This window comes from Ovis aries, chromosome 13 (genome assembly GCF_016772045.2).
Source record: "Ovis aries strain OAR_USU_Benz2616 breed Rambouillet chromosome 13, ARS-UI_Ramb_v3.0, whole genome shotgun sequence".
In the NCBI taxonomy this organism is placed as follows: Eukaryota; Metazoa; Chordata; class Mammalia; order Artiodactyla; family Bovidae; genus Ovis; species Ovis aries.
Window position 1 is genome coordinate 74321742 of NC_056066.1, and position 71645 is coordinate 74393386.

A 71645-nucleotide genomic window follows, 5' to 3' on the forward strand; every position below is an offset into this window, starting at 1 on the left:
GATCTGGGCGCCAGGGTCGAAGCTTCCTCCTGGCAGGGGTTTTAGCCGCGGGGCAGCCCTGGGCTGTCCAATGGGCTGGGTCCCAAAATCTGGGACTCGCTCCCGTGCCAGAACCCTTTTCCTGTGGCTTCCCCAGCCCTGGGGGAAGGCTTTGGGATGCCTACTGGCCCGGACTCCCCAAATTCCTCTGTCCAGATGGAGGCTTTCCAGATTTAGGAGAGCATTCCGCCCATCTTAAAGATGTGATGCAAGCTGCAAAAAGAGAGAAAGGTTCTTGTCCAAGGTCACACTGCCATCCCTGGCTGGACAGGACTCATAACACAGGGGGTCCCTTTTTTGTCTGAGTGGCTTGAGGAAAGTCAGGACCCCATCCTGAGCAGCCCTCCCCCTTCCTCCTCTTAACACCCTCTCTTCTGCTCTGAAGACTGAGAGAGAGAGAGTGTGTGTGAAGCTTACCCTTCATAGAGAGCACTTGCTGGAGCTCAAGACTGTCCCGCAGGTCCTAGGGACTCCTTACCTGAGCAGGAAGGGGTCTGAAACAGCTTGGACTCTGAGCATCTTGTTTTTCAGAGGGAAAAACTGAGGACCAGAAGCCAGGATATGACCTGATCCCACTGTGTTGGGATCGCTGGTCTTTACCCAGAGAAAAAGTCCCTGTGATGCTCCCTCCCTGTGATTTCTCTGAAGATGCCTGCAGGGCCAGGAAGGCCTGTAATCAGAGACCTCAGTCAGAGCAGGGTGGTGGGAGCTGGAGGGAGGAACAGTCTGTCAGGGGGGCTTGTGGATCTGGAGATCTCTACTGCTGCTGCTACTGCTAAGTCACTTAAGTCGTGTCCGACTCTGTGCGACCCCATAGATGGCAGCCCACCAGGCTCCCCCGTCCCTGGGATTCTCCAGGCAAGAACACTGGAGTGGGTTGCCATTTCCTTCTCCAATACATGAAAGTGAAAAATGAAAGTGAAGTCGCTCAGTCGTGTCCGACCCCAAGCGACCCCATGGACTGCAGCCTACCAGGCTCCTCCACCCATGGGATTGTCCAGGCAAGAGTACTCTAACCTGGACCAAAGTGAGGAAAACCAGGAGAGGAGGACATTGGCAGAGAAAGACAGACAGATGAGAGGTGAGTAGGGCGAAAAGAGGAGTTTCTGCTTGGGGGAGTCTCTGCTGCTCCCCGGTCTCGGATAGACTGAGGTAGGAAGAGGGGCAGGGACAGAGGGTCTCCTGGATCAGAATCCTCATTGTACCATCTGCAGGTTGTGTGTCCTGAGCAAGTGGCTTCACCTCGCTGAGCCTCTGCTTTCTCCTTGACATAATGGGATGAGAATCACAGATGTTGTAGGACTGACATGAGGCTAAATGAAATGGTACACATGAGATGTCTCATGAGAGAGTAGACCCTCCACTCACAGTGGTTTGTTTGGTGAGTCACGGGCTCCTGATGCCCTTCTGTCCTGGGGCAGCTCAGTATTGAGAGGTCCTGCCCTTCTCTAGGGAAAGGGTATCTCTGTGCAGGAAGGCAGCCCCCTGTGTCCTCTCAGCTCATCACCCAGCTCTGTGCCTGCTTGATGTTTGGCTGGACTTGCTCCTGGGGCTTCTGGGCACTGAGCCCAGCTCCCTCCTCCTTGAGCCTGGAGTGGAGCACAGGGTGTGTGTGTGTGTGTGTGTGTGTCTGTGTCTGTGTGTCTGTGTCTGTGTGTCTGTGTGTGTCTGTGGACATTGAAAGGCTGGGCTCAGGTCTTGGTTTTACTTCTGGTCAGCAGCGTGATGTTGGGTGATGCCTTCACGTCTCTGGGTTTATTTTCCTCCGCTGTAATAAGAATACAGCAGAAATATCCCCTACAGAAGAGAGGTGTGATGTGAAAATTAAAGGACAAAATGGATTTGCACTAAGAACTTGTTAATTGGCACATCTCTGTGGTGTGTGTGTGCGTGTGTGTGTGTGTGCGTGTGTGTGCACTAGTGGAAGAATGCTTCTCTGGGTGTTAGAGTGAGAGTGTAGAGGGGACCTTGGTTCCACCTGGTTGTAACTAGGAGTGAGTATACGGGAGTGAAGGCGTTGTGGTTGCGTCACCCTGACATGGGCGCTATGGTTTACTGCTTACAAAGCAACAGAATGCATGGTGCACAGACTTGAAGCCAGTTTCCTGGGTTCAAATCCTGTCTCTACCCTGTTTGACTTAAAGCAAATTATTTAACTTCTTGTTGACTCAATTTCCTCATCTGCAACATAAGAAAATAGTTACAGCTCCATGTCCCAGGTTCTAGGATTATCCTGAGGATTAGATGAGTTAATAAACGTTGCAAGCTTTGGATAATGCCTGCTACTTAGAAGGAACTAAGTGTTAACGGCTGCCTTTGCTCATCATCATTATTATTGCTACCAAGAACGTTGACTTCTCAGGGAGAAGTCTGCTGCCTCTGTTGCTTCCATAACAACCCTGTGGTGTGGTCAGCGCTGATCTCATCTGACACCTGAAGACACAGGGCTCTGGGGGATTTCCCTCCTGAGGCCACAAAGTTAGGAGAAGGCAGAGCTGGGACTCACACTGGAGTCCAGTGATCTCAAAACTCCTGGGAGGAGAGAACAGAAAGAAGGGAGGTTGCAGATAACCTTCCAAGCCCCCTGAGATTCGCTCAGGCATGCAGCCGTCTTATTTGTGAATCCAGGTGGGCAGACATGCTGTGGAGACGTGTGCAGCCACCTGCCTCCACTCTGCTGACCACCTCTTACTCCTTTTTCTACCCAGAGAAGAAGGGCTCATGCCCTAAGGTGGACATCGCCTTCCCCCAGCTCGGCCTCTGCCGGGACCAGTGCCAGGTGGACAGCCAGTGTTCTGACCTGTTGAAATGCTGCCTCAATGGTTGCGGGAAAGTGTCCTGTGTCACCCCTGTCTTCTGAGGTAGGTGCCCTGGGATGGGGGGAGGGATACATTGATACCCAGATGTGACAACCTCTGCAGGAGGCTGAAAAGGAGCCCCTGAGCTAACACAGTGCTATTCGCTTATCCATCCTTTGATTTGTTCTCATCCACTCAACAGACAGTCACTGAGCATCTGTCATGGACGGTGCACTGCTCTAGGTGCTGGGATGCTCCATGAGTAAACAAACCCAACAAAAATTTATCTCTAGAGCACCTAGAGCAGTGCACCACCCTGGTAGCTCAGTTGGTATAGAACCTGCCTGCAGTGCAGGAGACCGGGGTTCAATCCCTGGGTTGGGAAGATCCTCTTGAGAAGGAAATGGCAAACCACTCAAGTATACTTGCCTGGAAAATCCCATGGACAGAGGAGCCTGGTAGGCTGCAGCCCATAGGGTCGCAAAGAGTCGGGCGTGACTGAGCGACTGACACCTTCAACACCTTCATTCCCTGTAAAATGTTAGCAGGAGATAAGTGACCTGGAGAAAAAGAAAACAGAAGGAGGTTTCAGAGTAGGGATGGGGAGCATCAGGGAGCTGTGTTGCAGTTTTATCACAGGACCTTCCAAAAGGCAGCTTTTCAACAAACTTGTTGGAGATGATGGAAGGAACTGGGAGCTTTCAGAGAGACTGTTCTGACCAGTGGGGGCAGCAGATATAAAGCAGTGGAACCCCTGGTGTATTTCAGGAAAAGCCTGAAGTCTGGAGCCTATGATCAAAAAGAGGGCAATAGAGGAGAGGGTCAGAGAGGCATTTTGTTTATTTATGGCTGCACTGGGTCTTCACTGCTATGCACAGGCTTTCTCTGGTTGCAGCAAGCTGGGGCTACTCTGTGTTGCGTTGCACAGGTTGCTCATTATGGTGGCTTCTGTTGTTGCAGAGCCCAGGCTCTAGGCAACTGGGCTTCAGTAACTGCAGCACACAGGCTCAGTAGTTGTAGCACACGGTCTTAGTTGCTCTGCGGCATGTGGAATCTTCCTGGACCAGGGATCGGACCCAGGTCCCCTGTATTGGCAGGCAGATTCTTAACCACTGGACCACCAGGAAAGTCCAGGACTTTGGTCTTGACCCAGAGATGTTGGGCCCTTGGAAATGGACATGCTCTTGATTTGAATTTAGAAGGATTGCTCTGGCTGCTGTGTGGAGGCCCTAGAGGGAGAAATAGCAGAAGCAGAGAGACCAGCTAGGAGGCTCCTGCAAGAGGCCAGGTGGGAGGTGATGGACCAGGTGACCGGTGATGGACCAGGTGACCTAAGAGGCTGAGTTTGCGACATACATGAAGGTGGATGGGACAATACTTGCTGATTATTTGGGCTATGAGATTTACTCGTTTTCCCCTTCACTTGTGCACTTACTCTGTGGCCGACAGGGCTACATTCACCTGCTGTGAGTGGTTCTCATGCCTAAAGATAAGATCGTGGATCCTCTCTTTCCCCACAGATAATTAAAAATAAAACAATATTAAGTCTCACAGCAAGCATAAGAAAGTAAACAGAGGGACTTCCCTGGTGGTTCCATGGCTAAGAGTCTGAGCTCCCAATGCAGGAGGCCTGGGTTCAATCCCTGGTCAAGGAAATAGATCCCATATGCTGCAACTCAGACCCAGTGCAGCCAAATGAATAAATACATAAAGATTAAAAAAAAAAAAAAAGAAGAAGAGAAAGAGAAACAAAACCCAAAGCACATGCATCTTCAGCCCATTGAGGGATCCAGCACTGTGCCACGTGCTGGGAGAGAAGGTGACGGCTGCCCTTCCTCACCGAGTTTGCAGCCAGGTGGCCGAGGCCGACAGTTGGACAGACACTCCCAATGCCTATAATCAGTGCGGCAGTGGAGGGCAGTGCTGGGTGTGCTAAGAACACAGGAGGAAAGCTCAGCCAGGTTACGGTGGGGGAAGGAGGGAGCAGGGTTCTGAGCCAGTCCTGAAGGATGAGTGAAAGGTCGATAGTCTGATGAAGTACAGTGGTAGGCAAGCTGTTCCAGATGGAGGGAACGGGACAAGCAAGCCCCCTGGTTGTAATCTCATTTCTAATCATGCGCTGCTGTTGACAAGTTCTCAGTCAACAGACTGGCTGGTCACTGATGTAACCTATTGTTCAGATGTGAAGACTGAGACCTAGAGAGAGGGGAGGACATACCCAAGGACCCATGGTTGCTAATTCAGTGCCTGAAAGGGAAGCACGGTCTCCCCAGGGCCCAGAGCTCTCCAGTGATGCCAGCTGCCTCTTGCCTCCATGGGTACCAACAGCATGGGCTGGCATTGCAGTCAGGAAGACCTAGGTTCAGATTTCAGCTCTGACAGGTGGAAGGATTCTTCGGGAGATAAATGACAGTGACCCCTCATGAATGATCACAGCGGTCAGTCAGGACCATGGTATACCCAGGTGTATCGTGGGATGGTCAGAGCAGAAGAGGTGAGTCTAGGACCTTCAGAAAAATGCCAGCAGAGCCCCAGGGCCTCGAGAAAGTGAGGCTTTGCTGGGGGGGTGGCGGGTAGGAAGGTAGCGGGGGATGTGATGGAGTGGGAGGAGCTTTGGATCAGAATTTAAGCTGCAGGCACTCTTGTCTAGTGTCCCGGTGTTGTTGTTGATGGTATTATTATGATTTTCTTCCTCCAGCTCCAGCCACCGCAGCCTGTGGACTGAGGGAGCAGCAGTCCTGCCTGGCCCTGTCTGGCTCCAGCCCAGCTGCCCTCCTCCCTTCCTGGCCTCTTTCCTCCCTCCTGAGCTGACCACAGCTGCTTCTTTTTCCAACCAATAAAGTGACTGCTTCCAGCACTGGCGGGCCTGTGGCCTCTGTTATAATTCGGGCACATTCCATTCCTGCCTGCAACCGTGGGCTGGGGAGGCGGGAGTGGGCGTGGCCACCTGATCGTCCAGGCAGAGTTCGAGAAGAGACAGCTGCGACACGGTGACACAGTGAAGGTAACTCAGGGCTCTGTGTGCCGAGCCCCTTCCCCAGTTAATCCACCCACCAGCCCTGTGCAGATGCAGGTTATTCTCCCTGAGTGATGGAGGAGAGAACTGGGGCTCAGAGATGCTGGAATCCTTCCAGAGTTGCTGGGAGTTCTGACATCAGCAGCAGGTACTGTGTGCCTGACACAGGGCTGGGAGATTCACTTGTAAGATCTCCTGAATCCCGCAAGTAGCCCTCAGATTGTGATAAGGGCTTCCTTGATGGCTCAATGGTAAAGAATCTGCCTGCAATGCAGGAGACCTGGGTTGGATCCCTCATCCGGGAAGATCCCACGTGCCATGGAGCAACTAAGCTCTTGGGTCTCAACTATTGAGCCGGTGTTACAGATGGGTCTCAGCCAAGTTACTTGCTTGGGGCCACACAGAAAGAAGGTAACAAAGTCAGGGTGCTTTCTTGTAGGTTTTTGTTTTTGTTTTAATCAAGCTGTTATTTTGTAGAAATAACGCTTACATGGATCACAATTCAAAAGGTAAAAAAAAAGGATATACAACGTATGTACCACATCTTCTTTAAAATAAACAGCCAGGCTTCCCTGGTGGCTCAGTGGGAAAGAATCGGCCTGCCAGTACAGGAGACCAGGGTTGGATTCCACATGCATCAGAGCCCAACTATGGCCTAGACGGCTTGGGATGGGGGGAGAGGGAGGTGATATATAAAAAGATATAAACATACATAGAGCTGATTTACTCCATTGTACAGGAGAAACTAACTCAACATTCTAAAGCAATTATACTCCAAAAAAAGAAAAGAATACACAATGAAACGTCGTTCACCCTTGACACTCTTCCTCCACCCCCAGCCACTTTGTCCTGTTTTTCTTCAAGAATTCCTTTTTGGAAAAATCTGTATTTGTCACCGCATTGCTTCTGTTTTATGATTTGGTTTTGTGGCAGCAATATGTGGGATCTTAGTTCCCCAACCAGGGATGGAACCCACACCTTCTGCATTGGAAAGCAAAATCTTAGCCAGCAGAACATCAGACAAGTCCCTATTCTGTTGTTTTCTGTGGAGACCATGAATGCTATCAGTTTCTTGTATCTTCTTTCCAAGCTAGAGCTCAAGTTCACTCCCTCTATCCTGTACCGTTCTCTTTATCCCCTCCCCTCTATCCCTTCTTTCTATATTTATTTATTCTCTCCATCTCCTGGCTCCCAGGGCCAGAATCCTGGTTATCTGCCAGCCTTCCAGAGCGCAAGGCAGGGTCTCTTCTTGCACTGACCTCCCATCTCCAGCAACAGGCTGCCTTGCTGTTGTCTCTAAACCCCACCTCCAGTCTAGAGGGCTCTGTACGGTAAAACTGATGCAAAAACAAATATCTGCTCTGCAGTAAAGTGCAGGTTGAGGTTGGTGGGATAATAGAAAGCTACCTTTGAGGGAGCCAGAGCTTAAAAGCGAAGTTCTGAAGCCAGACCAGTAGAGGACAGCCCTGCCTGAGGAACAGCGTAAGCAGAGGTATTGCTCATGTGGGGAATACTTTTCGAGCTCTTAACTATATGTTCTGTTCTAGATGGGCCGGATTTGAGATCAAGGAGGTGTGTGGTGTATGCGTGTGTGAATGTGTGCGTGTAGGGGGGAAGAACAAATAAATGAATGAAACAAGGATAACATGTCAGGAGATGGCAAGATGTTAGCAAACTATAAAGATGAGTAAGATGACTAGTGGGTCCAGGGGATGGGGAGAGGAGGGGGCAGTTGCTTTGCAGAGCGTATTCAGGGAAGGTCTTTCCTAAGGTGTCATTCAAGCCATGAGCTGAGTGAAGAAGGACAGGAGCCATGTGAAATCCATGGAAAGAGCTGTCCAGACCGAGGAAATTTCTAGGACTGAGAACCTGAGGTCAGAGTGTGCTCAGGGTGCTTAAGGATCATGGCTGGAGTGGTGAGGGGTCAGGAGCACCAGGGGAGATAGAGAGGCATGTGGGCACAGATTACGGAGGGCCCTGTGGTCACTACAAGGACTTTGCCTCTTATTCTGAGGAATTTAGGACCTCTGGTGGGGGTTTGAGCAGCAGGACAACGTCATCTTACATTTGAAAAAGATCCTTCTGGCTAGACTGTGGGACTTTCCTGGTGGCCCAGTGGTTAAGAATCCTCTTGCCATGCAAGGGACACATGTTCCATCCCTAGTCTGGGAAGATCGCACATGCCGTGGAGCAAGTGAGCCCGCATCCCACAACTGCAGACCCCCCATGTAGAGTCCAGGCACCTTGAAGAAAAGCCCCCCTCAATGAGATGCCCAGCACAGCCAAAATTAAATTTAAGAATCGCCTTTGGGGGCGATGTGGAAACAGAGAGAGCAGTTAGGCGACCCAAAAGGACATGGAAGAAATGACTTTTTTTTTTTGCCTCTTCAGCTACTAATATGCATGAGACCTCCAAACTGTCAGCCCTAATGCCCTGGGAGCTAGGGCTGTACCGGCCATGCGGCTCCTATGACTCCTGTGTAGTTCTGCATGTCCTGTCTATTGATGGAGCTTTGGGAAATTAGCTCACGAAATAATCACATTGCAAACACAACAAATATTCCCCTTCCTGCCCCACGAGCACGTTTACCCAGCTGATCAAAAGTGAGGGGGTTAGGAAAACATAAAAACAGCGATGGCTGACGACGCTGTTAGTCATCCATTCACAGCTGCAATCTGGTGAGTATCTGGTTTCTTCAGCTATTACAGATAGTACTTGGGGGGAGCTGCAGTGCCCCCTTCAGTCACAGAAAAGCATAGCATTTGAAGGTGCTGCCTGCAGAGCATTGAGGTCCTGGACCCAGAAGTCTCTGTGTATCCCCTACAGATGGGATATCAACCCCACAGAAGCCCAGTGCCCAGCCAAACCAAGCCTACTGGGTTGAGCTTATTATATAAAAGGTGGAACCCCCTGGAGCTACTGTACCCACCCCCTCATTATTGCAAGCTTCACATCTTGAACAGCCCTCTGGAGATTTTTCACCAGATGAACGATCCAAAGCCTGTGGTTTATTACGGGCTACAATTAGGTTTAGGGTTATGGTTAGAATCTTGGCACCACTAGGGGAACAGACCATGGAAGGCAGCCGCCCTTTGCAGTCAGTCTGAAAACAACAACCCCTCACTGATGGAAGGCTGGTTCACTCTGCAGGCCGAGTTCCAAGTGGCCTGGATGGTGCCCACAGGACCCTCCTTTAACCAACCTCCAGGTAGCAATATACACAGACACACCGGGTTGAAGTTTCTACATTGGTTCACTCATGATCTCTGTTGGTGGGCTGGAGACTCTAGTTTGAAATAGATAAACCTCTCAACATATTAATGTACAAGTTAAGCATGTTCATGCTTATCTCAGGGTTAGTTCTCCATTGATCTTGTCTGGTTCAGCTGTGGTATACTTGAAAAGGTTACCTTGGTGTTTCTATGCTGTTTTTTGTTTGTTTGTTTTGGCCATGCCATGCATTCCCAGACCAGGGGTTGAACCCAGGCCCTCAGCAGTGAAAGCTCAGAATCCTAACCCCTGGACCACCAGGGAATTCCCTAATCTTTTGATCTTATGTATTATGGCTTTATTCTCTGGTTTGGGTTTATTGCTTGAGACAACTAGCACCTAGATATCACAATCTGCATTTCCTTTCCACTTTTATCATAGTTCAGAGGATAAGAGTCATCCCTAGTGGGTTTCTGTCCTTTCTTTGGAGGTCCTTTGATAGTGGGTGGAGGCTTTCACTCTTGAGGTTCTTTTCATGATTTTTTCTGGGCTCCATCCTCACAGTTCTTGATTTATTGTCTGCAGTTTGAAAACAGTTTGCAAAATGAGAATTCCCAGGTGTGAGTTGCCTCTTCTTTGATTAACACTGCTTCTCTCTCCCTCCTTCATTTTCTTCCTTCTTTCCTTTCTTCCATAATTCAGAGATGACAAGAATCACGGAATTCAAAGATGACAAGAATTGTAGGACTGACTGAGAGCTTAAAACTTTACCTCTGAAAAATAAATCCCAGGCCCCTCCTTTCCTCCACAGTGTAATTTTTACAAAACGAATCAATAGGTACTTGTAGAGTATTTACTCTGTACACACGCCACCTCTCTTGGCTAGGTGCAGAAATGTGTAACGCAACATCCCAACTTTCAAGAGCCCACAAAATATAACCATCAAAAGGTAGAAGCAGGCAGGCCCAGAATATCCTTGCATAGTCCATATAGAGAGATCAGGGAATTTTATGGGATGGAGAGGTAAGCAAGGACTGGGCTGCTCACACAGTAGAGCTGAACTTTAATGAAAGCAAACAGGTTAAGAATATGGGTTCCAGGGTTAAGACTCCATGCTTCCAACGCAGGGGATGCAGGTTCAATCCCTGGTTGGGGAACTACGATCCGACATGCTGCATGGTCGTAGCGAAAAAAAAAAAAAAAAAAAGAATATGGGTCCTAGAGTCCCACTTCAATTCAAACACCAGCTTTACTCCTTGTCAGTTTGCTGTTTGAATCAAGTCATTTATCTTTCTGACTTTCAGCTTCCTCATTTGTAAGATATAGATATTAATAGAATCTTCCTCTTTGGGTTGTTGGAAATATTAAAGGAGAGTGTATATGTAAAGCACTTAACTTGGTTCCTGACATATCATGAGTGTTTCATAACTGGCAATTATGAAAATTTTAATAGACGGTATTATGTATTGAAAGATTTTAAAATGCATGTTTCTGTGACCCAAAGGGTCTCCTTCTTATAATCTATCCTAACTAAATAGTCAGAAATGCTCACAGTGATTTATTATCCTTGTGAAGTGTACCATTACTTAATTTTCTTAATATTTATTTATGTATTTGGCTGCATTGGATCTTCGTTGCATCATGCAGAATCCTTCATGGTGGTGCATGGACTCTCGAGCTGTGACACGTGCTCTCAGTTGCTCTGAGGCGTGTGGTCTCAGTTTCCTGACCAGGAATTTAACCCAAGTCCCCTGCGTTGCAAGGTGAATTCTTAACTGCTGGGCCACCAGAGAAGTCCATACAGCATTACTTATTATACTGAGAAATCGTAAACTCCCTTAATAGTTAATCAGAGAAGTTTGATTACATCAATTATCATCGAGCCATACCAAGAAAGCTCTACCCCTTTGAATGGTTCTGAAGAATATTTAACGATATAGGAAAATTTTCACCTGATCTTGTTAACTGATAAAAGCATGTTATAAATCTGTATTAATGTATGCTCCTGAATTGTTCTCTTTCATTCTTCTCAGGAAGTTTTTATAAGGCTTGTGGAACTTGTTCATTTGAAAGATTTTCCTCCAGCATATGTGGATTACGAAATTTAGCAAGATCTCAACACCACGCCAAGAGCGTTGTTTCCAGTGCCCCTGTAGCTTATCTGGCACTCACTGGTCTTCTGGTGAAGGTGAAAGTGAAAGTGAAATCACTCAGTCATGTCCGACTCTTTGCGACCCCATGGACTGTAGCCTATCAGGCTCCTCCATCCATGGGATTTTCCAGGCAAAAGTGCTGGAGTAGATTGCCATTTCCTTCTCCAGGGGATCTTCCCAACCCAGGAATCGAACCTGGGTCTTCCATATTGCAAGCAGATGCTTTACCGTCTGAGCCACCAGGGAAGCCTGGTAGTTTCTTCTTTTTGATAGTTTCTGTGTATCTTTTCGCTAGGGGAAGCGCACTGATTGAAACCGCCCACCCTGGCCAGGTACCATAGTAACTATTTGCATGAGTTGTTTTATGACAGGAGATCCTGATAAGGAATATGGAACTAATAAGCCACCACCAACCGGAAGAGTTCGGGAAAGGTCTAAAGGAGACACTGTGTGTCCGTCCACTTCCCAGAATCCCTCTTGCTAACGTCCATCTTGGCTGAGTGATGTGTGCGCCACCAGGAAAGACTCTGAATTAGAATGATTGGCTAAAGACCACACGGAAACTAATCCCATCACCATAAAACCCGAGACTGCCAGCCATCCGAGCCACCCGGCAGAGCAGTTCTCCTGGGTTCCCTTACCCTACTGCTCTCCATCCGGGTGCCCTTTCCCAATAAAATCTCTTGCTTTGTCAGCACATGTGTCTCCTCGGACAATTCATTTCCGAATATTAGACAAGAGCCCAGTTTTAAGCCCTGGAAGGGGTCTGCCTTCCTGCAACATTTTCATCTAAGCAACTTTTATATCACAACAGTTCTCATCACCCAGACTTGGTGATGTAAGGCCTCTTGGATATTTGTACTCATAGGAACCAGGCACTGGGAGTCTTCAACTTTTCACCTGTGAACAAATATCAGAGAAGAATGAGGGAGAGCAAGGAGACTCAAGAACTGAGTCTTTTAAAATTTTATTTTATTATATATTTATTTTTGGCCACATGGATTGCGGGATCTTCGTTCCTGAATCAGGGGTTCCACCTGTGTCCCCTGCAGTGGAAGCGTGAAGTCCTAATCTCTGGACCACCAGAAAGTTCCCAAGAACTGAGCCTTTAAGCAGTCACTGCTGTGTGATTCTGGCCAAGTGCCTCCTCCCCGTGGCAGTCAGACTGCTCGGGTGGTTCAGTGATCCCCACTTCCTAGGATTCACGCTCTTGTGTAATCACTGCCTTGATGTGGGCAGGACTTAGTGACCTGTTTCTAAGGAGCAGTGCAATTCACTTCCAAGATTAAGTTACAAACAACTGGCACTTCTATCTTGCCAGCACTTGTTCTGGTTTTTCCCACTGCTTGCTCTGATGAAGCCCATTGTCATGTTCGTGAGCTGCCCCCTGAAGAGGCCCAATTGTCAAGGGCTGAAGGTGGCCCCTGGCCAACAGCCTTTGAAGAACTGAATCCTTCCAATGGCCAGGTGAGTGAGCTTGAAGTGGATCCTTCCCCAGTTGAACTTCAGATGGCAGAGCAGCCTCAGTCAGTCATTAACACCTAGACTGCATCCTTGTAAAAAAAACTTAAGCTCAGGAGACAGTATTTCAAGCAACCCTGAGAGAAGTGCTCCGAAAAGGCAGGGGGATGAATCAGGTTATATAGAAGTTTGCAGCAAAGGGCAGGTAGTCTGAACATCAGAAGTACTTTTGTGAAGTAAAGAAAGTCAGATATCCCAGGTAAGGAATTCAGCACGTTTGTATGTATTGGAAGATGCAAGGGTCTGAACTCACAGAATCATTCCTTTCATTTGCATCTCAGCTATGTGGGGCCAGCATCATGAATTTTTTACATCTTAAATTCCTCAGGGTTTACCGTAGGAAGTGGCTACAGCCTAATGGCTGCTGAATTGCAAGTGTTCCTCTCCTTCCTGGGTGCCCTTAGGGCTCAGGAATTCGCATCTGGAGGACTGGGATTGCTGGGGATTGTGACCACCTTGTTTACTGATACGGCAGGAAAGTTTCCATTTCTCACTTGTTGTGGTGCATGCCTTGTGGAATGCATGTGGAATCTTCCCCAAACAGGGATGGAACCTGTGTCCTCTGCATTGGCCGGTGGATTCTTATCCACTGTTCCCCAGGGAAGTCCTCAGTGGGCTTCCTTAAGATGACTGTTTGGCAATCTTTGACAGGCAGACTGGAGATCTGCATTTCTTGGGAGCCAGTTACCAGAGCTTTACCAGCTCCTTTGGTTGTGCCATGTTTGATTCTTCACGATTAGTGTGGCCTTGAGTTGGTGTCCCTGCATTTAAAGGAACAAACACCTCTTCCAGTCTTGACATACTGGTTTTGGCATGAGAGAACTTTCTGTCAGCTCCCCAGGCTGCCAGGACTGCCTCTAGAATCAGAGTTGTGCTGGATTAGAACTGGTTTTGAGACTGTCACCGGGTCATCTGCAGTGGGTTTGTGATTTGCATGTTTGATTTCAGAGCTCAGGTAGGCATGGATTCTGTCCAGTCCTTGGATGGATGAGACTGTCTCTAGAACCTGGTTCTGTAGGGAGGTGCTGGGAAAGGGTCTGCTTTAGGGTCCAAGGTCAGGCCCTCATTCAGCGAGCCTATTACCAGGTACAAGGTAGCTGTGGCTCCCACCAGGTCCCTGGGAGGGCTGCTGCGTAGTCACTGGATGAGTCCCTGGGTGGGTGACACTGGTCCTGGACCATGGCTGATGGAGCCCCAGGACTTTTTCAGGTTCAACAGCCAAGACTGAAGTTTGTATTCCTGGTTCCAGAGGCACAGACGAGTGTCGCCTGCTGGGTCCCTGGCTGAGCTGGACTGTTCCCCGACCGACTGGAAGGACCGGAGCCAATACTAGGGCCCTTTCTGTATCTTCCAAGGTACAGATGTGTCTCCTGCCAAGTCTCTGTTCTGGCAAGACTGCTCACAGTCTGTGGCTGGGAAGGGCTGGAACCCAGTCTAGGGCCTTTTAGGACCTCCAGAGTCTCAGATAGGAGTGTCTTCTCTTGGGTCCCTAAGCCAGTGGGCCTGTCTGCAGGTGGAACTGCAGACAGGATAAGACAGACCTTATTTTAGGGCCCTTTCAGAATCTATACTCTGAGTAAGTTAGGTGGCTTTTCCTCCAGGGGCTTCTAGGCAAGGGCTATAGGCAGTTCACAGGCTAGTTCAGGGCTCACTAGTTCTCTATGCCTATTATCTGATGCGTGGGGGAGGTTGACTCTGGCTGGGTCCCTTGGCATATGGTGCTGGTGACAGGACCGAGCTAAATGGGACTGTAACCAAGTCCTCGTGGGTATGGAGCTGTTTCTGGGTCTCCAGTTGGAACCGTGATAGCTGTGTCAGCCACTGGGGTGTGGGCCTGCCTTCTCAAATGGTTCTCCCAGGTCAAGGGCTGCCCTGGGCTTCACAGTCTCCTTCCTGGATCTGAAAGCTTCCACAAAGGCATTTTTGTCTATGGATGGATGCCAAATAATTATTCAGAAGAAATATGAGAGGGGGACCTCTTATTCAGCCATCTTTCTGGCATCACTCAGGATGCTATTTTTCAAAGGTATTAAAAATCATTCTTAATATTTAACCTTGTGTTATTTTGTAATAAGGGAAAATTGGAAGCACAATTTAACCACAGATGATTAGCTAAGTAAATTACAGTGCTTTGTAGGTTAGAATATTGTGTAGCCATTAACAATGATACTGAAGAATATTCACTGATCTGAAAAAATGTTTAAGTGTTTATAGTAAAATGCTACATAAAAATCCTGATAGAAAATACTATGTAATTCATACAGAGAGAGAGAGAGAGAAATGGGGAGGAGAGAAAGAGAGAAAGTAAGTAAAGGCATACACAGAGGAATGTTATTTTAAGATGATAGTTGAATGTTGTCCCTATGGATAAAATTTAATTTAATTTAATCTTTACCCCCAAAGATCTACTTCCTTGTCTAATGCGGTTTCTTCCAATACCATGCCCTAAGTTTTCAAATTCACCATCCATCCCCCAAAACCTTTATCCTCCAAATCACTAAGCAATAACTCATACTACGCGTGTGTGTGTGTGTGTGTGTGTGTGTGTTAGTTGCTCAGTCATGTCTGACTTTTTGCAACCCCATGGACTGTAGCCCACCAGGCTCCTCTGTCCATGGGATCCTCCAGGCAAAAATACTAGAGTGGGTTGCCGTTTCCTTCTTCAGTACTAAGTGTGAATGACTCTTAATCCCCACAGTATATTAATATTTGTATGTATGTATATATTTTTAAAATAAAGTCTTGAGATTTTAAACATTTTGGCAAAATTTGTAGAACTTCAGGCACAGAGGTGGGTAATTTGAAGACACACCAAACTCTCTTGCACTGTTGATGGCAATGTAAATTAATACAGCCACTATGGGAGACGGTATGGAAAGTCCTTTAAAAACTAGGACTAGAACTACCATACAACCTAGCAATCCCATTTCTCAGCATACACCCTGAGGAAACCAAATTGAAAAAGATGCATGTACCCCAGTGTTCAGTGCAGCACTATTTACAATAGCTAGGACATGGAAGCAACCCAGACATGCATCAACAGATGAATGGAAAAGAAGCTGTGGTACATATATCTGTGGAATGTTACTCAGTCATAAAAAGAAAAGCATTTGAGTCAGTTCTAATGAGGTGAATGAATCTAGAGCTTATTATACAGAGTGAAATAATTCAGAAAGATAAAGACAAATATCGTATATTAACATGTATACATGGAATCTAGAAAGATGGTACTGATGAACCTGTATGCAGAGCAGCAATGGAGACACAGACATAGCAAACAGCCTTATAGACATGGGTACGGGGGAGGAAAGAGAGAGGGGGATGGAAACAGAGAGTAGCATGGAAACATATATACCAGATGTAAACTAGTTAGCCGATGGGAATTTGCTATATGACTCAGGAAGCTCAAACCAGGGCTCTGTAACAACCTAGAGGAGGAGGAAGAGGTGGGAAGTGGGAGGGAGGTTCAAGAGGGTGGAGACATGTGTATACCTATGGCTGATTCATTTTGATCCACAGGAGAAACCAATGCAGTATTTTAAAGCAACTATCCCCTAATTAAAAATAAATAAATTTTTAAAAAAATAAAGAACACACCAGGGGGACTTCCCTGGAGTTCCAGTGGCTAAGACTGTGGCTCCCAATGCAGGGGGCCCGATTTCTATTCTTAGTCAGAGAACTAAGTCCCACATGCCGAAACTAAAACTTGGTGAAGCCTAATTCATTAATTAATTAAAAGAAAAAAAAAGGAGCATGGCAGACAGAAGGAGGTGAAGGAATGCACTTCTCATTCACAAAAATAGCTTCTATTGCTCTAGAGCAAGCCTGGCTCCGGGGAGGGCAGACTTCTTATTAGAAAATCAGGTTTCTTGCAGGTTTCCTCACATTCTGTTTTTTTCTCAAAGTTGTTGCTGTTACCATAACAACCTCCAAAATTAAAAGACTCACATTCAGAAGTTTTCCAGTTGTAAAACCAGCGCTGGGTCCATTCTGCACAGGGGCCAGTGTTTATAGGATATTTGCAAACATTTGCGATGCCCATTCTGACTAAAGAGAGAAAGTGGCTGAGAGAAGCTCACTTCTTATTTCCATTTGCAGAGGCGGGTTGAGGCAGGGAATGACCCTGGCCACAAGCGCCGGGCTGTGTGTAATAGCTGAGCTCTGCGTTTCTTCCCACTCAACCCACCTGATCCACCTAGCCCCTTCTCCAACTACACAGCAGTTGAGATTTTCATTTCTGGGAGTAGCCTGATGTGGTGAAAACCCGAGACTTGAAACTTCCACTCAAGCGGCTGCACGTCCTATCCCTGCCACTTACTGTTAATACCACGTGATATTGTATCAACTCAGTGTCTTCAAATTGCCATCTCTTCATTTGTAAAATTAGGGAGCTGAACTCCACCATCTCTGAGTATCCTTCCAGGTCTGATTTTCTAGGATTTGATGAGGAAGATCTCTCAGGTGTCCACCCCCATCTCACTGTCCTTCTAGAAAAGATATCTGATCATGAGACAAGGACCAACTTGAATCTGAGAGCAGGGTTGAACTTGACTCAATCATTTCCTAGCTTGGATAAATCACCTATCTCTTTGACACTCAAATATACAAATATATACTGTAAAATGGGTGTATATGCTCATTTGGGGCTTCCCTGGTGACTCAGCGGTAAAGAACCCGCCTGCCAGTGCAGGAGACACAAGAGACGTGGGTTCAATCCTTGGGTCGGGAAGATCCCTTGGAGAAGAAAATGGCAACCCATTCCAGTATTCTTGTCTGGGAAATCCCATGGACTGAGGAGCCTGGCGAGCTACCAAGAGTAGCCAAAGAGTCAAACACAACTTAGCAACTAAAATAACAAAATAGGCACATTTTAGACTTACTGAAGATTGACAGATGACCAATGGGAAGCTTGATAAATAGAAAAGCATCAGTAAACCCTGAAAAGTGAAAGTTGTTCAGTCATGTCTGACTCTTTGCAACCCCATGGACTATCCATGGAATTCTCTAGGCCACAGTACTGGAGTGGGTAGTCTTTCCCTCCTCCAGGGGATCTTCCCAACCCAGGGGTCGAACCCAGGTCTCCCGCATTGCAGGGGGATTCTTTACCAACTGAGCTATCAGGGAAGCTGCTCTCAATCACTCTTTTCCTTCCTTGACCAAGAAGACTCTGAAGATAGGGACCTCATAATACTCTTTTCTGCAGGCTACACACCTAACACACACCTGGCTCTCAGTTCTCAGTAAATATTTGTTAATGGGGTTGTGGTGGGGAGGGGACAACCACGAATCTAAGGCAGTGTTACAAGTTTCTTGTCAAAAAAAAAACAAGAAAACATAAAACTCCTTTTATGTTAAAAAAGCATAAATTTCCTTTTATGTTCCTTATAAGTGAACAACTTTATCCTTGCAATTACTCTTCAAGGTAGTTATTGGGACTTTCAACTTTACATGAAAAAATTAAAAGTCAAAGAGGTGAAGTGTCTTTCCTAATGGCATGCTAGAAAGTGTTGGTCCAAGACTTTGTGTTGCTGCCCCCCCCACCCCCCGCCCCGGCCCCTACACACACACACCCATCCTATTCCCAGGCTATTCTTGGAGCTCCCATGTTCTATACTAACCTCGCCCTTGGCAGGAGTCGAAGAGCTGGAGAGTAAGAGACAGACCTGGATCTGCATGGTTGCCTCCTAGTCAGCAGCCCAGCTTGGGGTTGGCATTTTAGAGAGAAAGGTGACCAAGGAGGAGGAGTCTGATCCCACATCCAAATCATTCATCCCTAACTTCTGCAGCTCAGAAGGCTAGTCTACCCTTGGAACAGAGTGTCCATCCAAAGCACAGTTCTGCCTTTCTCCTTTGACCTTACCTGATCTGAATTTATCAAAGGCTGCTTTACTATACTTCATGGCGCAAGCCCCTTAAACAATTAATAAAACAACAGCTACCATTCGTTGAGTGCCTTAACCTTTCCAAGCACCCTATAAAATACTCTTCATTCATTAGCTCCCTTGAGTCCACACAAGATCCCGGCAAGGCTTCTTGTTGTTTAGTCACTAAGTCATGTCCAACTCTTTTTGGGACTCCATAGACTATAGCCCACCAAGCACCTTCTGTTCATAGGACTTCCCAGGAAAGAATACTGGAATGGGTTGCCATTTCCTTCTCCAAGGGATCTTCCCGACCCAGGGACTGAACCCTTGCTTCCCTGGTAGCTCAGCTAGTAAAGAATCTGTCTGCAATGCAGGAGACCCCAGGTGGATTCCTGGGTCAGGAAGATCCCCTGCAGAAGGGCTAGGCTACCCACTGCAATATTCTTGGGCTTCCCTTGTGGCTCAGCTGGTAAAGAATGTGCCTGCAATGCAAGAGACCCTGGTTGGATTCCTGGGTTGGGACGATCCCATGGAGAAGGGAACAGCTACCCACTCCAGTATTCTTGCCTGGAGAATTCCATGGACTGTATAGTCCATGGGGTCACAAAGAGTTGGACATGACTGAGAGACTTTCACTTTCACTTTCTCCTGCATTGGCAGGTGGATTCTTTACTACTGAGCCATCAGGAAGCCAAAGGATACCTTATGTTCTTGCAAAATCCTATATGCAAATGTTTGTGAGGGGTTTATTCTGAAGATCAGCCCTGGGGTTTCTTTGGAGGGAATGATGCTGAAGCTGAAACTCCAGTACTTTGGCCACCTCATGAGAAGAGTTGACTCATTGGAAAAGACTGTGATGATGGGAGGGATTGGAGGCAGGAGGAGAAGGGGACGACAGAAGATGAGATGGCTGGATGGCATCGCTGACTCGATGGACATGAGTCTGAGTGAACTCCGGGAGTTGGTGATGGACAGGGAGGCCTGGCGTGCTGCGATTCATGGGGTCACAAAGAGTCGGACAAGACTGAGTGACTGAGCAACCGAAATGACTGAACTGACTGACTATTCATAATTCCCCCGAACTGGAAATGAGAGTGCCAGCTGGATCAGCACCACATTTGGTCTCTATAGAAACTTGTTACCCATCTTTACACATTAGTGGTAACTCTTCCTTCCTTCTCTTTAAATTCCCTGAAGCCATGATCCTCATTCACTGGCATTGCTTCTCGCAACTATAGTTCACACAGTGACTGGTCAACCATCTCATCATCTTCAGAGCTTCACTGAATTCCCTTGAAGGCTTCACAAAAGCCTGCATTTCCGCATCTCTATGGGTGCATCCTCTTTTGCACCTTGGTAGCTCTAGCAGCATTATTCCTGGTATCTCGTTCTTAGCTCTCTTAGGTGGTCAAATCAGCTCATCAGAAACCAAAATAATGGCAGAAGGAGGCTCCCAGGAAGTAAACAGGCATTCCATTCAAACAAAGGAAAGGCAGGATTGCCTACAGACTCCCTCAGCTGAGAGCTTTACGACAATGTTCCCTCTTCTAGAGTGAGAATCGGCCTCTAAATTCAGAAAAGCAGTTTTCAGGAATTCCCCGCTAGTCCGGTGGTTAGGACTCCAGATCTTCTCTGCCATGGGCCCAGTTTCCATCTCGGGTCAGGTCCCACAAGCTACAAAAGAAAAATGTTTTTCAGAAAAGTTTCTGCTTTCCCAGAAAAGCAGTTTTCATCTGGGGAGGGGATAATTCTGTCCTCCCAGGGACAATATCTAGAGATGTTTTTGAGTGACACAACTTAGGAGTGAGGGGCACCTGGTAAAGGCCAAGGATGCTGCTAAACATTCTACAAGACATAGGACAGCCTCAACATAAAGAATTATCTGCCCTCAAATGTCAAATATCGCTGAGGTTAAGCAACCTGCATAAAAGTTATGGATATAAACGCTTCCCGACCAGAGATCTAACCCGGGGCCCCCTTTACAGTGAAGGTGCAGAGTCCTAGGCACTGGACCTTACACTGGCAGCATGATATGGATTCCACAAAGTAAATGCAGTGCTTGATGAGCTGCGTCTGTACTTACCAACTGAACAAGCCTTGTCGGTGGGTGTGGGAGGCACTGACCTTTCCAAACCAGGCACTCTATACCCGGTTGCCCTGGGCGATCTCTGGCGATGACTCAGTGACTCAGCCTTTCTTCAGGTGACTGATGACTACAATTCCAGAAGCTGGAGGGCTAGTGCAAGATTTATTAAAAGCTCATTGAAGAAGCTAGCAGGAAGTTCTTGCTAGTTACTAGTACTTATACTCATCAAAGTCTTACTAATCAACTATATTTCAATAAAAATAAGAAAATTGATTGATTATTTCTGATGACATAATAAATCTTTATATTAATTTCCTATCATTTCAGGATTGCCTATGTAGTTTCAATGATCTCTACAACTATTTTGAATAAATATTTGGTGCTGTCTATCTTTACCAAAAAAAGTGACCTTTACTAACCCCATGTCAACCATGTATACATGTTTGTGTGTGTGTGTGTCTGTCTGTGTGTGTACACACATATAAAGAATTAATTAAATTACTATTGATTGAGACCTGATGCTTTTGGGTAGTATAGGGACTTTTGCTGTTGTTTAATTACTAAGTCATGTCCGACTCTTTTGTGAACCCGTGGACTGTAGCCTGCCAGGCTTCTCTGTCCACGGGATTTCCCAAGAAAGAAAACTGGAGTGGGTTGTCATATCCTTCTCCCAGGGTATGGATCGTCCTGACCCAGGGAGCAAACCTACATCTCCTGCATTGACAGATTCTTTATACCACTGAGCCACCAGGGAAGTCCAGTGTAGGGATAGGGGAAGTAAATAAGGGTGGAATATTGGAAAAAGTAAAATCTCCCCATTCAGACTAAAACCTCCATGTAAACTTTATCTTTATCTTTTCTAGAAGGGGGAAGGAGACCAACATCACCTGAGTACCGGCTACACATCAGGGAATTTTCTGCCTTGACTCTTCACGTTCTCATGAAAAGATCTTGGGACAGATACTATTATCATCCCAAGATAATGAACACAACAGAGAAATGAAGACTTGGAGAGATGACTTGCTTGTACATATAACAAATACGTTTACCACACACACACACATACCAGGAGATTTTATTTTTGTTTTCACCTTATTTATGTTCAAAATAAATGTCCAGAGGGGGGAAATAAGCTTGATTACTTTAAAAGCAGAGTCCATTTATTTTTTATAATTTATTTTATTTTTTTCATTTTTGATAGTGTTGGGTCTTCGTTGCTGTGCAGGCTTTCCTCTAGCTGTGCAGAGTGGGGGCCACTCTCTAACTGCGCTTTGTAGGTGTCTCTTGTTTCAGAGCACTGGCTCTCTGGCACACAGGCTTAGCAGCTGTGGTCCCAAGCTTAGTTGCTCTGTGGCCTGTGGGATCCTTCAGGACCAAGCCAAACTTGTGTCCCCTGCATGGGCAGGTGGATTCCCTTCCACTGTGCCACCAGGGGAAGTCAATTTATGTCTTCAGAAAGACAAGTGAATATTTTAGCAGGGGATAATTTTTAGCATTCCATGCCAAATAGCTTGCATATGAATAGGGTCTTCAGTGGAGGGAAGAAAATGTCCCTAAAACTCAGGAGGTTGAAATTCTCCCTGAGACTACAATGAATTCGCACAGCTCCAGACTGACCATTTTCCTGGGAGTTGTTACTCTATACAATTTGCATCTGAGTGGTTGACACCGTGAAGCAATGCCTGCATTTCATACCAGTCCTTTTTTGATGAAATATCTGCAACATACCAGGGAGTATGCTATGCCCCTCATAAATCGTCTTGTGTGACCTTCACAAAAACTTTGTGGCACAGATTTTATCATTTTGCATTTTTCACAAATGAGGAAACCATGACCCACAGACATTGTGAGACATGCCCAAGTTTATTTAGTTCATAATTGATCAATCTGGGATTTAACTTATGTTTCTCTGACCCAAGCCTTTGCTAAACCATTATACTGTGTCATTCTACCACTACCCTGCCAAGGACCTCTGTCCTTCAGAAAGGACATTCCCCTCCATCATTTTCACACCCTAGAGAGACCATCAATTCTCCATGAACGCAATGCCTATCCACTTCAGGGCTTTATTCTTTGGGAAATGAAGTCGTGGAGTAGAGGAACTCATAGAGTCATGTTTGCAGTGGCAGAGAGATCTTAGAGATCGTGAGTTTAGGATGTACATAGGATTGTGTGTACATCTATTGACCTAACTCTGATAAAATCTGAGTCAGTTATAGTGAGGTGGATGAACCTCAGTTCAGTTGAGTGGCTCAGTTGTGTCCGACTCTTTGCAACCCCATGAATCGCAGCACACCAGGCCTCCCTGTCCATCACCAACTCCCGGAGTTCACTCAGACTCACAACCATCGAGTCCGTGATGCCATCCAGCCATCTTATCCTTGGTCGTCCCCTTCTCCTCCTGCCCGCAATCCCTCCCAGCATCAGAGTCTTTTCCAATGAGTCAACTCTTCTCATGAGGTGGCCAAACTACTGGAGCTTCAGCTTTAGCATCATTCCTTCCAAAGAAATCCCAGGGCTGATCTCCTTCAGAATGGACTGGTTGGATCTCCTTGCAGTCCAAGGGACTCTCAAGAGTCTTCTCCAGCACCACAGTTCAAAAGCATCAATTCTTCGGCACTCAGCCTTCTTCACAGTCCAACTCTCACATTCATACATGACCACTGGGAAAACCATAGCTTTGACTAGACAGACCTTAGTCAACAAAGTAATGTCTCTGTTTTTGAATATACTGTTTAGGTAGGTCATAACTTTTCTTCCAAGGAGTAAGCGTCTTTTAATTTCATGGCTGCAATCACCATCTGCAGTGATTTGGGAGCCCAAAAAAATAAAGTCTGACACTGTTTCTACTGTTTCCCCATCTATTTCCCATGAAGGGATGGGACCAGATGCCATGATCTTCGTTTTCTGAATGTTGAGCTTTAAGCCAACTTTTTCACTCTCCTCTTTCACTTTCGTCAAGAGGCTTTTTAGCTCCTCTTCACTTTCTGCCATAAGGGTGGTGTCATCTGCATATCTGAGGTTATTGATATTTCTCCCAGCAATCTTGATTCCAGCTTGTGTTTCTTCCAGTGCAGCGTTTCTCATGATGTACTCTGCATATAAGTTAAATAAGCAGGGTGACAACATACAGCCTTGACGTACTCCTTTTTCTATTTGGAACCAGTCTGTTGTTCCATGTCCAGTTCTAACTGTTGCTTCCTGACCTGCATACAGATTTCTCAAGAGGCAGGTCAGGTGGTCTGGTATTCCCATCTCTTTCAGAATTTTCCACAGTTTATTGTGATCCACAGTCAAAGGCTTTGGCATAGTCAATAAAGCAGAAATAGATGTTTTTCTGGAACTCTCTTGCTTTTTCCATGATCCAGTGGATGTTGGCAATTTGATCTCTGGTTCCTCTGCCTTTTCTAAAACCAGCTTGAACATCAGGGAGTTCACGGTTCACGTATTGCTGAAGCCTGGCTTGGAGAATTTTGAGCATTACTTTACTAGCAGGTGAGATGAGTGTAATTGTGCGGTAGTTTGAGCATTCTTTGGCATTGCCTTTCTTTGGAAATGGAATGAAAACTGCCCTTTTCCAGTCCTGTGGCCACTGCTGAGTTTTCCAAATTTGCTGGCATATTGAGTGCAGCACTTTCACAGCATCATCTTTCAGGATTTGAAATAGCTCCACTGGAATTCCATCACCTCCACTAGCTTTGTTCGTAGTGATGCTTTCTAAGGCCCACTTAACTTCACATTCCAAGATGTCTGGCTCTAGATTAGTGATCACATCATCATGATTATCTGGGTCATGAAGATCTTCTTTGTACAGTTCTTCTGTGTATTCTTGCCACCTCTTCTTAATATCTTCTGCTTCTGTTAGGTCCAGACCATTTCTGTCCTTTATTGAGCCCATCTTTGCATGAAATGTTCCCTTGGGATCTCTAATTTTCTTGAAGAGATCTCTAGTCTTTCCCATTCTGTTCTTTTCCTCTATTTCTTTGCATTGACCGCTGAAGAAGGCTTTCTTATCTCTTTTTGCTATTTTTTGGAACTCCGCATTCAGATGCTTATATCTTTCCTTTTCTCCTTTGCTTTTCGCCTCTCTTCTCTTCACAGCTATTTGTAAGGCCTCCCCAGACAGCCATTTGCTTTTTTGCATTTCTTTTCCATGGGGATGGTCTTGATCCCTGTCTCCTGTACAATGTCATGAATCTCATTCCATAGTTCATCGGGCATTCTATCTATCAGATCTAGACCCTTAAACCTATTTCTCACTTCCACTGTATAATCATAAGGGACTTGATTTAGGTCAAACCTGAATGGTCTAGTGGTTTTTCCTACTTTCTTCAATTTGAGTCTAGATGAACCTAGAGCCTGTTATATGGGTGAAATAAGTCAGAAAGAGAAAAACAAATATAGTATATTAACTCATAAATACGGGATCTGGAAAACGGTATTGATGAACCTATTTTCAGGGAAGGAATGGAGACGCAGATATAGAGAACAGACTTGTGGACGCAAGAAGGGAAGGAAAGAGTGGGACGAATGGAGAAAGTTGCATTGACATACATACACTATTGTGCGTAAAAGTGATAGCCAATAAGAAGTTGCTATATAACAACAAGGAACCCAGCCTGGTGCTCTGGTGATAACCTAGAGGGGTGGGATGGGGGGCAGTGGGGAGGAGAGGGAGACTCAAGAGGGAGGAACAACAGTGCAAATCAGTCATAGTTATGTGGCTGATTTAATAGCTAAGTAATAGTGGAATATTACTCGGCCATAAAAAAGAATGAAATAATGCCTTTTGCAGCAACATGGCTGGACCTAGAGATTATCATACTAAGTGATGTAAGCCAGACAGAGAAAGACAAATATCATGATCTTTCTTATGTATGGCATCTGAGAAAATCATACAGATGAATTTATCTGCAAAACATTAATAGGCCTCAGTTCAGTACAGTTCAGTCGCTCAGTTGTGTCTGACTCTTTGTGGCCCCATGAATCCCAGCACGCCAGGCCTCCCTGTCCATCACCAACTCCCAGAGTTCACTCAGACTCACGTCCATCGAGTCCGTGATGCCATCCAACCATCTCATCCTCGGTCGTCCCCTTCTCCTCCTGCCCCCACTCCCTCCCAGCATCAGAGTCTTTTCCAATGAGTCAACTCTTTGCATGAGGTGGCCAAAATATTGGAGTTTCAGCTTCAGCATCATTCCTTCCAAAGAAATCCCAGGGCTGATCTCCTTCAGAATGGACTGTTTGGATCTCCTTGCGGTCCAAGGGACTCTCAAGAGTCTTCTCCAGCACCACAGTTCAAAAGCATCAATTCTTCGGCACTCAGCCTTCTTCACAGTCCAACTCTCACATCCATACATGACCACAGGAAAAACCATAGCCTTGACTAGATGGACCTTTGTTGGCAAAGTAATGTCTCTGCTTTTCAATATGCTATCTAGGTTAGTCATAACTTTCCTTCCAAGGAGTTAGCGTCTTTTAATTTCATGGCTGCAATCACCATCTGCAGTGATTTGGGAGCCCAGAAAAATAAAGTCTGACACTGTTTCTACTGTTTCCCATCTATTTCCCATGAAGGGATGGGACCGGATGCCATGATCTTCTTTTTCTGAATGTTAAGCTTTAAGCCAACTTTTTGCTCTCTTCTTTCACTTTCATCAAGAGGCTTTTTAGCTCCTCTTCACTTTCTGCCATAAGGGTGGTGTCATCTGCATATCTGAGGTTATTGATATTTCTCCCAGCAATCTTGATTCCAGCTTGTGCTTCTTCCAGTCCAGCGTTTCTCATGATGTACTCTGCATTGAAGTTAAATAAGCAGGGTGACAATATACAGCCTTGACGTACTCCTTTTCCTATTTGGAACCAGTCTGTTGTTCCATGTCCAGTTCTAACTGTTGCTTCCTGGCCTGCATACAGATTTCTCAAGAAGCAGATCAGGTGGTGTGGTATTCCCATCTCTTTCAGAATTTTCCACAGTTTCCTGTGATCCACACAGTCAAAGGCTTTGGCATTGTCAATAAAGCAGAAATAGATGTCTTTCTGGAACTCTCTTGCTTTTTCCATGATCCAGAGGATGTTGGCAATTTGATCTCTGGTTCCTCTGCCTTTTCTAAAACCAGATTGAACATCTGGGAGTTCACGGTTCACATATTGCTGAAGCCTGGCTTGGAGAATTTTGACAAATAGGGCTACAGACATAGAAAATAAATGTATGGTTACCAAAGGGGAAAGGGCAGGGAGGGATGGATTAAGAGGTTGGGATCAACATACATTCACTACAATACATAAAACAGATAACCAACAAGGACCTATTGTATAGCACATGTAACTATACTCAATATTTTGTAATAACCTGTAAGGGAAAAGAATCTTAAAAAGAATGTATGTATTATATACATGTATTATATATATGTAATATATAATAATATGTGTATATATTAATCATTTTGCCATACCCCTGAAACTAACACAACATTGTAAATCAAACATAAGTGCATGCTAAGTCATTTCAGTAATGTCCAACTCTTTGCAACCCTATGCCTATTGCCCGCCAGGCTCCTCTGCTGTGGGGATTCTCCAGGCAAGAATACTGGAGTAGGTTGACATGCCCTCCCCCAAGGGATCTTCCCAATCCAGGGATCGAAGCTGAGTCACTTCTATCTCCTGCAATGGCAGACGGGTTCTTTACCACTAGTGCCACTTGGGAAACCCCGAAGTGTCAGTCACTTAGTCATGCCCAACTCTTTGAGCCCCCATAGACTGTGTAGCCCGCCAGGCTCCTCCATTCATGGAATTCTCCAGGCAAGAACACTGAAGTGGTTATCCATTCCCTTCTCCAGGGGATCTTCCTGACCCAGGGTTCAAACCTAGGTCTCCTGCATTGCAGGCAGATTCTTTACCATCTGAGCCACCAAGGAAACCCAAATCAACTAGAGTTCAATTTTTTAAAATATATAGCTTCATACCATGATAAGGGCCATCACAGAGAAGTATAGGATGCCTGAAGACTCAGAGGAAGAGGAAGCCACATAATGTGAACCAGCTTACATGGATGCTTTCAGATGGGAAGGAGCTCTGCACATTTGAGAAACTGAAATAAGACCAGTGAGGCTATAGCTCAGGGAATGAGGGAGAGAGGAGCCTGACTCAACCGGATTCAGCAATGGATTAGCTTTGGGTAGAGGGTAGAGGGGAAGAGAGGGAGCCTCTCCAGCCATGAAAAATAAAGTTCACTGAATCCTTCTTCTGATGTTCTCTTTTCACTTTCTCAGTGATCTTGAAAGAACACTGAGTAAGTCCGTCTTCATTTTGCTTGATAAATTAATATGCCAAAAGTAAGTAGTAAGGAGAAAAAGGGAGGGAAAGTTGTGCAAAAGATAAATATGATGAAACAGGTATGAGATGTTCTCCACTGGACAATACTTATCAGGAATGGCAGATCAAGCAGGAAGAATCTTTAGTGTCAAAATTAATAGCAGAAGGAGTGCAGAAGTATAAATATGATGAAGTAGAAATGATATGCTCTGCATTTTATAATATTTATCAGGAACTGTGATATTAAATGGAGAAAGTGTTAGGCCAGTAGTTCCAAACTTGTAACATATCAGAATTACCTTGGGATCTTTCTTTTAAGTTTGTTTTTTGTTTTTTTGTTTGTTTTGTTTGGGAAAGTCTAGAATGTCTTAGTTCTCAATGTACTAATGTTGGTGAGCCACTGCCTTAGATATATGGCTTAAAAAAGGAGGAAAAAAAAAAACCACCCTTGACCTACTCAAAGGCAGATAAGGTATTTAAAAGGCATTCAAAATGTTTGTTCATCTTCCTGACAGAGCCTGCTGAAGTTGTGTCTGGGATGTCTTAGAGCAGCTCAGATGTCAGTACTTGTGGATACAAAAGTATACATCCTGTTGATCGAGAATGAAAACTGCCCTCCAAACCCAAACCCAGGTCTTGATGACAGTTATAAGGGCTCAGTTCTCCCTTCCCAATATGATACTACATTGGGGTGCAGCTCACCTGACAAGAGGCGGAGGTAGGACAAGGGTTTGGAGCCCCAGGCCTCCCTGGAAGGAGTGTGGTCTACAGGGTTTTACTGGACCTCCTGTTGCTCTGCCAGGCCCACTCTTCCCCCATCACTACCTCTATTGATATCGCTTTGAACCTCACTAGGAGTGGGAAGGATTGGAGCTAAGACAGTGCCCCAGGTGAGTCTACAGAGGAAGGTCCTTTGTCTTTTCCCAATGGTGCAGGTGTGGTAATACCAGGGCCCAGAGAGAATAGCAGCTTATTCACTGTTACATAGTTCAAGGGCTGGGGCCAGCATTAGAGACCAGTTCCCCAAGCCCAAAGCTCTTTCTACTATTCATGAAAGCAGTCTTGCTTTACCCTGCTATTTTGAGAATATTCTTTCTGATTTCCACTCAAGCCCCAGTTCTTTCATCATATCCATATACTTGCAATGATAAAGTAAGAGAGTAAATGGCCTCAGTGTTACTCACTTCTTGGTATTCATGCTCTAAAGGACACCCATTCCAAAGAAAAACCTAACCCAAAGGAATATGGGACCCATAGCATAACGACAAACTTCAGGAACCGGTTGTGGAAGGACTTCATTGGACCACATCACGTTAGGCCGACAACCTGTTGCGAGAAAAAAAGTCCTCTGTGCTCATTGAGGTTTCCAGGTGGTGCTAGTGGTGAAGGATCTGCATGCCAATGCAGGAAGTGAAAGAGACTCAAGTCACATTCCTGGGTTGGGAAGATCCCCTGGAGAACCCACTTGAGTATTCTCGCCTGTAAAATCCCATAGACAGAGGAGCCTGGCGGGCTTCAGTCCATGGAGTCACAAAGAGTTGGACACAACTGAGTGATTGAGCGCTATGCTTGTTGGGACTTCTAGACTCTTCCAGGTGCCATCCTCATATACCAGTCAGGGTCTCCAGACACAAATGCAATCCGGGTTATTTTAAACATAATGGAAATCTATTTTTCAAATTCTGGGTGGTTCGCAGGATGCCCAACAGGACAGGAAAATAAGATTAGGGGAATGGGTGGGAACGAGGAAGGCGACCAAGCCAGGGCCACAAGCAAAGAGCCCTGAACACTGGGGACCCATCTTGTACCAACACGTTTACCGTCATGCCCGCTGCCCCCCAGAAACAGCATGAGGCTCTCTGCTCTTGCTGCTGCCCTCAGAATGAATTCTCTCTTATCCTTGCTTCTTGCTTCCTAGCTCCCAATTCAGTGTTTTAAGTGAGGCGTCTGATTGTCTGAACCCAAGACTAGTGCCTGTTTACCAGCTGCAAGACAGGCTGGGTGAGAGAGTACGCTAGTAACAACCTCCTCTCTTCTAGCTCCAAGTCCATCCTTGCTCTGCTGGGGATGGGACTCTCTACAAATGAAGTTTTCCCTTACTGTTTTGCCAGTTTGCCTTCAGTTAGACTCTGTGAATGGGAGACTCTAAAAGAAAACTAACAGATGAGATGAAGGGAGAAGATTTTCTTCCTTTTTCTGTCTCCCGTCAGCATCTTTCCAGCAGCAGAAAAGAGTTAGAGCTCCACTCTCTGAATTACTTTTCAAGCCAGATACATTTGCACCTCCTTGGAAATACCAGCACCATCTGGCTCTGCCTGCTGACACAGTAGATCAGGTACCATTGGAGCCAGCTTCCCCTCATTTCAGAGAGTCGAATACCAGCTGCAGGGCATTTTAGAAGATTGAGTGCCCACCACACAGCCCCCACCTCTGTCCTTCCAAAAGTGTGAGCCCCAGCTGTGTCTGGGCCCCTTCTATGAACTCCTAGGTCTGATAACCCCAAATCTTTCATTCTCCCAAATCTAGGAGTGATGAACGCCTCAGCCCCTCCTCCTTTTGGCCTTTCATCCTCCCAATACTCATGTAACCAATTCGTATTTTTTAATTATCTCTGTTTGAAATACAAAAATGTGGTTTCAGTGTACTTTAATGAACCCTGACTGATAAAGTGTCCGACCCTCTCAGCTTTTACATTGGAATGCTGGTTTTACCTCATTCCAAGACTCCCCTGGATAGGGAATTCTTCATCTGTAGGATTCATCTGTAGGGATGAGATTAAGATGCTGAATTTTTAAAAAAAGTGACAAATAGCCATTATGTCCACCCTGATTTCCCATTAGGCTGTGGGATCTGGCAACACCTTGCGGTAGTCGTTCAGTAGTACCCAACTCTTTGCGACCCCATGGACTAGGGCTTGCCAGGCTCCTCTGTTGATGGAATTCTCCAGGCAAGAATGCTGGAGTGGGTAGCCATTCCCTTCTCTAGAGGATCTTCCCAACCCAGGAATCGAACCTGAATCTCTTGCATTGCAGGCAGACTCTACAGTCTGAGCCACCGAGCAACACCTTGCTACCCTTCAAACCTGGATTTTAGATCCAGATGTGTTGTTGATTTGCTGTATGCCTTTGGACAAGTCTGCTTCCTGCTAGAAGCTTCTATTTGTACATGTGTTTAAAAAAAAAAAAAGAGTGGAAAGTTATTGGGCTATGAGAACTCTCTAGTCTCCTTTACCTGCTCATTCCCAGAGGTTCCAAGCCATCCACAGCTTCCTCTGGGCATTTCTGGCTCTGGTGGCAGTTTTGAAAAGAGAAGGAGAAGGAGAAGGGAGATAAGGGGTCCTGGGTCTGCCTGCCACCACATGTAACACCTAAAAATCCTACTCAAGGTATCCTCTTGTGTAGGGTTCTAAGGGGCAGAGTAATAAGGAAACAGTTGACAACAAGGAGACACAGCATCCTCCATATAAGGACCTATGCTCACCCCTGAGGGCTCTGCACAGGAGTATCTGAGCGCAGAGTGCAGACACTGTCATCCACACAGCACACTTGGCCATTTACAAGGACCTCTGTGGTCCAGAGGTCCACAGATTGGAACAGAATGATTCTGTTCCAATCCCTCATGCATGTAAATTTCAGTCAAGAACTGAGAGGTACCAATGGGATGGACAATCATCAGTTGCTTATTGGATTTGGCAGGGTTCCTGAGCTTCCATATTTTCTCAACTTTAGAAATACTCTTTGAATATCAGTCCATCACTTTCATCTAACAGATGGGAAACTGAGATTCTGAGAGGAGTACCTCTCCACCCTACCCTGTCCCAACCGGGCCATACATTCAATGAGGGGCAAAGTTGAGACTCATATTTCAATGTCTTTATTCCCAGAGAAGTGCTCTCCCCATAGCATGCAGACCAATGATGACTTTTTGGTAATTTGGCCTGCATTACAAAGATGCACAGGACTGGAACAGGCTTCCCAGGAGAACAGAGGTGTAAAGGCAAGAGCAATGTAAATGTGGGAGACACCACACACAAAGACCACTTGGCCAGATGGGCACTCTGCCAAACTGCCAAATTAGCAGTGTTTTGGAGGTCTGCAGCCCAACGCTGCCTGATCCTCCCCAACTTTCAAAGATTCTAGTATTTTCTCCTAATGTCCTTCTGTACCAGGAGCAGGCACCAATAAATGTGTTAAACCTCTATTTTTTTTTTTTTCCTCACTGATGGATTGTCCCTTAAGTATCATTCCATCCACAGGTTCTGATAAAATCACTTAGATCTTGAAGATTCCTGGACTCTCCTTCTTAAGATGACAATTTCTTAGAGGACAATTTTTGGAGGACCCACACTTTAGACAAGTCCTCCCTACCGTAAGTGACCAGCCAGGCTCTTCTGTCCATGGGGAGTCTCCGGGCAAGAATACTGGAGTGTGTTGCCATGCCCTCCTCCAGATCTTCCAAACCCAGCGATCAAACCTGCATGCCCTGTGGCTCCTGCATTGGCAAACAAATTCTTTAACACTGAACTACCAGGGAAGCCCCATAAGTGACCCTAAGTGACCCTAATGTAGGTGTTTGCTAACATCAGTTTCAGAAATAGTCATAAATTTAAGCACCCCTTTTTAAAGAGGGAGAAACTGAGAGCTGAGAAGATGATAGGTCTTACTTGACCAGTAAGTAAGACTCTCTTTAGAAGCTCTTGGTGCAAGTCAAAGCAAACAAGGCGTTTATTCAAAAGTGACATCCAAGATGTGTGCTGTGGGGTTCCCTTCTCAAGCCTTGTGCCCTCTTATCTTGCCCTGTCTTTTGGGGACCCCTTTTTTTCTTCACCCAGCCTTCTGCATGTCTTTCCTTTTCCTCTCCTCTCCCCGCTTCCTGCTTCCATTCTATTCACTTCCTTATCTCATCTGTTCCAATTATCTACCAATTGCTGCAAATAAAATTTCCCCCGGGACTTCCCTGGTGGTCCAATAGTTAAGATTCTGCCTTGCAATGCAGGGGACACAGATTCCATCCCTGGTCAGGAAACTAAGACCCCACAAGCCACGAAGCAGCTAAGCCCACGCACTTTCAGTCCATGGCTGAAGCCCATGGACTCCAGAGTGTGCCAGTCACAGCTAGAGAGTCCGGGGGCCACAACCAAGATCCCGCATGATGCAACTAAGACCCAGTGCAGCCAAATAAAGCATTTTTTAAATTCGCCAAACTTTGTAGTTTAAAACAAACATTTTATTTTTTTGTGGGTGAGGAAATGGGAAGGAATGAGCTGGGTGGTCCTCTCATGGGGTCTTCTTAGGGTTGACGTTTGCGGGAGACTCTGATGGGTTGGGAGCTCATTCATGTGGCTGGAGACTGATGCTGCTCCTTAGGCAGAGCTTCTCTGGGGCTGTGGACCAGAGCGCCGGCAGGGGCCTCTGTAGCATGATCATTTCAGTGTAGTTGGTCCCCTCCTTCTCCGTGACAGATGCATGAGCCCTTTTCAAGATGGAGCTACCCTCTATTAAGCCTCAAGCCTTAGGACCCCTCACTTGAACAGACCCCTTGTAAGACTGTGAGAGTGGCCCAGGTAGTACACTCTGTATCATCTCTTTTAACCAACCAGCCTGCTTTCTCTTTCCACTCCATCTTTCTCTCTCCTGTGTCCAGTGATATTTAAATGGCTGCGAGTATTTATGGCATCCAGCTAAAAGGAAGCTGAGTTGGGGAAGCAACTGAGTTTGGAATTAGTGGGATATATTTAGATGTGTGCATGCTAAGTCGCTTCAGTCCTGTCTGACTCTTTGAGACACTCTGGGCTGTAGCCCTCCAGGCTCCTCTGTCCATGGGATTCTCCAGACATGAATCCTGGAGTGGGCTGCCAGGCCCTCCTCCAGGGGATCTTCCCAACCCAGGGATCAAATCCCCATCTCTTATATCTCTTGCATTGGCAGGCTGGTTCTTTACCACTAGAGCCACCTGGGAAGGCCCTATATTTAAGTAGTCATTCGTGTATGTATGATACATCTATGTATTGTGTATCAGTTATTTCTGTTAGGTAGTTAGAATAGGAAAAAAGGAGTCCAAAGCGGCGGTGGCTAAAAGACAAGGAAGGGAAAAGTCCATGAAAATAGAACAAAGGAATGTCCAAGGACCGGAGTGAGGACCTCAGGTAAAACAAACGGCACTCCTGCTAGCCCAGTTTACACAGGGCAGGCCCGGGGGAGGAGAGAAAAACACATAAAGAGGAGCCAAAGGGCCAGGGGTCTCTCTCTCGCTCGCTCACTCTCTCTCCCCAACTCTCTTGCTCTCTTCTCTTCGCGTCTTTTGGGTCAGCATGCCTTCACACCTCGAGGATGTATTTTCCTTTTATTTTCTAAATAAAACTGAGCTGTAACACGGTGCTATGACATGGTCTGTCCGAGAGCTTTAACGTCCGTCGCTTCAAATCTTTGTTGTGATGAGACAGAACAGAGGAAATTACACACTCCCATGACATTTCTATGTATCATAAGTTGCTGCCATCTGTCTTGGTGCAAGAATGGTGCTAAGCAACATTCCTACCACCCACATGACACTAAGGAATGGGGCTAGAGGTTGTGTTGTAATAAAATGTACAAAATGTACCTAGAAGGATGAGATAGTGGAGGAAAAACAAGGTTTAAAATGTATGGAGCAAGAAAAATCATTCTGCAAACAATTCTTCCAAATATCAGAAAAATAAATCTATAAAGAGAAAAAATTTAGTTCTTAGAGAAGCCTGTTCAGAGCAGGTTGGTTTTTTTTTTTTAATTGGAGGATAATTACTTTACAATACTGCATTAGTTTGTTGCCAAAACCAGCATTTGAGAAACCAAGCACCATACTCGGAGAGTTGGAGAACTCAGGTTTATTACGCTGGTGGGCCCAGAAGAGTTAACACTCCAAGGTCTGAGCCCCAAACAAAGGGATTGCAGGGTTTTTATAGGCAGACTGTAGTGGGCAACACTAGCTGTTAATAGGCTGATTTAAACAAAGGGGTTTCGCATGTGCGGGAACAGCAGTCAAGATGGGTAGGGGGATGCCTGACCTGGACAGGCATGATTAAGCAGGTTTGCAGGGGTTGGGCAATTGCAAAGAGCAGGATAAGGGTGAGTGAGATGAACTCCAGTTCCTACTATTGCAATTCCCCACTTTCTGAAACTATGTGAGCCACATGAACTACAATTTGCAAGGGGCAACCTGAGTTCCAGAGGCCGAGGGAGAAAGCGGTTACGTTAAATTTTAACTTCTCCTCTTCAGTTTCTGCCATACATCAACATGAATCAGTCACAGGTACACATATGATCCTTCTCTCTTGAACCTCCCTTCCACATCCCATCCTAAGAACAGATGCTCTTTGCTAGCAAAAATATACTTGATAATTCATTACGTACAATCTTAAATGCACCATACATTTTCTTCTTTTTTGATGGAATTATACAAGAAGAATTTATTAAAATTCCTGTATCTTTAGGGCACAAACCTGCAGGAGAATTACAACAATCACATATGGCTGTGTTATTTATGCACGCCCACCATAATCAAAATAGAAAGATAGTCATCTTTTGATCAGCTGCAGTAAATCAAAGACTGAATTATCTTTCCATAGACATTGACTTTTACAGAAATAACGTCCCACATTTTAAAAAGTTGATAATTCATCTAAATGGATTTTGTGCAATTAGTAGTACTAGCTAGCTTTTTAAATTTTGCAGTTGGTGTAATTTCCTTTCTCACTCGAAATAATATTCACTTTTAAATTTAATGTGGATTCCGTTTTAAAGGAACTTCTACGATTTAGTCCAGACAGAACATGGACCTGCTCTGTTTCCATTCTTAAGCAGATTTATGGCAATTGCACCGGGACAAAAATACCACCAGCCCTCTTCAGGATTTTCATCCTCTGTCCCTCCATTGGTGTCACTGGGAGATCCAATGACATGTTCTCTACAGAGGGAACAGATGTGAATTATTCAGCCACAGAGAACTCAGATCTCACAGAGCACTTTATTGCGGGGGTGGGGGGGACTGGAGGTTTCCAAAGGATAAATGGGGGTCCTGAAAGTTGAAGAAATAGGATCACACACTGCGAAGGGATCAAAGAGCAAAGGGCGTTATGTTTGAACAGTAGCTGAGCTGGAGGAAAGGATGTCAGCAAATCATGGGGCTCCTCAAGGGAACCACCAAGGTCTTCGCAGCTAAGATTTGACTAGTGGAAGCCAACATGGAACGTCTGTCAGGCACACCTGGAGAGATCCCTGGAATAAGAGCCAAATCCTGGAGGTTGTTCCAGCTGTCTTTATCCCAGCCAGCTGACTGACTCTGCAAGACAACAGGATGAAAAATGATGTTCTGGTGAGATGCTGGGGCCCTTCTCACCTTCAGGACCATAGCTTGCAATTAATGGAAGAAAGGAGATGGTATCATTTTTATATCATTTCACAGGGAGAGAAAACAGAAGCGGAGTGTCTTCAGGGGCTCATAGAGTGATCGTGTGCTCTGGCTTTTCCCATAGTCCCAGTTTATGCCTGTTGTTCCCACTGTAATAATTAATGGCATCTCCTTTCACTCTTAAAAGTATCTTGGTTTGGTCAATAAAGCATGTGGTTGCCCTGGCTATAATCACCTTAAGAAAATAAAAAGAATCAGTGACGAGGTTTGATAGAAGTTAAGGCCTGGAGCGACTGGCTGGTGCATGGTGCCCAGCTCTGGGTCAGTTCACTGGGCCTTCTTCTGACTTGATCTCAGCTACTCCACCACCTCTGCTTACTCTGTCTGTACCCACCATTCATTTCATATTCACCCACATCCCTTTGACCACTGTTCCCTTTCCCACCCTCTCTTTCCCAAAACATCCTCTACTTACCCTTCTGTGAGCTGCATTCTTACCTCTGGATCACAAGCCCCAAGACTGCCAGGCTTCTGGAAGGGACCGGTCAACACCAGGCCTCCCAGGGTGGCCCAAGTTAGCATGGAGACTGGGACTTACTTCTCCGGGGGCAGATAGCTTGGCAGACACTTTCAGATTGGAAGTTGTTATTGTTCCCTTGGCAACCTCCATAGATAAATGAGGAGCAGGTTTCTTTTTGCTCATCGTACCACCAGCGCACAAAGAAGGCGTTGCAGGGGCCAGGAACCTTTGGCAAAGTGCACACATCTGCAGGGAGATTGAGGGGCAGAGCTGTTTGGATGTCTGCCTCCCTAAGGAACATTCCAAGCACGTGCAAAGGCATGGGGTGGGAGGGCAGCAGAATGCAGAGGCATGAAAATTTTAGCGCACGCACAGAACTTATCCTGCATGGATGCTTCAGGAATGTTTACAGTAAAAAATCCTGAATGGAAGCATTTACTGAACAACTGTTTTGTGCACAGTCCTAGGAGGTACAAATAGAGTTCTTTAGAACCTCAGAGTCTGAAGCACGATGAGCACACAGTTATTAAATGGTCAGACACTGTTCTCAGTACTTGACATATATTAACACATAGTCTTATGAGGTAGGTCCTCTTATCATCTTCATTTTTCAGATGAACAAACTGAGACTCAGAGCGGCTAAGTCACTTCCCTAAGGTCACATATAGATTGTAAGGGATTTGAATGTAGATAGTCTGTTGCTTTTAACACTGAAGCCAGATCCTTTACTCTGACTGGCAAGGCCCTGCCTTGTCAGAGCTTTCTCTACCAACTCTAGCTTTATCGATCTCATCTCTTACCATACTCATGCTCTTCTCTGCTCTCTGGGCTTCCTAGCTTGAGAATGGTGTCTTCTCACACAGGGCCTTTGCACATGCTGTTCCCTATGCCAGAAACGTCTGCCCTTCCATTTTTCCTACCTTCTATCCCTCTTTCAGATCTTAGATCACGGATTCCTTTTCTGTCCCCCCGGCTACACTGAACAAGTGGAGCCCATCATGGGTGTCAGGACCACTAGTAAATGTTTGTTTAATGAATGAATAACCCTTGATGAACAAGGTCTTCTTTAGAGCTCAACAATATGGGCAGAGAGAAAAGAGTGTAGGAGATCAAAGATGTCTAGGAGAGGCATCCAGAATTTCTACAGACAGAGAGACCAGAAAAGAAGCTAGGAAATACAGATTATATACCTATTTTTTATAGCTATCATGTCACCTGCCACCATGCTGGCATTTGATGAGACTTCAGTAGCTACTTAGCATCTCAGAGGATCACAAAATACTCACACCCTTCTTAGAAACAGGAAAACTAAGACCCTTAGAGGAAAAATTACATTACTCACATCACACGCCTAAATAGAGGCAGAAATGAGATAAAACCCACTTCTGTCAACACCCTCCCCAGCCCAGCACTGACAGGATTTGTGCCAAGTTGAAGATGCACCCCGGAGAGGGCAATGGCACCCCACTCCAGTACTCTTGCCTGGAAAACCCCATGGTGGAGGAGCCCGGTAGGCTGCAGTCCATGGGGTCGCTTAGAGTCGGACACGACTGAGCGACTTCACTTTCACTTTTCACTTTCATGCTTTGGAGAAGGCAATGGCAACCCACTCCAATACTCTTGCCTGGAGACTCCAAGGGAAGGGGAGCCTGGTGGGCTGCCATCTATGGGGTCCCACAGAGTCGGACATGACTGAAGCGACTTGGCAGTAGCGGAAGATGCACCCGGTCTCTTGGTCAGAGACCAGTCATTAGCAAACCAGGGGAGGAGAACGACAATACCAGAGCAGGTGGCAGAAAGTGGGGGGAGGGGGGAGGGTGTCAGGTAATACAGGGGATTGGTGAGTTACCTTTGTTGACATCTAAACATTTCTTTCCACAGCTAAACGGGCAACATTTCATCTTCTTTGGGCAATCTCTGCTGTTCATACATAGGTCTCTTTCTTGTATTTCACATCTTACCCTGTTTCGGGGACACTGCCCTGAGGGACAAAAGGATATACTCGTCTGGAACCTTGAAGGGGCTGGAGCTCCCCCCTTCCCAGGACCAGGACACCATCACCAAAGGAGGGAACCTGTTTTTACTTCACTTCTCACCTTCAGGGAGCTCAGAATTTCCCCAGCGATACCCCCACTCCCAACCACATAACCGCTCAACATCTGATCTCCAAACCCATCATCCATAAGGTTCCAGGGACAGAGATGCTTGTCCCAGGACTATCCTTGTCACTTGGCCTTCCCGTATTTGGATGTTCCCTGGCTGGGGGCAGTGGGGTTGCAGCTCTCAGTGGTTGCAAACTCCCTTTCTGGAAGCAGGGCTTTTGAATTCTGTGCATCCCTCCGTTTGGCAGGAACTGTCCCTGAACCCTGATTTTCTTCATTTGCCGAGAGGGCTGTGTGGAAGATTCATGTGACAAACCTTGTAAAGCCATCGTCAAGCCGCCCGGGACATCATCAGCATCCCCATCCACCATCCCCATCCTCCTCCTGCTCATCATTATAACCAGTATTGATTAAGGGTTTACTGTGTCCCTGTTCATTTCTCTTCAGTCCTCCTTACAGCTCTTCTGGGTAAGCTTTGTCCATTCACATTGTGTAAAAAAGGAGGTGCTGTAAACTTGCCAAGTTCACACGGCTACCAGGGAGTGAAACAAGATTTGGCCCTGCCGTGTGTGGCTCCACTGCTGTCTGAGGGCTCAGTTTCTCTCTGCTGCTAATGGCAGGGGTCTTCATTATGTCAGCATTCCAGGGGGCTTTCAAAGACCCTTCTTTACCCCAAAGGCAAAGATCCCCTGTAGGTGTGGAGGTGGGGGTGGGGAAATTTTGGAGGGCTACAGTGAGAAGACCTAGAAGTTGATGAAGGTGGTGCTGGGGGCAGGGAGTAGCCTTTCTTATGGGGAATTTTCCCGAATTCCCTTAGTCTGTTTCATCCAAACCCTTCCAGGAAGAAGCCCTCTCATAATTATGGTGGGAAGTCAGTTGCCACAGGCTCGGGTTCCTGCATTCACCAAGGACATCTTAACCGGGAGGAAAGGAGCTAAAAGGAGGTCTCCGGATATGGTTCTTCTTTCTCCCCCAGGATTCCAGACAGAGGTGGGGGAACACATTTCTCATCAGCAAAAATTTCTTTTCCTTCCTCCCAGCCAAGCTCTATTTCTCCACTAGGAAGACTGAGTCTTCAATCTTGCTTTGATACTTACTTTGATACTTACTTAGAAAGAATGCCTCCACCAGCCCAGGTTTCTGAACACCCCCCAAGATAATGAATAGTATCAGGATTGGCAAAACTCCGAGGAACCCCATTTCAGGAGGGACTCGCCTGCCTGGCAGCATCAAAACCAGGAACTCCTGCTCTGCAGCTTCTGCTTCTGAACTTTGGCTGCCCCAGCCTAGCTTGACACTCCAGGAAACCATACATCACTGGAGCCAAGCCAGCCACACTCCCTCTCCTGGGGAACGACAAGCCCCGGAGGCCATCAGTGGGACTAGCTGACTCCCACAACGTCAACCCTTGCGGGGAAGAGCTCTTTGATGGGCAGCTCCCTCTTTTCAACCACGGAGAAGGACAAAGCTTGTCAGGGGCTTCTAGACCCCCTAGGCAGAAGGGCATATTTGATTTCAGGATCTTCTGTTTTCCAGGGGGAGTCTGGAGATCACGAGGATCCCAGTTCTCTTGTCCCCTTCTAATCTTACTCTTCTCCTGACGTATCTGTTTTGGTCTGCTTATTTTTCTCACACTGCTTTTGCTTGTTTGTTTTTCCTTCTCTCAACACCTTTCTCTTTTGCTGCCTATTATTTCTCTCTTTTTCTTTGCATTTCCCTCTGTCTGGGTTTCTTTCTCCCTGCCATTCATCCCTCTTCTGTCTTTCTCTTCCTTCTTTGGGGGCCACCCCTTTTCGTTGCGTGTGTGTGCTTAGGCGTTCAGTTGCGTCCAATTCTTTGTGACCCCATGGACTGTAACCCGCTAGGCTCCTTTGTCCATGGGATTTTCCAGGCAAGAATCCTGGAGTGGGTTGCCATTTCCTTCTCCAGGGGATTTTCCTGACTCAGGGATCAAAGATCCCTGCATCTCCTGCATTGATGGGTGGATTCTTTACCACAGCACCACCTAATTGGATAGGCATCACCGTTCTTTAATCATTGTCAGAGAGTAAAGGTATTGTCATGGGTAGCATGTCGGGGAAGAAACAGGCTGATTTGAAAATGAACCAAATCTTCAGAAAGTGCCTGTTAAAGTTGTGGTGCTTTGAAAGCTGGAGAGGAGGTTATAGCTAATAGAGAGCTTCTATCACCTCTGAGTGTAATTTGGAATCAGTGATGCAGGCAGTGGTGGAGGGGGGGATAAATGTCAGTTATGACCTCATAGCTAGCTGCAGCAGTGGGGCCTGAAGAATGTTCTGTTGAACTTTCCAATTTAAGGCTTGCAGCATCCATAGGTCATATTCTTGGCTTGTCTCTGATTTTACCTGCAGCTGTAGGAGACAGATCTAGTTCATTATTTTTTTTCCTAATCCATGTCTTAAACTGGGGTGGAATTCACATTACATAAAATTAAGAATTTTAAAGTAACAGTTCAGTAGCTTTTCAGTACCTTCGTAACATTACACAACTTTCACCTTTATTAATTCCAAAACATTTTCATCACTCCCAAAGAAAACCTCATACCATTAGCAGTCACTCTACACCCTCTCCAGCCTATTCCAGCCCCTAGCAACCACTATTCTCTTCTTATCTTTATGGATTTACCTGTTCTGGATAGTTCATGTAAATGGAATCTCATAGTATATGACCTTTTGTATGTAACTTCTTCAGTTCTGTCGCTCAGTCGTGTCCGACTCTTTGCGACGCCATGAACCACAGCACACCAGGCCTCCCTGTCCATCACCAACTCCTGGAGGCCACCCAAACCCATGTCCATTGAGTCGATGATGCCATCCAGCCATCTCATCCTCTGTCATCCCCTTTTCCTCCTGCCCTCAATCTTTCCCAGCATCAGGGTCTTTTCCAATGAGTCAGCTCTCGGCATCAGGTGGCCAAAGTATTGGAGTTTCAGCTTCAACATCAGTCCTTCCAATGAACACCCAGGACTGATCTCCTTTAGGAAGGACTAGTTGGAACTCCTTGCAGTCCAAGGGACTCTCAAGAGTCTTCTTCAACACCACAGTTCAAAAGCATCAATTCTTCTGCACTCAGCTTTCTTTATAGTCCAACTCTCACACCCATACATGACCACTGGAAAAACCATAGCCTTGACTAGATGGACTTTTGCTGGCAAAGTAATGTCTCTGCTTTTCAATATGCTGTCTAGGTTGGTCATAATTTTCCTTCCAAGGAGTAAGTGTCTTTTAATTTCATGGCTGCAATCACCATCTGCAGTAATCTTGAAGCCCAGAAAAATAGTCTGACACTGTTACCCCATCTATTTGCCATGAAGGGATAGGACCAGATGCCATGATCTTCGTTTTCTGAATGTTGAGCTTCAAGCCAACTTTTTCACTCTCCTCTTTCACTTTCATCAAGAGGCTTTTTAGCTCCTCTTCACTTTCTGCCATAAGGGTGGTGTCATCTGCATATCTGAGGTTATTGATATTTCTCCTGGAAATCTTGATTCCAGCTTGTGCTTCCTCCAGCCCAGCATTTCTCATGATGTACTCTGCATATAAATTAAATAAACAGGGTGACAATACACAGCTTTGACATACTCCTTTTCCTATTTGGAACCAGTCTGCTGTTCCATGTCCAGTTCTAACTGTTGCTTCCAGACCTGCATACAGATTTCTCAAGAGGCAGGTCAGGTGGTCTGGTATTCCCATCTCTCTCAGAATTTTCCACAGTTTCTTGTGATCCACACAGTCAAAGGCTTTGGCATAGTCAATAAAGCAGAAATAGATGTTTTTCTGGAACTCTCTTGCTTTTTCCATGATCCAGTGGATGTTGGCAATTTGATCTCTGGTTCCTCTGCCTTTTCTAAAACCAGCTTGAACATCTGGAAGTTCATGGTTCATGTATTGCTGAAGCCTGGCTTGGAGAATTTTGAGCATTACTTTACTAGCATGTGAGATGAGTGCAATTGTGCAGTAGGTTGAGCATTCTTTGGCATTGCCTTTCTTTGGGATTGGAATGAAAACTGACCTTTTCCAGTCCTGTGGCCATTGCTGAGTTTTCCAAATTTGCTAGCATATTGAGTGAAGCACTTTCACAGCATCATCTCTCAGGATTTGAAATAGCTCAACTGGAATTCCATCACCTCCACTAGCTTTGTTTGTGGAGGCCCACTTGACTTCACATTCCAAGATGTCTGGCTCTAGGTGAGTGATCACACCATCATGATTATCTGGGTCATGAAGATCTTTTTTGTACCATTCTTCTGTGTATTCTTGCCACCTCTTCTTGATATCTTCTGCTTCTGTTAGGTCCATACCATTTCTGTCCTTTATTGAGCCCATCTTTGCATGAATGTTCCCTTAGTATCTCTAATTTTCTTAAAGAGATCTCCAGTCTTTCCCATTCTATTGTTTTCCCTATTTCTTTGCACTGATCACTGAGGAAGGCTTTCTTATCTCTCCTTGCTATTCTTTAGAACTTTGCATTCAAATGGTGGATCTTTCCTTTTCTCCTTTGCTTTTCACTTCCCTTCTTTTCACAGCTATTTGTAAGGCCTCCTCAGACAGCCATTTTGCTTTTATGCATTTCTTTTTCTTGGGGATGGTCTTGATCCCTGTCTCCTGCACAATGTCACAAACCTCATTCCATAGTTCATCAGGCACTCTTGTCTATCAGATCTAGTCCCTTAAATCTATTTCTCACTTTCACTGTATAGTCATAAGGGATTTGATTTAGGTCATATCTGAATGTCTAGTGGTTTTCCCCACTTTCTTCAATTTCAGTCTGAATTTGGCAACAAGGAATTCATGATCTGAGCCACAGTCAGCTCCCAGTTTTATCTGTGCTGACTGTATAGAGCTTCTCCATCTTTGGCTGCAAAGAATATAATCAATCTAATTTCAGTGTCAATCATCTGGTGATGTCCATGTGTAGAGTCTTCTCTTGTGTTGTTGGAAGAGGGTGTTTGCTATGACCAGTGAGTTCTCTTGGTAGAACTCTATTAGCCTTTGCCCTGCTTCATTCTGTACTCCAAGGCCAAATTTGCCTGTTACTCCAGGTGTTTCTTGACTTCCTACTTTTGCATTCCAGTCTCCTATAATGAAAAGGAAATCTTTTTTGGGTGTTAGTTCTAGAAGGTCTTGTAGGTCTTCATAAAACTGTTCAACTTCAGCTTCTTCAGTGTTACTGGTCGGGGCATAGACTTGGATTACCATGATATTGAATGGTTTGCCTTGGAGACGAACAGAGATCATTCTGTTGTTTTTGAGATTGCATTCAAGTACTGAATTTTGGACTCTTTTCTTGACTATGATGGCTACTCCATTTTCTAAGGGATTCCTGCCCACAATAGTAGATATAATGGTCATCTGAGTTAAATTCACCCATTCCTGTCCATCTTAGTTCGCTGATTCCTAGAATGTCAACGCTCACTCTTGTCACCTCCTGTTTGACCACTTCCAATTTGCCTTGATTCATGGACCTAACATTCCAGGTTCCTATGCAATATTGCCCTTTACAGCATCAGACTTCTCTTCTATCACCAGTCACATCCACAACTGGGTGTTGTTTTTGTTTTGCCTCCATCCCTCCATTCTTTCTGGAGTTATTTCTCCACTCATCTCCAGTAGCATATTGGGCACCTACTGACCTGGGGAGTTCCTCTTTCAGTGTCCTATCTCTTTGCCTTTTCATACTGTTCATGGGGTTCTCAAGGCAAGAATACTGAAGTGGTTTGCCATTCCCTTCTCCAGTGAGCCACATTTTGTCAGACCTCTCCACCCTGACCCGTCCGTCTTGGGTGGCCCCACACAGCATGGCTTACTTTCATTGAGTTAGACAAGGCTGTGATCCGTGTGATCAAATTGGCTAGTGTTTGTGATTGTGGTTTCAGTGTGTCTGCCCTCTCTCAGCACCTACGGTCTTACTTGGGTTTCTCTTACCTTGGACGTTGGGTATCTCTTCACCGCTGCTCTAGCAAAGCGCAGCCGCTGCTCCTTACCTCAGACATGGGGTAGCTCCTCTCTGCTGCCACCCTGACCTCGGACATGGGGTAGCTCCTCTCTGCCGCCACCCCAACCTCGGACGTGGGGTAGCTCCTCTTGGCCACCACCCCGACCTCAGATGTCGGGTAGCTCCTCTCGGCCACTGCCCCTGTGTGACTTCTTAGCAGAATGTTTTTGAGGTTCATCCACAGTGTAGCCTGCATTAGTGCTTCATTCCTTTTCATGTCTAAATTTTGTTTTGTTTTTGGCCACATCACACAGCACACAGGATCTCTGTTCCCTGACAAGCAATTGAACGCACACCCCCTGCAGTGGAAGCGCAGAGTCCCAACTACTGGGCGACCATGGAAGTTCCAATGGCTGAATAATATCCGATGCACACCAATAGCTTCCCACAAGTATCAGAGCTCTGCTTCTCTGCTCTGAGTTCTTTCTAACTTCCTAGGAACTTGGTCAGCTTGCATGCAGAAGAGTCTGGAAGAGTGAGGGATTTAACAACAAACATGCATCCAATAGAGGATGAAAGTCAATGACTAAACACCTCAGCTTCCTCATGAATGAAGAAAATTCAGAGGCAGGTTTTACAAGGTTCTTTGGAAGGTCCCTAATGGGATTAAGCTGCATTTTCCCACCACGGTAACCAACATATAATCAGCTCCTCTCTTCCTTGTATCACTATCCCACTCCTCAATTTGTATTTCTTGAAAGATCCCAAATAAACTTACTTTCACCCATGCCCTTCTCCTAGAAAGAAGCAGCACCCAAGAGCCCTTGCCTTAAGAGTCATATGATGCTTTGAAAAAACAGAGGAGTCGTATAGCAACGTCCCTGGAATCCTCAACTCTCAAGGTTCTGAGTATCTTCATTTCCTTTAATGATGTCACCAGAAAGTGTAATATGCCAATAGACAAATCATTCAGGCTCAGAGGCACAGGACTAAATTAAGTGCTTTATTGGGAAAAATGAGAGCTTCACAGAACAAGCAGTTCTAGAAGTTGGACATAAAGATAAGAAGCATAGAGATGGGATCAAAAGAGAAAGATTATGTCTAAAAAGAGGCTGAGATGGAGAAAGGGGAGACAGGCACCAGGATTCAGTTTAGGGACGCTCTCAGGCCTTGGAACACTGGAAGTAGAACAGTGGAAGCCAGCCTGGATCGTCTGCAGGCACACGGACAGCGCTTGGTCATAAACTGAATCCCAGTGGCGGTTGCAGTGTATCATTTCACATTCAGGAATTAGAGCCTGTTGAGAACAGAGGATAGGACCAGCTGAGCTTCTAGGACTCAGCTTATTTTCCAAACTAATCTTGAAGTTATGTTTGTACATCTTCTCACAGGAGACTAAAAGGAAGTAGGTTTCCCTGGAAAACTCTGAATGGGATGTGGCTGGGAGTGGGTTGCTGGCGAAGAGTCATGAGGGGAAATTGATGGCCTAGAAGGGTTGATTGGTCCACCTGTCTAGCACTAGGCTGGATGTCCTGTGATCTCTCTGAAGTTAGTCTCTGAGACCTCACCATGTCTGCATCCTCTCCTACTCCTAATACTTGCCAGCTTTGATCCACAACCACATCCCCTCCCAACCTCAGTTTCCCAACAAGCCATGGTCCCACCCTCTGCAAGGCTCATTCTTACCTGCTGATCAGAGCTGGTCAGTTCCTGGTCTTCACCTGGTCTGTCAAGGATGCAACTATCCTGGAATGGGCCAAGCAACACTCCGACTTCCCCTCTGAGTGACCCTGGCAAGGATGAGAGACTGGGGCCCCTGGGACTCACCCTTTGTGGAACAGGCACTCTGGCACACGGCTTGGGATTGGAAGTTGTTATTGTTTCCTCTACAACCACCATAGATGAAGCTGGAGCAAGTATTATTTGTCTTATCATACCACCAACGATGGAAAAGAGCCATGCACGGGCCAGCTTCTTTGGGCATACTGCATATGTCTGCAGGGAGATGCCAGAGTTGAGGTTTTAAAGTGCCCACACCAAAAAAACCCACAAAACAGCAGCTGTTATTCTCCCCCTAGTAACTAGCACAGACGAAACCAAACAGGCTCCTTTTACCTTTTCACACCTCGGGAGCCCAGTTCCATTGATATATTTGCCCATTTGTAGAGCAGAACAAAGCTGTTTGGCTGTCTGCATCCCCAGGGAACATCAGGTCAGGTCCCCACCTTCTCTTCAGGTCACTGGACTGTCTCCCCAGAGAGTGAGGAGCCTCTGTTTTCAGGGCTGTGCGCTTAACTCGGGGCATGCACATTGACCTCCCACATTACCAGTCTTGTCCTTGACTTCAGTAAAATGAGGATGCAAACTCCCACCCTGCTCATCACCTGGGGATGTCCTGAGGTGCAAATAAGATCACCCTCAAGGCCCGCTAAGTTGTGAGCTCCTTGACTGTATCTAAATGTGCAGTTTCTAGTGCAGCGCCTGGTGAGAATTTCATTCTGAATGGATACAGGAGTGCTCAAAAATGCCAAATTATAAGCCACTTACTCTTCCCTCCAAACCATGCCAAAGAAAGAGAATATGGAGTCAGAATCAAGGGCAAGTCCATGCAGGGAATGCAAGGGGTAGTTTTTCAGATTGTCAAGCCCCTTTTTTCCCTGCAGTTAGCTTCTGTCCTGTTATGGATTGAGTACCCCCCTACACACAATTCCAGTTCAAACATTGAAGACCTAGCCCTCAGCACCTCAGAAGGACCGTGTTTGGAAATAAAATTGGGGCCTATATCAGTAGTTAAGATGAGGCTATACTGGGATGGGATGGGCCCCTAATCCAAAATGACTGGTGTCCCTTAAAAAGGACAAATGCTAACAGATAACTAGTAAAGACCCACTGTATAGCACAGGGAACTCTACTCAATATTTTCTAATGGCCTATATGGGAAAAGCATCTTAAAAATAGTGGATAAATGTATTACTGATTCACTGTACGGTACACCTGAAAGTAAGATAACATTGTAAATTAATTATACTCCAATAAAAAAGTTAATAATAAAAAGGGTAAATTCTGACACCGACACACACACACAGGGAGGACACCATGTGAACATGAAGATAAGGGATCTCCATGGCATGGAACACCAGAGATTGCCAGCAAACCACCAGAAGTTAGAGGAAGAGGTGTGACACAGATTCTCCCTCCCCACCTGACAAAGAACCAACCAATTTGCCAACACTTGACCCTGAACTTCTAGCCTGCTGAATGGTGAGACAATACATTTCTGTAGTTTAAGCCATCTTGTTGGTGGTATTTTGCTACAACAGTCCTAGCAAACTAACACAGGTCCGAGCTAAACGATAAGTTCCCCAAGAGTCAATGCCCACAGCTAAACAGTTGAGTCCTGTTGATTTTTACCTTCTCAAAGCTCACCTGTCTGCCCCTCTCCTGAAGTCTCAGGCTGTCGGGAGAGCCTCAGATTGATCTTCCAGCCTCTATCCTTGGCTCCTACAATCAGTCCTTCCTGCTGCCCACTAGAGAGAAGGACCTGATGGATCCGAGACCAAGCTAATTGAGTCATTTCGCAGCTAAGACCTTGACTTCATGAGCAGGCCTTCCATGGCCTATAGACACTTCATTGTCTGGCTCCTGTTTGGCGCTCTGGCCTCCTCCCCTACCACAGTCCCCTTTTGAGCTTCAGGCTTCCACAATCTTCAACAACCCCCACACACACCTTTCACTCCATTTTCCCTCTGCCACCTTTCCATTGTTCATTAATCACACTGTTATTCTCCCTTCAAAACCCTTCCCAGACATCAACTCCACTATGGCATCTTGAACCCCATTCTACACACCACACCCCACAGGTGCCGAACTTGATCCTGCATTTTTCTACTGTGCTTCCGAGTTGTGTGTGTGTGTTTGTCATTTTTTTCATCTCCCATCTCATCTATGAAGTGGTGAGCTTCTGAGGCAGTGAGCAGAGACCATGTCTGATTTCATCTTGGAACCCCATTCTTAGCAGGTGGTCATGTAGAGTGTTCAGTTCAGTTCAGTTCAGTTCAGTTCAGTTGCTCAGTCATGTCCAACTCTTTGTGACCCCATGAATAGCAGCATGCCAGGCCTCCCTGTCCATCACCATCTCCCGGAGTTCACTCAGACTCACAGCCATCGAGTCCGTGATGCCATCCAGCCATCTCATCCTCTGTTGTCCCCTTCTCCTCCTGCCCCCAATCCCTCCCAGCATCAGAGTCTTTTCCAATGAGTCACCTCTTCACATGAGGTGGCCAAACTACTGGAGCTTCAGCTTTAGCATCATTCCTTCCAAAGAAATCCCAGGACTGATCTCCTTCAGAATGGACTGGTTGGATCTCCTTGCAGTCCAAGGGACTCTCAAGAGTCTTCTCCAACACCACAGTTCAAAACCATCAATTCTTCGGCACTCAGCCTTCTACACAGTCCAACTCTCACATCCATACATGACCACAGGAAAAACCATAGCTTTGACTAGATGGACCTTAGTCGGCAAAGTAATGTCTCTGCTTTTGAATATACTATGTAGGTTGGTCATAACTTTTCTTCCAAGGAGTCAGCGTCTTTTAATTTCATGGCTGCAGTCACCATCTGCAGTGATTTTGGAGCCCAGAAAAATAAAGTCTAACACTGTCTCCACTGTTTCCCCATCTATTTCCCATGAAGGGATGGGACCGGATGCCATGATCTTTGTTTTCTGAATGTTGAGCTTTAAGCCAACTTTTTCACTCTCCTCTTTCACTTTCATCAAGAGGCTTTTAGCTCCTCTTCACTTTCTGCCATAAGGGTGGTGTCATCTGCATATCTGAGGTTATTGATATTTCTCCCGGCAATCTTGATTCCATCTTGTGCTTCTTCCAGTCCAGCGTTTCTCATGATGTACTCTGCATAGAAGTTAAATAAGCAGGGTGACAATATACAGCCTTGACATACTCCTTTTCCTATTTGGTACCATCCTGTTGTTCCATGTCCATTTCTAACTGTTGCTTCCTGACCTGCATACAGATTTCTCAAGAGGCAGGTCAGGTGGTCTGGTATTCCCATCTCTTGAAGAATTTTCCACAGTTTCTTGTGATCCACACAGTCAAAGGCTTTGGCATAGTCAATAAAGCAGAAATAGATGTCTTTCTGGAACTCTCTTGCTTTTTCCATGATCCAGAGGATGTTGGTAATTTGATCTCTGGTTCCCCTGCCTTTTCTAAAACCAGCTTGAACATCTGGGAGTTCATGATTCACTTATTGCTGAAGCCTGGCTTGGAGAATTTTGAGCATTACTTTACTAGCATGTGAGATGAGTGCAATTGTGCAGTAGTTTGAGCATTCTTTTGCATTGTCTTTCTTTGGGACTGGAATGAAAACTGACCTTTTCCAGTCCTGTTGCCACTGCTGAGTTTTCCAAATTTGCTGGCATATTGAGTGCAGCACTTTCACAGCATCATCTTTCAGGATTTGAAATAGCTCCACTGGAATTCCATCACCTCCACTAGCTTTGTTCGTAGTGATGCTTTCTAAGGCCCACTTAACTTCACATTCCAAGATGTCTGGCTCTAGATGAGTGATCACACCATCGTGATTATCTGGGTCGTGAAGATCTTTTTGTATAGTTCTTCCGTGTATTCTTGCCACCTCTTCTTAATATCTTCTGCTTCTGTTAGGTCCATACTGTTTCTGTCCGTTATCGAGCCCATCTTTGCATGAAATGTTCCCTTGGTATCTCTAATTTTCTTGAAGAGATCTCTAGTCTTTCCCATTCTGTTGTTTCCCTCTATTTCTTTGCATTGATCACTGAAGAAGGCTTTCTTGTCTCTTCTTGCTATTCTTTGGAACTTTCCTATATCTTTCCTTTTCTCCTTTGCTTTTGCCTCTCTTCTTTTCACAGCTATTTATTTGTAAGTCCTCCCCAGGGAGCCATTTTGCTTTTTTGCATTTGTTTTCCATGGGGATGGTCTTGATCCCTGTCTCCTGTACAATGTCACGAGCCTCATTCCATACTTCATCAGGCACTCTATCTCTCAGATCTAGGCCCTTAAATCTATTTTTCACTTCCACTGTATAATCATAAGGGATTTGATTTAGGTCATACCTGAATGGTCTAGCGGTTTTCCCTATTTTCTTCAATTTGAGTCTGAATTCGGTAATAAGGAGTTCATGATCTGAGCCACAGTCAGCTCCTGGTCTTGTTTTTGTTGTCTGTAGAGAGCGTCTCCATCTTTGGCTGCAAAGAATATAATCAATCTGATTTCAGTGTTGACCATCTGGTGATGTCCATGTAGGATTTTGCAAATGCTGAGGGTAAAACAAAATGTATCCTGACTGGAACTGAATAAGTCATTCCTTGAGCACCTACTACATGCTCAATGCTTAAAGAGACAAAGTATGGCCTCTGTTATATAGGAGCTCCCAGTCATGAATGACTGAATAATGTGAGCTAACATGTGTCACATATCTGTTAGACGCCAGGCATTGCCCTAAGCATTCCACCTGCATAAGCATATTTAATCTTTCAAATAACCTTTAACATTAGTCTTTTTGCTATCTAGAATCTGAGGCATCACAAGGGAAAGTGGTTAATTTGCCCAAGATAAATAGGCTGGTGAGAACTGGAGCTAAGATTTGAACTCAGGAAGTCTGGATTCAGAATTCCTCAAACTATAGGCAAACGAACAATCCACTGTCCATCTGCCTGTCCACTGCCAAGTTGACTTCACTTTCTACATCCCTTTCAGACACATCTGACTCTTCCCGACCCTCTCAGCTACTTAGTCCAAGAAACCACTTTTTTTTTTTCATCTAGAAGTTCAAGTCACTCCATTCCCGCCTCGTAGACATAGTAAAAGCCACACCACGTGCCCACCCACCTCAGTGAATTTCCATTGATCTTAAGATCAAGGTGAGACCCTCGTCCAACAAGAACCTACCTACCAAGAACCTTTTTCCCTTTCACCATGTCCATGCTCATGTACAAAGTCTTGACGGCAGGACGCCAGAATCCATCAAGACTGTGTACGTGTGCACTGCCTGTGCCTGGAAGCCCTTCCACCCACTTTTCCCCCAATTTTGCTACCCATCCTTCTGAACTCAACTCTAGTTTTACTTTCTCAGGGAAGGCTTCCTCAACCTCTTTATAATAAGTCAAATCCTATTATACGTCTCAGAGACACTCAACAAACATTTCTTAAATGAGTGAATAAAGAATCTCTGATAGTCTTAATAAATTCAACAGACATAGAAGACGAACTTATGGTCACCAAAAGGGAAAGGAAGGAGAAGGGATAAATTAGGAGTTTGGGACTAATAGATACATCCTACTATATATAAAATAGATAAACAACAATGAGCTACTGTATAGCACATATAGAACTATATTCAGCATCTTGTAATGCTTAACAATGGAAAAGAAACTGAAAAGAATATATATATATATATATATATATATATATGAATCACTTTGTTGTACACCTGAAACATTGTAAGGAACTATACTTTAACTTTTGCCTTTATTTTATTTTCAAAATTTAAACTTTTTATTTTTTATTGAAGTACAGTTGATTAACAATGTTATGGTAGTTTCAGGTGAACAGAGATGGGACCCTACATACAATGTAATACATATACATTATGTATTGCATAATGTAATACGTATACATTACACTTTAATTTAAAAAAATAAAATAATCCTTGATAGTCTTTCTGGAGCTGAGGTAGATGGGCATGGAGGTAAGACTGCCTCAGCAAAGGATAGGCCCTCTGGTCTGGAGTGGTCAGCAAAGATTTCTTAATGCTAAAGTGGATTTGTATAGGCAGGCAGTGAATCTGGAGCCAAAAGCTATTTTTTTGTATTTTTAAGAAATTCAAACATCTTAATTATCATTTGCAGCAACAATGTTGATATATGGTGAACCAATAGTGGCCCCCTGGGGACTAAGAAAATCATAAGGGTAAGAAAATAATAAGAGTGGAAAGGAGCCATGAGACTTTCTGGTTCAATCCCAACCTTATACCTAGATTTTGCTTGCAGAACCTGAGACCCAACAGGATGAAGATACTCCCTAATGTCAAATAAGGGCAGTGATATATCTAAATTTCAAGTTTCCCAAGTCCAGCAATCTTGCTCAGAGACCAGCCCTTAGTGAAGAAGGGACAGGGCCAGCCCAGAGGAGCAGAAAGGGAGGATATGGGTAAGGGGCTGGTTATTGAGACTCTCAGTATTTGTTTACCTTGTTGGAGGTTTATGCATTTTCTTCCGCAGCTGAAGAAGCAACACTTCTCATGCTTCGGGCACTTTTTGCTCTTTGAACATTCGTCCCTTTCTTTGAATTCACAATTACTCTGGATTCTGGGACACCTCTCTAGGGAAAGACTGACAATGAGTCTTACAGTCATAGTGCCCACCCTTCTCCAGACCCAAGGCAATTCTGAGGAGTCAGGGGAATTTCCTTTTGCTTTGCTCATCCCCAGGAGTCCTTTTCCTGGGGGCTTTCATTTATTTCCCAGCACTGCCTGCACTAACCTCTCTCCTGACCACCCCTCACTCTCTGCCTCCTTTCCCCTAGCCCCACCGGCTAAGGCAAGATTTCTCAACCTAGGCACTGGAGGCATTTGGGCCAGATAATTATTTGATGGCTAGAGGAGGGACTTCCCTGGTGGCTCAGACGGTTAAGTGTCTGTCTATAATGCGGGAGACCCAGGTTTGATCCCCGGGTCGGGAAGATCCCCTGGAGAAGGGAATGACAATCCACTCCAGTAGTATCGCCTGGAGAATCCCATGGACAGAGGAGCCTGGTAGGCTACAGTCCCTGGGGTCACAAAGAGTCGGACACCACTGAGCGATTTCAATTTCACTTTCACTTTCACTAGAGGAAGGTTGTCCTTTTGTAGGGCGTCCATTGTAGGACGTTTAGCAGCATCCCTGGCCTCTACCTACTAGACTGCCGGTAGCACTCCCCGGTTGTGACAAACAAAAAAGCCTCTAGACATTGTCAATGTTCCCTGGAAGGCAAAATGGCCCATTGAAAGCCATTGGTCTAACTAAGCCAATCTAGTCGCTTTGGGCTGGTTGAGAAAACAGTGTTTGGGAGTTCCTCTGGGGGGCGCTATTGTGCAGCAATATTGTTCACCCTGGCAGTCAGCCTGCTGGGTTTTTTAATTCTCATTCTTGGTTTACAACTTACTGTCTCTGAACTTTGGTTTCTTCATTTATAAAATCCTTTTAGCCTTACAGAGAGGTGAGGAAGAATTAAGACAAAGCGTGTAAAGCTCTAATCATCGTCACAGATGCCCAGTAATATTAACTAATATTGGTTAAGTTAACCATAGCCTAGCACTATTTCAACCATTTCAAAGAGGTTATCTCATATAACCGGCGTAATTGTTCTATGACACTAATTCTATTAATAGCCCCCATTTTGAAGATGAGGAAACTGAAGCATAAGGAATTTAAGCAGAATTTGTACCCACCAAGGCTGACTCCCTCTCTTTAAATCCCTTCTTTCAGAATGTTCAGTAAATGGTAGCAATTATCAATATTACTCTATTTGTCATTATTCAGTCGCTCAGTCGTGTCCGACTCTTTGGGACTCCATGGACTGCAGCATGCCGGGCATGGAGTATTACTGCCTTAAATTCAAAGGAACTTCGAAAAGTCAAGGAACCTCTATGGAGGTGGGAACACTTTCTAGAACTACATTTGAAAGAATCAGGAGTTAATAGAGGTGCGTTTCAAGAAAGGGGGCTATTTTTGTCATAGAGTGAGGGAAAAGTCCCTTAGGAGTCCCAGATCCTTATAGCCCCTCCCCTAAATGCTAGATTTTGTGATACCCAACCCACCACCCCACCAACCCACCTCCCCTCCACCCCCACTCAGAAAGACCTTCCATTTCAAAGGGGCTGAAAATACAAATTGCCCAGGTCTGGATTCTTGCATTCACTGAAGAGAAATTCCATAGAAAAGAAAAAGGGAAAAATAACCCAAATATCTCCCTCATCCCTAACCCAGGCCCAGGGCTAAGGTGGTGGAAAGCTTTTTTCTTCCTCCCAGCCATATTCTTTCTCTCCAGGGCAAGGGCTGAAACCCCAGTACTTACGGGGAAAGAACCAATCAGTCAGAGCAGGTCCCTGGACGTTCACTAGAAGGAGGGATAACACCAAGATGCTCAAAAGTCCAGAAGACTCCATTCTGAAGGAAAGCTGTCCTGCTGGTGGTTCCAGATCATAAAAATGTCTGGCTGCCTTTGTCCAGCCTAATCTTTCAGTGGTCAGTGTCTTGGATACTTGAGAGCTGGAGTCAAGCCAGCCACCTCCTTTCCTGATGGGAACACTGGGTTCCTGAAGTCATCGATGTGACTAGCTGGCATCCACACCCCACAGCCCTGGGCAAGGGTCTCTTACAGGTGGCTCTTGATTGTTAGCCCCCTCAACTGCAGTGGGTCTTCTGGTCAACCAGGGCAAGTGGGCAAAGCTGCTCTCACTTTCCAGGCTAGCTTAGGAGTGAATGCCACCATCAGAAGTCTTCATCTTGGTAACTTTGAGAGCTGTAGGATGACCTCATTCTCTATTCATTTGCCATTCCAACTGGCACACCCCCTCTTGTTTTGTTTGATCCATGTGCGTCTATTGAGCTCTTAGTATCTCTTTGTTTCTGTAAGTCTCCCATGGTCCCTATGTTTCTTTGTCTCCCTCTCCCACACTGGCCTCCCATCCTCCTTTTTCTCTTTGGCTCACTCCACTCAAACTCTTTGACTAAGACCAAAGAGTAAAGATGTTGCCCCAGAGTGATGTGGGGAGGAGGAAGCAAGCTGATAGCAGAGTTTGCAGATAACGTTTGTCAAGATTGCATTGTCCTGAGAGCAGGAAGGAGGGTCAGGAAGGTTGGAGCTTATACAGAGCATCTACCATCTGGTGCAAACTCCCTGTTGTCTGATGGGGAACTTTGAAGGGAAGAGACCTGCCTGAGAGACCATAACTCAGTAAAGGTCAATAACACAGCAGAGTTTCTGGTTTTTAACTAACTAATGGACCTCTAACTAACAGACGGGCTGTGGGAGAGAAAGGGGTGTTGCTGTAGGACTTGTCAGCTTTCCTTCAGCTACGGAACCCAGAACCCCAGCCCATCAATCAGTCCTGGTAGTTCAGTTCAGTTCAGTTCAGTCGCTCAGTCGTGTCCGACTCTTTGAAACCCCATGAATCGCAGCACGCCAGGCCTCCCTGTCCATCACCATCTCATGGAGTTCACTCAGACTCATGTCCATCGAGTCCGTGATGCCATCCAGCCATCTCATCCTCGGTCGTCCCTTTCTCCTCCTGCCCCCAATCTCTCCCAGCATCAGAGTCTTTTCCAATGAGTCAACTCTTCTCATGAGGTGTCCAAAATACTGGAGCTTCAGCTTTAGCATCATTCCTTCCAAAGAAATCCACTTCAGTATTCTGGCCTTGAGAACCCCATGAACAGTAGGAAAAGGCAAAATGATAGGATACCAAAAGAGGAACTCCCCAGGTCATTAGGTGCCCAATATGCTACTGGAAATCATTGGAGAAATAACTCCAGAAAGAATGAAGGGATAGAGCCAAAGCAAAAACAATACCCAGTTGTGGATGTGACTGGTGATAGAAGCAAGATCTGATGCTATAAAGAGCAATATTGCATAGGAACCTGGAATGTCAGGTCCATGAATCAAGGCAAATTGGAAGTGGTCAAACAAGAGATGGCAAGGGTGAACGTTGACATTCTAGGAATCAGTGAACTAAAATGGACTGGAATGGGTGAATTTAACTCAGATGACCATTACATCTACTACTGCGGGCAGGAATCCCTCAGAAGAAATGGAGTAGCTATCATGGTCAACAAAAGAGTCCAAAATGCAGTACTTGGATGCAATCTCAAAAACGACAGAATGATCTCTGTTCATCTCCAAGGCAAACCATTCAATATCACGATAATCCAAGTCTATGCCCCAAGCAGTAACGCTGAAGAAACTGAAGTTGAACAGTTTTATGAAGACCTACAAGACCTTCTAGAACTAACACCCAAAAAAGATGTCCTTTTCATTATAGGGGACTGGAATGCAAAAGTAGGAAGTCAAGAAACACCTGGAGTAACAGGTAAATTTGGCCTTGGAATGTGGAATAAAGCAGGGCAAAGACTGCTAGAGTTTTGCCAAGAAAATGCACTGGTCATAGCAAACACCCTCTTCCAACAACACAAGAGAAGACTCTACACATGGACATCACCAGATGGTCAACACCAAAATCAGATTGATTATATTCTTTGCAGCCAAAGATGGAGAAGCTCTATACAGTCAGCACAGACAAGACTGGGAGCTGACTGTGGCTCAGATCATGAATTCCTTATTGCCAAATTCAGACTTAAATTGAAGAAAGTAGGGAAAACCGTTAGACCATTCAGGTATGACCTAAATCAAATCCCTTATGATTATACAGTGGAAGTGACAAATAGATTTAAGGGCCTAGATCTGATAGATAGAGTGCCTGATGAACTATGGAATGAAGTTTGTGACATTGTACAGGAGACAGGGATCAAGACCATCCCCATGGAAAAGAAATGCAAAAAAGCAAAATGGCTGTCTGGGGAGGACTTACAAATAAATAGCTGTGAAAAGAAGAGAGGCAAAAAGCAAAGGAGAAAAGGAAAGATATAGGAAAGTTCCAAAGAATAGCAAGAAGAGATAAGAAAGCCTTCTTCAGTGATCAATGCAAAGAAATAGAGGAAAAGAACAGAATGGGAAAGACTAGAGATCTCTTCAAGAAAATTAGAGATAGCAAGGGAACATTTCATGCAAAGATGGGCTCGATAAAGGACAGAAATGGTCTGGACCTAACAGAAGCAGAAGATATTAAGAAGAGGTGGCAAGAATACACAGAAGAACTGTACAAAAAAGATCTTCATGACCCAGATAATCATGATGGTGTGATCACTCATCTAGAGCCAGACATCTTGGAATGTGAAGTTAAGTGGGCCTTAGAAAGCATCACTACGAACAAAGCTGGTGGAGGTGATGGAATTCCAGTTGAGCTGTTTCAAATCCTGAAAGTCCTGGTAGAAGGAGAGACAAATGTCATCAGTAGGCTCCCTGTTTTCTTCCCTAAATAGATGTTGCACTTTGGGCAAAGCTTTATTGTCCAACTGTCTTACCTGCTGGAGAAGCCAGACAAAAACCAACCTTATTATCGGTGACTGACTCTATGGTCACAAAATCTAGGATCACCACAAAGTCCCTGTGGAATCTATCATGTGGGTCTGAGCCTACTGATAGTGATGTTCTTGGACAGGACTGCCTGAGGCACTCAGATAGCCTGTATTGACTCTTGCAGAGCCCCACAGACATTCCCTCCATCATCACGGGGGCTGAGGTTGGGTCTGGATCAACCTTTGTGGTTCTTCAGGTGGTTGCAGGACATCTCTGCAAAATCCTCAGGGAACTGTTAAAGGGAAAAACCACGGGCCACAAATGACATCATTCATGCTCAAGTCTATGATACCAAGCCTAGATTTAATACCTAACCTAACTGCAGTTTTGACCTTCACCAGAAATGTAGCATTACTCAGCCTGGAATTCCCAGGTCTGCACCAATGAAGCAATCTGTCACGTGGGCCATCTCCATGCGTGCCACTCCCCAAGAACAGGCAATCTGTGCGATAAGGACCCGTGATTCTCTTCCCTCCAAAAGCGTATCCCAGTCTAAAAGTAATTCTTTATTTTGCTAATAGCTCTCTTGTCTCATAGCTCTTCCTATAAAAACCCTCCATTTTGTACAATCCCTTGGAGCACCTTCTAGCAGCTCAGTGGATGCTACTCAATTCATCAGTCACCTAAGAAAGCCAGTTTGACCTTCAAATTCACTCAGTTGAATTGTATTTTTTTAATGGAACTTTGCAAAACAAGGTTTTATTCACAAGTCCTGAAGGGTACATGACAGGCCCGAGGGCCACACAGTCAAGATCACAAGCAGAGAAAGATAAAGAAAGTGTAGACCTGGGGCTCTGCCTTTATTAGGGTTCAAGATGGAGTGTCTAAAGTTTCACTTTTTTTAAAAAACAATTTCTGCCCCTCTGCCCCCTGCTTTTTTTTTTTTTTTTTTTCTACACTGGGTCTTTTCTGCGTTGCATGGGCTCAGTAGCTGGGAATCTCTTGTGGAGCATGGATTCTAGAGCGAGTGGGCTCTCTAGTTGTGGCACTGGGCTTAGTTGCCCCATGGCATGTAGAATCTTAGCTCCCCAACCAGGGATTGTACCCACATGCCCTACATTGGAAGGTGGATTCTTAACCACTGGACCACAGGAAAATCCTCAGGCTTCACTCTTTATTGGTGAGTTTAAAGCATAGAAGCAGGAATGAGGGCATGGATGGGAGAAACCGGGTCATCCAGTGGTTAGTCATCTAGGTTATGTTGCTAAAACTCAGCCTCTGTTCACTAGTGCCCAATAAAAAGGCAGAGACAAGAGTTTGGGGTAAAATAGAAAAGAGTAGCTTTTAGTGCTTTGCCAGGGGAAGGGGTCCACAGGGGGCTAATGCCCTCAAAACTGTGTAAACCACCCTTGGCGAGGTAGACAGGAGCTCTCTAGTGTTCAAGGAGCAGGGCCTGATCAGCTTGTGGACAATTCTCAGATTGACTGGCATCCAGGTGAAGTTTCAAGCATCTTCAATGTCCTGATTTCAACAAGTCTAGGGTCTATATTCTTGCAGTGAGCAGTTTTCATCTGAAGGGAGTCTGCTTCCGATAAAAACAACTTAGGAACTTGTGCCAGGCCTTCATCTGTATCTTTCAGGGAACTGGGAATTCGGGAGTTCTGCTATGTGACAGAATTATAGTCGATAATGTTAGCAGTTCCCCAGTCAACAGCTATTCTTTGTTTCTGCATCTTCACATTTCCCAACTATTAACTCTTGAGTCAATATTTTACTTCAAAAGACTAGGACACAGGGGCTTGAACACAGTTTCAGCACTTGGGCTTTCTAAGAGGGAAACTTCACAGATGGGGGCAGCCTGGTTCCTTGCCTCGTTGTTTTGCTGTGTCAAACAAGTGGCAATATGCTTTTATTCAAGAGGGATGTCGTCAAAATGGATGCCCTGCCGATCAAAAGCTTAACATCAGGCACTATAGAATACGTTGCCACCAACTACATGATCTCACCAGATCCCACAAAGAAACTAGGGAACAGAATTTTTAATGAACTGCCAAGATGTCTTAAGCAGTAGCGTCCTTCTTATTCTACGACTTGCATTCTCCCAAACTCAGCCCGGGGGGAATAGAAAGCTGAAATACTTAAGTGGAAAAACTCTGTGGGCCCATCAAGTCCCATTTCCTCAAATTACAGCTAGAGATCATATGGTCCAGAGAAGTGAAGATGCTGACTCAACGTCACCTAGCAATTGCGTGTCAGATATGAAGTTAGGAGGGAGTTGAGTTCCTAAGCCCTTGCCAGAGGTCAAGAGAGAATCTTCTGCATTGGTGTGGATATACTATTTTACTAGTAGACAGTTGAAGGTAGAGAGGAATAGTGAGTTCAAAGAGGAGGAAAATAATATTTTGGTGGCAACACAGGCTGAAGACCAGGGCTTCCCAGGTAGTGCAACGGTAAAGAATCTGCCTGCCAATGCGGGAGGTGCAAGAGATACAGGGTCAGGAAGATCCCCTGGAAAAGTGAATGGCAACCCATTCACTGATGACATTCCTGGAGAATCCCATGGACAGAGGAGCTTGGTGGACTACAGTCAACAGGATTGCAAGGAGTCGGACATGACTGAGTGGCTGAGCAAACACACAGAGAAACTAAAGGCCAACAGGGTCTGTAAGTGTCCAAGTGGTTCCCAGGGTTCCCAAATAAGACTGAATTTTTCTGTAAATTTTCTTAAAAATACATGAAATCTCAGAATTTCTGGTTGCTCTATCCCATTCTGTCTTGTTAAATTTTCAGCCTTATCCAAAGGTCTCACTTTAGAAGCAGGTGAGATGAAATGTATGTTTTGGGGGCCTTGGATTAATGTTGCTTGGAGACCGTTCCTTCATCTAATTTATTGGAGAGGGCTGAGTAAGGAGCCACCTGGATTTTTGTCCCTCCTTCCCTGTGGCATCTCACCAATGGTCACTGTGCTCTACCTCCGCCTTAGCCACACTTCTGTCCTAGGGCCAGTCTTGTGCTCAGAATAAGGGACTCCAAAGGACACCAAGGTAGATGGCCTCTACCTGGAAACTTCGGCTTCTTCACTAGACCAAGACTTATCACATGCTGACTTCCAGTCCCTGGCTTTCTATATTGGTTCCTGTGCCTCTGACTTAATCACTGAGTGCCATGTTGGTTTCCCAAAGAAACTCTAAGCTCCTCTGAACAGGTCTGTGTCTAGATCCTAGTGTTTACATTCTTAAATCTTATTTATTTAATTTATCTTACTTCCAGTTGCACTGGGCCTTCATTGCTGCTCATGGGCTTTTCCCTGGTTGTGGTGAGGGGGGGCTACTCTTCATTGTGGTGTGCAGGCTTCTCACTGTGGTGGCTTCTCTTGCTGGGGAGCGCAGGGTCTAGACACATGGGCTTCAGTAGTTGCAGCTGCAAGGGCTTAGTAGTTGTGGTGCCCAGGCTTAGCTGCTCCATAGCATGTGGAATCCCTGGACAAGGGATTAAACCATGTCCCCTGTATTGGTAGGCAGAGTCTTATCCACTGGCTTCCAGGGAAGTCTAAGATTTACATTTTTTTAAATTTTATTTTATATCAGAGTATAGTTGATTAACAATGTTGTATCAATTTCAGGTGTATAGAAAAGTGATTCTTAGTACATATGCATGTATCCTTTTTCAAATTTTTTTCCCATTTAGGTTATTAGAGTCTAGTGAGCAGAGTTCTCTGTGCTCTACAATATGTCCTTGTTGTAGAACCTCATACTTAGAACATGAATAGGCCCAGAATAAATGTTCAGTACATTCTGTTGAATGAGCTACGTAGGTGCAGGATTGGTAAGTGGACATGTGGGTGGATAGATGGACCAAGATGTGATAGATGGGAAGGTGATTGGATTAGTAGGAAGAAGAGTGAGGGTAGCATGAATATTTAAGTGTATGAGTGCATGGATATGGATGGGTGGATGAATGGCTGGGCCAAGAAGTAAACTGGATTGCATAAAAGGATGGATAGGTTAGTGATGTGATGAATGGGTCTATTGATGAAAGCTGTTTGAATGGAAAGCATATGAGTGATTGGTGGGTGTAAGGAAGAAAGACAGAGATAGAAATGATGGAGAAGTATATTGATGGATATGAGAGAAGTATGTGAGTGTGAAAGATAAGTAGGTAGGTAAATAGGTAGATGGATGAAAGATTGGATATAAATTGGGTGGCTGAACAGGTAGAAGGAAGATGAGCGAGAAGGGTAAGTTGGGTGGATATATGGGTGAAAGAATGGGTGCAAAGATAAATTAGTTGAAATGTATGTCAATGGAGGGCAAAGTGAGTGGATGGATGGGTGAATAAATGGACTGAATGGTTGATGGATAGGCAGGTGGGGTAGAAACATGAATGAAAATATTAACTAAAGTTAAAGAAGAGAAACGGACTATATACAGAATAATTTATACTACTACAAAGTCATACATTTATAAATAGGGAGAAAATTTATCAATTTTAGCAAAATAAGCCAAAATTTACAGATGAGGTAGCAAGCCTATACAAACTCTAGGATGAAGTATCAAAAAATAAGTAAAAAAATACCATTATGATATTTACATATGTATGTATATATAACTGAATCACTGAAACTAAAATTGTAAACCAATTATATACCTCAATTGAAAAAAATCCTATCTAACCTAAAATATATATATATTACACACACACACACACATATATATTATTATTATTATTATTATTATTATTATAGAAGGAGCCAAAAATTGGCAAGTTTCCCAAATAGTCTTCCATGCTAGTTTTCTGAGGTAATATGACTCAAATAGCAAAGCACTCAAAAATCATAGGCCTGGTTTTTTCTTTTAATTATAGATATGGGAATTCTAAATAAACTATTTGCTAAAAGAACCAATAATGTATTAATTCAATTATACCTTCAATATGATTAAGGTCATTCTAGGAATATGAGGATGGTTCAACATATGAAAACTTGTGTAAGTTTTTTTTGTCTTTCTTTTTTATTTTCTAAATTATGAAAATGTGATAACACATTTACAGGAGACTTGGAAAATACAGAACAAAGTTACATATAATTCCACTATATATTACAACTATTTGTTTGTTTTAAGCACAGAAATTAAGATTTTTAGTTGTGGTTTCAATACCAAACTCTTGGAAATTAATAGAATGAATGTACAGAGAGTTAGATGAAGATAGTAGACCTGAAAAACATTATGAACCAGCTTGATGTAATTAAGATTTATACAATTTTCACACAACAGTAGGATACAAATTCTATTTAAGTTCCCAAAGACTATAAGGTAGGAGACACTGGAACGTATTCAAAGGCCAGGTACAGAAATTTCATGGTCTAAAGGTATTGAAAAAAATTGTATAAGTTTTTATACCAACAAATTAGAAGAAAAAAATGATTGCATCACTAGATGCTGAAACGGAGAAGGCAATGGCACCCCACTGCAGCACTCTTGCCCGGAAAATCCCGTGGATGGAGGAGCCTGGTGGGTTGCAGTCCATGGGGTCGCTAAGAGTTGGGCACGACTGAGCGACTTCACTTTCACTTTTCACTTTCATGCATTGGAGGAGGAAATGGCAACCCACTCCAGTGTTCTTGCCTGGAGAATCCCAGGGACGGGGGAGCCTGGTGGGCTGCCGTCTATGGGGTCACACAGAGTCGGACGTGACTGAAGCGACTTAGCAGCAGCAGCAGATGCTGAAAAAATATATGACAAAATTTAGTAGTAATGTTCAACAGCAGCTATAAATGGATTAAAGAGGAAACGACCCAAGGGCAATAAAACCTACTTGTCCCAAACCCAACAACAAATTTCATTTTATACAGCCGGAGACACTGACTTTAAAATAAAGAACTGGACAGGGCTAGAGCATATTGAATTTATTCTCAACATTATTTCAGAGGTTCTATATAATATAAAAAGCCCCGAGATTTTTAAAAAATAAGTCATAAAGTTGGGAAAAAAAAGAGTCAAATTTATCATTATTTTCAGATTATATGATTGTATATAAAAATCAAAGTAACCCCAATAAATATTGTTATACTTAATAAGGCCATTTGGCAAACTAGTTGGATGCAAGACAAAATTGATAGCTTTTTATTATACTGAAAGTGAAAGTCACTCAGTCGTGTCCAACTCTTTGCAACCCCATGGACTACACAGTCCACGGAATTCTCCAGGCCAGAATTCTGAAGTGGGTAGCCTTTCCCTTCTCTAGGGGATCTTCCCATCTTCCCCAACCCAGGGATAGAACTCAGGTCTCCCACGTTGCAGGTGGATTCTTTACCACAGGAGCCACAAGGCAAGCCCTTTTATTACACTACTCATCATTAATTACTTTGATGATAACATTTTAAACTTACTATTCATTTCAGGGGTTCCAGGCACTTTAGTCCACAGCGTGAACAGCACTTCGTTGTCAATGGGCAATCATTATCCTGCAGGCACTTGGGTCTGTCAATCATGGAACATACTGGCGGCTTGTTTGGGCAAAAACCTGCTTTGACTTTATGAGGTAAAACAAGACACTTGACCATGAAATACTTGACCATACTTTGAGACAAATTAGGGGTATCTTGGGAACCTTAAATAAGGTTTTCCTCTAATTAAGCTTTTGACCCTCCCTCCTAGAGTAACAATAAGGTGGAATAGGTGGAGTATCAACTTCTATGTGATAAATCATTTTAATAATTATTTGAGGAGAATCAAAAAGTCTTGCCAAGAGGTAGGGAACATATGCATACCTATGGCTGATTCATGTTAACGTTTGGCAGATAGGAATACAATACTGTAAAGCGATTATCCTTCATTTAAAAATAAATATTTTTTAATGGGCAGAAAACAAAGCTTTGCCATCTCTGATTTATAAAATCTGATAGGATTCCTAATTGACTGTACAAAATTAATAGATTTGGGTTATCTAATCCCAGAGTACCAGAGGTAGGAGTATTAGAGAACACGAAGAACTTCCTTGTTTTATAAACCGTAGATACTAAGGACCATAAAGGGGGAACTGAGTTGCCTAAGGTCACACAGAAAACAAGCAGGAAAGTTGAAGTCAGTTGAAAAGCCTTTGACTCCTTCTGCCATGCCATGTTGTTCCTCAAAATACTGACAATCCCTGGGACAAGACCACAGTATCTTAGCACTACATGAGGGAATGAATGCCGTCTATAGAGGAGGAGCTCGCTGCTACTCCAACAGCACTTTGCTACCCGTCTTTTCCCCTGCACACTTTACATGAACTTCTGTGCAGACATAGGATTTATCTGAATCATACCTATGAATGGTTATGAATTTTCTATATGAATAAGTGGATACTGTCACCTTGTAGGACACTGAAGAATGAGACTTGAAATAAATACATTTCCATTGAGAAATATGAAGAGGGTTACCATGCAAGATTGGCTTGGAAGAATAGCACAACAGTCTCCCAAGGTCAAGAAGGCAACATGAGAGCCCTAGTTGGCCATTAAGTGAGAGAAATTTCCCAAGAGACCTCTGAGTTAAACTAAGGGGCATCCACCACTCCATGGGACAGCTTGGCATTCTCAGGGTTTGCCCAATAGACTCTGGGAAGTATATCCACAGTCCTTACCTGTCCAGGCCATGGCACAATCAAAGCCACACATGGATTCGCAACATTTTTCATTTAAGGGGCAATCGTAGTCACTCTTACACGAAGCTGAACACTCCATGCGGTTCTTAAAAGGGAAGAGTGGGCACTGTCCATCCTTGACTGAAATGAGAGCAGATGTGAGTTCCTTCAAACCCCATCCTCTCCCATCACCCTTCAAACAGCTTTTCCTTTTCTTCAAAACTAGTATCTCTTTCTGGGATGTGGTTCATTCTACCCTGTGCTCAGGCGCCTCTAGTAGGCTGTGGAGTGATGGAATGCCTCGCCGTATCAGGAAATGCAGTAGAAAGAGAGTTAAACTTGCTGTTTGAAGGCCCAAGGTAAAGTCCCCGTCCTGCCAGTTAATGAATGACTTCAATTTCCTTCTCTACAAGGTAGGATTAATTATGTGACATCCACACAAGCCCATGTAAGCTGTTTTAGGGGACGTGCTTTACTTTGCAGGAGGAGTGACGTGATCTGACTCGAAGTTTGAAAGAATTATTGTGGCTGCTGTGTTCATAACAGACTTGTAAGAAGCGAAGGAGAGAAACAAGGAGATCTGTTAGGAGGTCATTGCAATTAATCCAAATGAGAAGATGGCACCTCAGGTTAGGGTGGCAGCTGTGGATGTGGTAAGAACTGATCCGATTCTGGGTCTGTTTTCCAGACCCAGAAATGACCCTGAAATGACTTCTTAACAAGGGATGTTAATTGAGAAAGACAGATATTAAAGAAGCATGTACATGTCTCTGCTTGTCTTCATCTGATTGTAAATCCCCTGATGGCAGGAAATGTTTTTTTCCCCTTGTCCTTGTCATTCTCCTTCCTGCTCTCCTCCTCCTCCTCCTTAGTGAGCCTACATAACCTTGTCAAATCTTTGTGTCCTTGATAATACATAATCCTGTCAACAATTCAGTGAGGTACTATTCCAGTATTCCAATACTATTATTCCAGTATTACAAGGGGAGGAACTGAAACTCAAAGAGGTGGGGAAATTTGCAGTGAGAAAGACAGATTTCTAGCCAGTATTTTGACTCCTAAGCTCTATCAAGCTGTCACGCTGTATCATTACTGGTCATTGCACAGGAATTAATCCATAGACTTTACCTTTAGCCCACTCTGAAAGTGAAAGTCATGCCCACCTCTTTCTGACCCCATGAACTGTAGCACCCCAGGCTCCTCTGTCCATGGAATTCTCAAGGCAAGAATACTGGAGTGGGTTGCCATTCCTGTCTCCAGCGCATCTTCCTGACCCAGGGATTGAATCTGTGTCTCCTGCACTGCAGGCAGATTCTTTACCGTCTGAGCCACCAGGGAAGCCCTTTCCTTGCTCTACTCTTCACCTCCTCCCTGCTCCATCCCTATTCCATGGGATTCCAGAGCTGGCCTGTCTATGCTTCATTCTTGGGTGAGTCCTTAGGTAATTAATATTCAGCAGGTCAATGTCATGAGAAAATAACCTGTTTCCAAAGTGTAGACCTGACTCTCAGGTCCCACTGGCCAAAGTTTACCAACAATTGATGTGCACTACCTCATTTTTTGGCACAACTCCATTAGGTAAAGACTATTATTATTCCCATTTTATAGACAGGAGAACTAAAACTCATGAAAGACACAAAACTAAGACTACCCAGCCAGTGAATGACACAGCAGAGATTTGAACCAAGGCAGTTTCACCTCAAAGCCTGAATCTGCAGCTGGGATGGTATACTATTTCTCATCAGACTAGGCTCACAGATTGCCAAGGGTATGAGTCTTACCAACTGATGAGCAAGCCTTCATGCAGTCTTCCTTCTTGGGGAAGTTGTTGGCATTCCCAAGGCAGCCTCCATAAAAAAAGGGTTTGCATATACGCTGTTTGATGTTAAAATACCAATGCTTGACTGTATTCTTGCACTGTCCTTGGTCTAAGGGTAACAAGCAGGGTTCTGAGACAGGAGACAGAGAGGGAAGAACATAAGAGGGGCAAAAAAAAAAAAAAGGAAGAGGTTAGGCCCTCAGCTTTTGTATAGTTCAAGGTGTTAGTATCGAAGTTCTAGAAAGTTCTGGTCCTAGCTCTATATGGTCACTCTTTAACATCTCTGGGCATTCTTCCTACCTTGCAAAGGAGATCACAAAGAGCATATAAGAAAGATTCAGAGTTGATCTTACTTCTTCACTGCTTTGAGTTTTGAGGGGGAAAGACTTGTTCAAGAACTATATCCAAACTGCCTATCAAAGCACCTACCACATAGAAAGAATGAGGTGCTGAGACAGAAAAGAGCAGACCTCTCTGTCTGGAAATTGATCTGATGCTCACAGCTAAGCCATACTGTTGTTCTCTTGCTGGACTTAACCCCATAGGACATCCACATCAAACAAAGTTACTCTGAGGTGATAGAGTGAGACCAAAAAAAAAAGATCACTGTGAAACCTACAAAATGCCAAGCACCTATGAGTGATATATGCTTCTCTACCAATTACAGCTTTATCCTCATTCTAGCCTTCCCACTCTATTGAAGAGATTTACCAGGATAATTACACAACTTCCCCCACTTTCTGACAGCACCCAATCTAGGGCGAATTCCCACTTCCTTAGATCTTCCCCCAAATTCCCCAATCAAAGCCTTCATCCTGTAGCAGATACTTCCTAACAGTTTCTTCTTGAGACACCTCAGATTGTCTGTGGTGAACTTTCTCCCTCACTGCAGCAAGTGATAAGCTCAACTTGTTCAACTACAGTCTGTTCCTGGTGGTCTTTAACCAAAGGGCATTGATACTACTCATTTGTTGAAGGAATGAATGAATGAGTGAATCTATACAAACAGTATCTATTATTAGATACTTTGAATTATCAGAAAACCTCCTCGAAGGGCAAAGAATCAGAAAACAACTCTAGCCTCTGAACTGACTGAGGTTGATACTTGCCACAGTGCCAACAATAGTTTCTTGACACACAGTGAACAAGCAGCAAGCATTAGTTACTGGAGTGATCGGGTGTTGGACCAAAGAAGAATAACATCAAGAGTATCCGTTGATGTCCACCATGCCTAGACTCATTGTTTGTACTTGAAGGACAGGAGTTTCATTAGAGAAGGTGAAGACCTTGAACCCTGGCCTCCCTATCCCAACGTTCAAGGGAATCATCCCACCAGGTCTTGACAGAGCAGGAATTAGGACACCTCACAAGACACCCTTGCTCTCAGCCTGAACGGCACTACCTTCGTATGGATCCATGCACTTCTTCCCACAGGCAAAAGAGCAGCACTTGAGGTGTTCATCGCAATTGAAATCTGTTTTGCATAAGTCTGGGGCTTTAGAACTACAGGTGATCCTTTCTTGGGGGCACTCTCCTGGCTTCTCTGTAAGAAAGAAATGTCCAAAGTCACATCTTTTGAGAGTTTCAGCTCTTATCAGCCCATGGAAAAAAAGTGGATAGTGAGATTCCTTCAGTCCTAGACTTTACCTTCAATTCTTAACGGTCACTCTGCCGTATTCAGGGTCTACCTCTCACCACTCTTCACACATTTAGGTAGATCTGAATCAGGAATCTGTGACCAGGTAGAACCAAAGGGGACACATCTTAGTAACCATAAGTTTGTTTTCAAAATCTGTGGGTCTGTTTCTGTTTCATGACTAAGTTCATTACATTATTTCTAACTAGATTCCACATATAAGTGAAATCATATCTGTCTTTCTCTGACTAACTTCACATAGCATGATCATCTCTAGGTATATCCATGTTGCCGCAAACAGCATTATTTCATCCTTTTTATGGCTGAGTAACAGTAATATATATATACACACACCACATTTTCTTTACCCATTCAGATTCCAGGGCAGGGGGTTTTATAGGGATCAAGACCCTAGTCTTAAATTCAGGATCTCCTTTCTCCCCTTAAAACTAATTATTTTAATGCCTAATTCCTCTGCCTCCTGTATCTTAGTTGATAAGGGAAGTTAATTAGTGAGGAGTGGTGGAAATACCATGGACATAGGAGTCAGGGGCCCTGATTTTGGTTCCTGACTCCTTGTGAGTTCAAGACCAATCTGAGTTCTACTATATGACTCTGCAGTTGTCTCTAAGGAGGAAGAAATGGTGGAGTGGAACAATCACTATAAATAAGACAACTCTGGCTTAGGCGCTTGACTCTACACAACAGCTAAATAATCTTGGGGGAAATGTCTTCCTTTGTCTGAGTTATAAATTTTCCATCTATGAAATGAGAATTACAATCTCTACTTTACAGGCTCTTCAGAAGGATTAAGATAGCAGAGTAGGAAGACTCTGAGCTCACCTCCTCCCACAGGCACATGAAAATTATAACTCTTCATGGAGCAACTCTGCATGAGAAAGACCAGAAGACTAGCAGAAAAGATCTTCTACAACGAAAGATACAAAGAAGGAACCACAAAAAGATGGGTAGGAGGGGCAGAGATGTCTACTCAAGACCTATACTCCAGGTGGGCAACCCACAAACAGGATAGTTACAATTTGCAGAGATTATCACCAGGAAGTGAGAGGGTCTGAGTCCCACACTGGGCTCCCCAACACAGTAGTCCTATATCAGGAAGACAAGACCCAGAATGCTTGACTTCAAAGCCAGAGGGGCTTTCTTTCAGGAGAGGCAGAGGGCTGTGAAAAAGATTCCACTGTTGAAGGGCACACACCAAATCTCACCTGCTCTGGGACCCAGGGCAGAAGCAGTGATTTGAAAGGAGCCAAGGTCAGAACCCCCTGCTAATTGTAGAGGGCCTCCCAGAGAAGCAAGGAGCAACTAGAGTTCAGCCCAATCTGTTAAGTCTTTTAAAAAGAAGGGTTTTTCCTGATTGGTAAAGAAGAGGTCAGAAATATTCAAAGTATAAGAGGAATCTGGCCTGCTATTTGTGGCTCTGAAGATGGAAGAGGCTAATTGCCAAGGAATGAGGGTAGCTGCTAAAAGCTGACAACCAGTAAGGAAACCTCAGTGCTACAGCTGCCAGGAATGATTCTGCTGACAACCAATGAGATAGGAGGATACCCTTGAGTCCCAATTAAGAATGGCAGCCTTGATGGACACCTCGATTTCAGTCTGGTGAGAACCTGAGCAGAGAACCTCAACACTCCATGCCAGACTTCCAACCTACAGGTAATTTGTTATGCAGCAAAATAACTGATACAATATTTATTGCAGCTCCATGTCTCAAAACTGAGCTTCTCTCTGGTGGAATCTGACCAGAGAGACACGACTCTTTTGGATACTACTGAATCTTGAAATTACAGAAGTTTTGAATTAGAAAAAACATATTTATCATTGATATCAACTTCCTAATCTAATAGGTTAAAATAAGAAAGAGAGAGATCACATAGAATAATATAGTGAATTGGGGGCAGATCTGGGACTTCCAGTCCATGGCTTTTTCCAGAAGACCTGCTTCTTTGGTGAGGACTGGCCACTGAGACTTCTAGTGCTTTCCAAATATATTTCTTGCCCTTCATACTACCCCTTTTTAAAAGATTTATTTATGTATTATTTTCTTGGCCAAGCTTCAAAGCATGTGGGATCTCAGCTCCCCTAACAGGGATCAGACCTGCACCCCCTACATCAGAAGTGCAGAGTCTTAACCACTGGACCAACAGGGATGTCCCGCCTTCATGCTATCCTCAATGCACTCTCCAAGGATGGCCTGAAGCTGAGAAAAGAAGATAGTATCAGTCCTCTCCTGTGATTCCTTGACTCATACTTCCCAGATTATATTCATTCCCACAATCCCAACTGTGGTTCCTATATCTCCCCTCAGACCTAGCCTCTCTTCCAAGCTAAGACACTTTATATCCAATGGAAAACACCAGTTGGGCATTTAATAAACACCTCTGTTCCAACATGTTTAAAATGGAACTAATCACTTATA

The 71645-nt window shown here is 44.8% G+C and overlaps 3 protein-coding genes across 3 annotated transcripts in view; 1 reads left to right on the forward strand and 2 right to left on the reverse strand.

Moving 5' to 3' along the window:
- The window catches only part of WFDC2 (WAP four-disulfide core domain 2), a 6821-nt gene extending 1127 nt beyond the window's left edge, over positions 1 to 5694 (forward strand). The window contains exons 3-4 of the mRNA XM_015099913.4: positions 2748 to 2900; positions 5536 to 5694. Of these exons, the coding sequence (XP_014955399.2) occupies positions 2748 to 2899 (152 nt within the window). The 3' untranslated portion in view covers position 2900; positions 5536 to 5694. The remainder of the gene's footprint in view (positions 1 to 2747; positions 2901 to 5535) is intronic.
- A 30290-nt stretch (positions 5695 to 35984) lies between these two features.
- Positions 35985 to 55209, reverse strand: LOC106990163 (eppin-like). The gene is made up of 6 exons (XM_042230195.2): positions 55071 to 55209; positions 53205 to 53336; positions 46789 to 46956; positions 38757 to 38888; positions 36986 to 37153; positions 35985 to 36318 (listed from the first exon to the last, which is right to left on the reverse strand). The coding sequence occupies exons 1-6, from the start codon at positions 55159 to 55161 to the stop codon at positions 36296 to 36298; spliced, it is 714 nt and encodes a 237-aa protein (XP_042086129.1). The 5' UTR covers positions 55162 to 55209; the 3' UTR covers positions 35985 to 36295.
- A 9312-nt stretch (positions 55210 to 64521) lies between these two features.
- Positions 64522 to 71645, reverse strand: part of WFDC8 (WAP four-disulfide core domain 8) — an 8587-nt gene continuing 1463 nt past the window's right edge. The window contains exons 3-6 of the mRNA XM_015099505.3: positions 68975 to 69115; positions 67535 to 67702; positions 65754 to 65894; positions 64522 to 64661 (exon numbers count right to left, since the gene is read on the reverse strand). Coding sequence (XP_014954991.2) covers positions 64522 to 64661; positions 65754 to 65894; positions 67535 to 67702; positions 68975 to 69115 — 590 coding nt within the window. The remainder of the gene's footprint in view (positions 64662 to 65753; positions 65895 to 67534; positions 67703 to 68974; positions 69116 to 71645) is intronic.

Excerpts from the sequence above, each read along its gene's own strand:
- LOC106990163 (XM_042230195.2), bottom strand. The coding sequence starts at position 55,161 with ATGGAGTCTTCTGGACTTTTGAGCATCTTGGTGTTATCCCTCCTTCTA. Across the intron at positions 46,957-53,204 it reads ATGCATAAACCTCCAACAAG|ACATATGCAGTATGCCCAAA; the intron begins GTAAACAAATAC and ends ATCTCCCTGCAG. Across the intron at positions 38,889-46,788 it reads GAGTGCCTGTTCCACAAAGG|GGCAGTGTCCCCGAAACAGG; the intron begins GTGAGTCCCAGG and ends TTTGTCCCTCAG.